This window comes from Schistocerca gregaria, chromosome 2 (assembly GCF_023897955.1).
Source record: "Schistocerca gregaria isolate iqSchGreg1 chromosome 2, iqSchGreg1.2, whole genome shotgun sequence".
NCBI lineage: Eukaryota > Metazoa > Arthropoda > Insecta > Orthoptera > Acrididae > Schistocerca > Schistocerca gregaria.
In genome coordinates this window covers 577510871-577582959 of record NC_064921.1, presented here as the reverse complement: position 1 = coordinate 577582959, position 72089 = coordinate 577510871, and the positions used below count along the sequence as shown (strand labels likewise).

The 72089-nt window shown below is 42.3% G+C and overlaps 1 non-coding gene across 1 annotated transcript; it reads right to left on the bottom strand.

Moving 5' to 3' along the window:
* Window positions 1–39861: 39861 nt before the first annotated feature.
* Window positions 39862–39936, bottom strand: Trnas-cga (transfer RNA serine (anticodon CGA)). Its single transcript has one exon. It is a non-coding gene; the product is annotated as a tRNA-Ser (tRNA).
* Window positions 39937–72089: the final 32153 nt, after the last annotated feature.

Here is a 72089-nt window from a genome sequence, read left to right as displayed (position 1 = left end):
CTATATATATATATATATATCTTTTTAAAAAAGATCAAATTACGATCACAAATTATGATCATCTACAAATCTATAATTTATTTCGGTAGCGCCAAGTAAGGGCAGCAGTACATATTTTTATAAGTTGCATCGTCGATTTAAATGTCTGAATATTTAATCCGGAAGACCATGGCGTGGTACACAAATGTTGCTAAACCTGTAGGTTTTCATCAGTTGTGGCAATACGCAAGCTGCTTGCATTTCAATAAATAATGAAGGTGTCATTGTCTTTGTGACATTTCTCCTGTGTTTGATCATGCTGTGCACGTATCTCACTTTTTGTACTTTGCAATATGAGAATCGTGTTTCTTCCATCATAAAACGATATCTGTTTGTCTTCTGGACACATAGTGTGTGAGTGTGGTATTTTCACATCACGTATTTTGTTTAGATGTTTATTTCATTTAGTAGCTGATTAGAAAGAATACAATTTTACAGAACCTTGCCTGCTCTAATAGGGATACTTTCGATGCAATTAAAAAGCAATATTAGGATTTGTATAAGAGCGATTAATTTTTCTAGTCGCATATTATCTTTGACCCTCTCCACTCCCTTAAATGGTATTTGCTAAGGTAAAACATTACTGAAAATCTAATAAAAACGGTAGGTGATGGCATTGCGTTCTATAATACAGATCATAATGAAATGTCACGTCCTTTTTGGGTTTAAATTCTGTTGCATAGCTTATAGAACAAGGTATGTATATTAATATTTAAATTGATGTTTCATTGTGTCTTAAACGAAGATGTGTAAATAATGTATATAGTTACATTCTCTCAGTAATTTAGACTGTCTATTTGTATGTGTGTTGGCTTGTTTAACATATAATTTTAGCTAACATGTATTTTCTGCAGTTATAAATTGGGCAGTGTATTGTCGATTCTTCAGATTAAAATTGTAACATAAACTGTCTCTTTAATATATCATTAGTAATTATTTAGAAATAGAAATTAAAGCAGCATTGTGGTGCATACAGTAGAAACAAAACATATTAATGCTTTATGAGATGATGTGGCCATTTTTAATACACTCAAATACTTTTATTTGTCTTAACCACTGTATTTTTTTATTTTATACTGCCTAACATGTTTTGGCCTTACATTATTACAAAAGGCTAATAACCTTAGATAAAGCCAAGTTGAATTTGTTAAACCTGGATACAAAGTATCTAATCTACATTATTTCATGATATCTGTGTGAAAACTCAAATGTAATCAAGGAATGTAGACCAGATACTTTGTAACCATCTTCAACAAATTCAATTTCATTATATCTGTGTATAACTACAGTTAAGTGTCAGAAAGGGATACTTGTAGACATTTTTACCAAAATGAGTTTCATTATAGCTACAAATGTGTTATAGTTGTTTCAAGGCTTTGTGGGTGACATGCCCTGAGGTGCATTGGGCACAATTGTCAAAACTAATGTAAGTTTTTGAGTGACCTACTTTAGAGTTCACAGTTATGCTGTAAGCACCAATTTTAAATATATATGTGTGTCTAAAATATTATCGTGATATATTATGTAAACATTATACCTTTCTGATGTGCTTGCCTTTCTTTGCCGTTATTTTAAATGATGAATTAATACTGTGACATTGGAAAAGCATCACATAACACTTTAAAAATGGAAAATTATTCATATGGGTTTTCTATCTGCCTTACATGAAGTGTGGTTTGGAGGTCAAGTGTGAACACTCCCATCAGTTGGCAGCAACAAGCAACAGGAACACAAAGGAGCATGTGACTTTATTTCTCATTTTGAAGATATTCAGAATAGAGTTTAAAGTAAAACTCATTTTAGGAACCATGTATCTCTAATTCGTTAATTACATTGTGTATGTCAATGTTTGGCTTTAACTAGTTATGCAGAAAATGTTTTTTACTTGGTTTCAAATTCCATGAACATTGTACAGTTTCCGATAGAATTTACAGAAGCAAGATGAAAATGTTCAGGAAGAACATCCAGAATTTGACATAAAAAATTTACTGTAGTGAGGAGTGAAGACAATATATGGCAATTTATTCATTTAAACATTGTACCATTTTATGTGAAGGTTGCTAATCTTTTTTTAAACTGTGTGTTTTGCTGATGTATTTACTTGTGGGAATACTGGAATTCATCTACAGTCCATAATTTTTTGATATATAATTGAAACGATTTTAAAAATTTTAGCATGGTGCAAATATGTTTTAAAGATTTTAGAGAATTTTTGCAGGTCTTTTTACATCTTTCATCATCTTACATTTGGGAATTTTTGCGTACACCATACTGAATTTTTAAATTTCCTACCATCCACCATCCTGGAGTTCTCACTAGCCCTACATCAACAATCTTCGATTATTTAATTGAACATCATCACCAGTGACTGTAGGACCGAGTGTGTGGTGCCATCTAGCTGCAGAAATTTTAGTTATTTGCTAGAAAGGATATAAACATGCTACTGTGCTAAAGCTATTGGTTGCTGGTGCATGTATTTTACTGGAGCTGGCGTATCTGTTGTTCATCAGTTGCACAACTCAATGTAAGGTGCTTGTGAGAATCACATCATTCTTTTGTTTCTGTCTGCAGCCTCTCCTTTTAAGGACGAATTTTTTGTTGTTAGTCTGAATGAGTATTAGAAGTGCCTGTGTGTGGTTTTTAACATTTCAAAAAATTGTTTAAATGTCTCTAAGCGCTATGGGACTTAACATCTCAGGTCATCAGTCTCCTAGACATAGAACTACTTGAACGTAACTGACCTAAGAACTTGACACACATCTATGCCTGAAGCATGTTTCGGACCTGCGACCGTAGCAGCAACGCGGTTCCGGACTGTAGCACCTAGAACCTCTCGGTCACAGTAGCCGGCTTAAGATTTCAGCTGTGCTTGGCATACTCAGCATTGTAATAAAGTTACCTTTTTGCTTGTTGGCTAATGTGTTGGTGTAAGTTTTTACCATCTCGTATGGAACAATGTTTTATTAAAACTTAATGTATCTAAAATGTGTTGGTAAAAAGAAAAAAAAATTAATTTGCCCATTCTTCAGAGGATGTTGTTTGTAAGTATTGTCATTTTCCTCGCTCGTACCGGTTCTAAAGTGGCCTGTTTTTCAGATGCGCAGAAATATCCTCTAGTGCATTGTTATTATGCTGGTGGTGTAGAAGTACTTTTGTAACTTATGACCTGTAAGTTGCAGTTGAGTATGTCCTACAAAGAAGTTAAGGCAACTATGAACTGTGTTAATGAAAACAGTTTACACAGGCTGTGCAATTTATTTATTAATATTTTCATCTGTTACTAAGTTCTTTGATATTGTTTTTCATAAATAGTAATACTGAGAAACTGAAGGTTAACGAGTCATTCTGTATTCTACATACTCATTTCAACGCTCACACTACCCACCTTCATAACGTGCTACACATCGGTAGAAGTGGAATAAAGTTCATTCTGGAGCACTTTTCAATTCAAACTCAAATCAAATTAATTATGCAAATTAATTAACCGGTCAACTTATTACCCCCATACCTGATGACGTCATGGGTTTCCCATGGTTAGCACATGCTCCATTCCCCCACCAGTCTGTGTAGAACTGTTAGACTGGGAGGATCTCACGGCAGTAGGCTAATATATCATCAGTTACATTGAGTTAAACAGTTTGCAGGAGACAGGACGGTGTGGAATAATGTTTATTTAAACAGTTAGCAGGAATGGATTTCGTGTAGTTTATTGATTTCTAAAGATCACAATAAAGCTTGAAATTGACGATTTTGCTAAAGTGGTTAAAAATTCACATTATCACTCGAAATTGCGAGCATGCAGACTCAAACTCTACCCAGAGCGCCTACTGCACCTGGCACTCGAAATAAATAAGTAAATATTTCTGTAACGCCAAGTAGGAAGCTCACTTCTTCGCGACATTTTGCTGCTTATTTCAACACACTGTCAGAGAAAAAAAATATTCTGACTCCTACAGCTGTTGTGATGTTGATAATTTTTCTGAAACGCTGTGTGGACTTCGTTTATATTTGCTGCTGTAGTCAGGGATGATCAAGTACTTATTTTTTATTTTAATCTCATTTTGAAGCACTCTCTCGTCTAAGCACATATAGAGCAATAATATATCTAACAGTTCATGACACATTTCTGAACCGACAACAGATCGTGGATGAAAAGCACTGACACAACAAATCAGATGTCTAAAATAATCTCCTAGAATTCGAAGCACTGTCCTACAGACAGGAAAAATAGCTGGAATTTTCGATGATTTTTCGATGTCCTGCATTTGCTGATATGAAGAAGCTCTAAGGCCACATTGGTGGGTGGGGAACAGCATCCCACCTGTTTGAACCGGAGGATGAAAATCTGCCAGGATTTTTGTCTGAACACTCGAAAAAAAAATCCCCTGGCTCTCTGATGTCACGGAAATTTCCGTACAGACCTTGTTCTGTAACTTGTATTGTTCGAACAAACCAATAGAGTATCCTATACGCTCACAAACAATGTCTTGTGACTCTGAACCATAGTTCCTGTGAATGGAGCATTTTGATTTATTCCTACCCGCCAATTTTCTGCTGCTGATGTAGGAGCCCTATCTATCACTTGTTACAAATTTACATATTACAAGAAATTCAGCGGAAAACTATTTTGTACAGATCGAAAAACCTACAGTAGTCAAGCAGACATATTACGCAGATAGTTAAGCCATGCAGTGGTGGTCTGCAGATGAGGAAATTCGAAAACTATCGCTAAAGCCATTCATCGTCAGTTACACTGCTCTGCTACTGTCGACGAAAAATTGACTTTTCGGAGTGGAACTGATCTCCGACCATCACCACTAACGATTGTACGACCATACCACATCGTCGTAATAAATAATAGCCTGCACCATATGGCGTCATCACTTCAGCACCCTACATATAGCTAACTACCACTAGACACTCATACATATGCCGCGAAGACACACAGATCCCCAAAACACGAGTGCCATGTATAGCTGTGATACTACACATTCCTCACGACGTCGGTCGGTCATTCACCGCAGCCAATAGTAACGACGCTACGGTACAAGCACACGCACACGTTGGCCCGATGCGTGACCGGAGAGCCCTCTGCAGACAGTGGCCACTCTCCAAATAGGTGTACAATGCATGGGCTGGTTCCCCTATCACGAAGGGGGTCTGCTTATGGTAATGTCTTCGGCCAGACCTGATTGCTGCCGTGGTTTCTGAAACGACTTGGGAACATCTCCAGACTTTTGGATTACAAGAACATTTTTCTTTCTGAGCTCGGTCGATGGGAGACGCTTCGTCAATCGCGTATTAATTTACCGATATCGAAACCGACATCAAGTGCCATCTCCGATTTTACACACCGAAGACGATGTATCTGTGACACTTTTATGCTGAAATCATCGAGTGTTATATGAATATTTCTAGAATTTCATGTATTTTCATGTGGATCGTCAGAGTATTTACGTGACTGTTCTCTATATCAGCCACAAACAGTATGCTACCGATCACTTGCCCAATATAGGCCCCAAGATAAAGAGGAGAAATTATGTCTCTTGAAACAACAAGTTCTAGTGAGGAAATTATGTTTGACCTGCTGCTAACCGGTGAGTAGCTAGAAACGTATCTTGTTTGTGAATAAATTTATATGAAAACTCGAAAATGGAGGAAAATGGTAGCCCCACTTGCATTTTTAACGATTACAGATGTCAAATGATACAACAGAGTCCATACCATATTTGTACTTTACAAAGTCAACTAAGCTTTTTAGCCTCATAATCATATGTGTTTATCATGTCTAGAGGACGATCAGTGTCTCAACTAGCTATCTTTCACCATCCTGATGCAAAGAACACCACACAATCGATGTTCTCTTAAACAAATGATGACGGAGAAAACGTAGAGTGGCAGAACAAGCAATCAGCTGGTAATGAAGATAAATCAGCTGGTCAATTTACTTTAGGTGGAGGGGGGAATAAATGTCCAGTTCAAACACTGAACATAATGAATCTTCTCAAATTACCTCATAAAAATTGGAGAATACTAGTAAGCCACACAATCACATAGGCTACCCAATATGTACTGTTACTCTACTGTTCACCCGCAACTGCATCCCTGTTCTTCGCCCGACTCGTTTAGGAGGTTCAGTGCTGGGTCACGCCTTAAGTCGGAAATATCCGCTTGTTCTGGACACTGACTACCATTACCACGCACCACCCCTGCCAAATGGTGTCGTTCTAGGAGTCCAGCTCATCAGTTTAATTACAATTTAATATTGCACCTGATGTAGCAATCTGGTAACATTCAGCAATGAGCGAAGTACTAGAAATACCTCCTACCAACTGTGGAAAGATAAATTTCCCATAGAAATATGTATCGTCTGACATTTTCCACAAAAAACCTTTCAGAACCCTTAAGGCTATCGACACAATGAAATCGCAGTTTTGTACATCAAATTTATACCTCCTTTATGAATGGACATAGCCCCACCCACATAATTTTCTTCGCATATTTTGGAATACTTTTAACACATATATTTCAGACAAGCAGTGTGATAATCGTTTATGTCAGTGTAGCGTCCAAAAATATTATGATATGTCCACACACACACACACACACACACACACACACACACACACACAAAGTGTTTAGGTATCTCGTTCTCCTCAGTTCTAGGCAATTATTTAACATTTGGTCTTCCAACCAACCAAGTTCGAGAATATACTGTAGGTATTTTCAATCAGTGCTTCCGGACTGTGTTGCATCCTGCAAAAACTAGTGTTGGAAAGCACAGTCATCTGGCACTATGTGATAGCCAACAGCTGTCCCGTAAATGAAAGGGTTGGAAAGACATCACCGATATGCGTTGGTGTACTGTAGTAAACACCACAGCCGATAGTGCAACAAAGAAGATGTGAGGATCTGCCTAAGGGAGCCGATGAGAAGATGTGTATATTCATTGCGTTAAGGCCGTTTTGCCGACCCTGTTTGTCACTACAGCAGATCCAGTTGAATCCCTGTGTAGTGATATTGAGTAGGCATTTATAAAATGAATCTATGAGCAATTGTCATTGGTTGTGCTCGTCAATGTTCTGCAACAGAATTCCCCACATTAAATATATCTTCCCCTTATTGCTAGACATATGTAATTTCTTACACGAATAGTATCTGAACACTTCCTACACACTTCTGGTGATACGTTGGAACTCTAACCATAGCAACGTTAGGTTCCAACAGGATGACATTGCCAAAAGTTAGCGTCATTATCATTTGTAGATGTACAGTACCCAAAGGAGAGTGTTATGTTCACAACACATCAATTGGATGTCGTATTGCATGGCCTGCCATAGCTTCGCAGTAACAGAATAATCCTGCCATATTACGGTTACTACATATAATCGAAGAATAAAGCAAGTAATTGCAATTAAAAACCCTTCATGTCCTTTCTTTATGTTACTTACGTTCTCTCACGATACTTGGTGTTTATTAGAGCAGAAACAACTAATAACCCTAGCCAAGTCAAAGACTCATGGTAATTCTCTTGAAAACCCATGATGTTCTGACAGCACTTTACCATAATTCACTAACTAAGTAGAGAGCTTTCATAACGAGAAAAACTGCCGCTAACGTACATGAGGAGATTCACCACCATGCAGACAACAGGCGGACTGCACACAGAAATACAGAAATGTAACATTCACTATTCATGGCTATTATAAGAGTCACTAAATATCCCCCTAACATATCCTAATTTTCTTTATCGTATTCTCTGATTACAACGCTAGAAATACGACAGTGTTATGGTGTCTGAGGCTTCAATGACAGTGCCGTCTCTCTCTCTCTCTCTCTCTCTCTCTCTCTCTCTCTCTCTCTCTCTCTCTCCCGCCCTCTCTCTCTCTCTCTCTCTCTCCCTCCCTCTCTCTCTCTCTGTCTGTCTGTCTGTCTATCTCTCCTCGTTATTTTTATAAAATAGCCAACGGAGTAAAACTACGAACTCCAGAACGTTTGCTAACATCACCAATCAGAGAAGTCAATTAGATTTAATCGCATCTCTCTCTTCTGATATATCAGAAACAAATACCATGTGCTTCTTGACAGAGACAATATGTGGTGATTGCTTTAAATATACACATATTGATCCACTTGAGAAGGCAGCCTGTGATTGAAGTCACTTCGACTGTCATGTGTAAAGTTTCATCAGTCATACTGGAGGAAGGCCATATCCTACAATCATAATTGAAGGTACTTGTGTTGTTGTTTCATAAGCAATTCGATATTGTTTTTTACTGTAACACATCAAAGCAGTGTATGACTACAGCTGTGTACACAGCCACACGTTTTGATTTTCTATCGTGAGTTTCAGGTCTGCACCAGCTGCTAAACCAGCATTAATATATTTTGATGCATCGGCTGTCATAGTTGGACATCACATAAGTAAACTAAGATGATCCCACAACACACAGGATAACTGAAATAAAAGACAGAGCAATGTTGCTTATTTACAAAAACGTGAAAGACATCGCAAGACCAGAAGAGTTAGCAGTATTGGGGCATAAGGAATTTTGGTGACTTCGTTTCGTTGAAGGATTGGCGTCGCACCGTGTCTACTTGTTGCTTGGTTACCCCAAAGTACTTGTTGATGAAGTAAGAGCAGCCAGCAGAGTGTCTGACTGCATGGAGACCAGCAGTTACTATTTCTTTTAAAAGTCCGCTGGTTATGTTATTATTAGGATTCAGATTATCACGAAGGTGTGTGTGTTATATTTTGGGGTTTTGAGACAGTATCCAGGAGTTATCTATTGTCTGTATGAGGTTTTCAGTGTGGTTTGATTACCATAAAATCGACGTCCCCAGAATATTACTGTAAAATTAGGGTCACTTCTATTGAAAGCACTTAATAAGTTACTAGTAAATACTTGTACTCGTTAAAGTTCCTCATTTGTACATAGTTCCTCTATTTACGAGCATTTATCTGAAAGCACTCACTCGGTTATTAATAAAGGCTCGTATTCTGTAAATGGCAATGATTTCTATGAAGAATTTCAAGTTAAATAACCTTTTTCCCAGGGCAGCCTGGCATCACTGATCGTTTGGTAAGCATTTGAGTTTCATGTATATCTAAAAAAAATATAGGTTTTTTATTTGCTTGGGAATAAATTGTATTGAATTGTGACTTGTTGTGCAGCTTGTGTTATTTGGGTTCTTAACGAACTGGTGTGCGTTTCATAAATCACTTTCATATTGCAGATTATTGCTCTTTTAAATAAACTATCTGTGCCACATTTCTTCAAATCACTTTCAGATTGTAATTTATTGTTTCTTTAAGTGCTGAAATCTCTGATGCTCATCTCTTGAAGTCAGTTTTAGTAACTGTAATTTGCTACCTTGCATAATAAGCAAGCTATCTGCGATATTTTTGTATTGTCTTCAAGATGGCCATGTGTTGATTGTCTTTTAACTATTTTATAAATATTGTCTCTGAATAAATTGTTAATATATTGATTTGGTAGTAGTTGTGTTTAAGGAGTGACATTATAGGACCATGACCTTCAATGCTAGATGTACCCTCATCCCGACTTCCCCAGTCACAACTGACATCTTGCCTAGGAAAGTTAGAGTAAAATTTCACCTCTATAAGATGTCAATTGGGTCGGAGCACAGGTTTGGACAAGGAAAACATGGGGAAGAAAATCAACCATGTTTTTTTCAAAGAAACCAGTCTAGCATTCTCTTGGATCGGTTTATGGAAACCATGAAAATCCTGGATCTGGATGGCCGAATGGTAATTTCGACCGTCGTCCTCCGTAATGCTAGTCCAGTGTACTAAGCACACCAAGAGCAAAGCTTAACCTTAGTATGTGGAAAAGAACATCGCCACAAAAATTGTACTCGGTGGACACCAAATGTGTGTCAGGCTTTGTTTCAGCGTAAGCTGTGCTAGTTACTTAGTGGCCTTAGTGGTCGGACCAGCTCAAGGCCTGTTTTAGATTCCTTGTGCAAATTAAGGTCTAAAAGTACACCTTGTATTATTGTCAGTTGTGCTTAATTATCGTACGTTCTCGATTTTGAGAAGACTGTTCTTGGTTGAATTACTGATTCGATATATTTTGTCTTGTAGCTAGCATTTTGTAGCTTGGTTCAGTGTGCCTTAATTACTAGTTACTATTTCTCGTCTTCATTAGTTGTTTTAGTTTTAGTTTTGGATATTGGTATGTAAGTTCTAGTTGGTTAAATTTTCAGTATTGGACATTGAGATGCAAACCAGTTATTTAAACCAATTATTTTATTCTTCATGCTGCTTACAGTCTGCATAGTTATTAGTAGAATAACTGTCTATTACTTTGTGCCCCCATTGTTACTATATGGATCAGTCTGAGCCATACTGCGGCTCACGTTGGTGCTGTTTGTAGGTTTCCGTCCTCTGTTGGAGGCAGACCGTATCGTTTAGTTCGTAAGGTTGTGGTTGTTTGTCTGCTTTTCGTATTGACTGGCGTCCCTTGGTTTCGCAAGTCTGCTACTAGCAGCAGCGGCGGTTATCAATATGTAGTAATTGTGGCCCAATTTTTGGGGCGAAGTCGTGGTTCTTCTGGGTGGTATCAGTGTGAAGCTCATTGGGGACTCAGGAGCAGCCACGTCCACACAGTGCGTGCAAACTCCGGGACTGCTGGCGGAGCGCATGGACTGCCGGATCGAAGGCCTGTGGTCACGAGGTTGCATGACGTCGTCGTAAACCGGATCCTGCAAACTTTAAGTTGAGTGCATTTGAATTCAGCTAGAGGAACCTCCACCATTGTGAGATCTTGCGACTCTCCATTGACTTGGGTTCGTGTTGCTGCTCGTAGTGTAGCAAAGGAGAGAGTAGCGAGTGGAGTGCTTGGGGAAGGCGGATCTGATTAGCTTTCTTCGACTTCTAATTACTATTTATAGCGTTCGGTTTGTTACTATTTGTTAAGTTCAACCAGCGGTATTTTTTACTTCCTGGTGGCCGCTAATGCCCTAGTTACGTGCCATGGGGTTTAGTGTATGTTACGGCAGTGTACGTTTCCTTGCCTCACCGGTACTGTCCGGTGAGGCGTGTAGTTTCGACAGCTTTCTTATATATATGTTGGTTGGCGATTCTCTTACTCTGATGACAGTGATTCGTTTCTCGTTCCGGGGGCTCTAAGCAAGGTATTCTGTGAGTGAAATCCAGACCGGCGGTTCCGGCTTTGGCCCATTTTTACATCTTGGCATTTGGTTTATGCGACGTCAGGTAGGCTCAGCAAAATTATCATTAGTCATTCGTTAGACTGCCAATACTTTGAGTTACCATCTTGTGAAGTGAATGCAACTCTTGGCTGCCTATCTCATCCTTCATGAAAATGTTTTCTGCTGGACCTACTCAGAGGTCGATTCCTGGTGCACCTTCTGTGATTGGCCCTTGTGTTTTATTATTGTATTTGCTGTTTTATTGTATGTTTCTGAAATACTTTATATAATTGCCGTTCTTGCCATTACAGCGATTCAGACCGTTGTGCTACCAAGATTACCATCATTTTGTCTCGCCTGTTTGGTGATCAGTTGGCAGTCTTTTTAAATTAACTTTTGCTATTGCATTGCTGTTTTACTGTGTCTTTGTTAATTTTTTTTTATAACTGACGTTCTTGGCGTTAAAGGCCTTCAGCTGTGACTGTGGCTACTAGCCTTAAAATTGTAATTGGGGTCACATTGACTTGTTTTGAAAATATTATTTGTCATGTCTGTATTTTGTGCTCATTTGGTAAGTGGTAACGCACTGAAAGCACTATTAATTATATGGTTGTTTGTTCTTTCATTAATAACGTGTGATATCTTCATTTATTTCTGAGTTTGAAATCATCGTTTTAAAATAAATGTTGTGTCATTGAAAAAGGGAACCAATAGTAACTGAATACGATCCCGTCCACAACAGTAACCGAATCTTGCAACCTTGACTACCAGGTTTCACAGTCATTATAGTATAAGAAATCACTTGTGTACCTTCTCTTTAGTGGGAAAGAAGTAAATAATCTTCATTGGGACGGGCTCTGCAATTGAGATGACTTCTGTAAAATATTTAACGGAGCATGTAGCTAATTATATCTTTATTCATTAATCAACAAATTTAAATATTTAATCAGTAATTTAAACTATTATGAGTATGATTCTAGCGGACATATTCTGAAAGGACATATCTCGAGATATTCAACAACTGTAAGGTATTTTGAGATAATTCTCATTTATTGTTCTGTCTAAGATGCACATTTTCAATTACATTACGTGTTTCGACCACTCAGTAACAGCTCCAAACTTAGTATAAGGTAAAAATAAATATCTGCCATTTAATAGTTTACAGTTCTATATTTATATTCATTTTTATGTCCTCTCTACTTATTGTAAAATATTAAATTTTACATACATAATTTTACTTTGTTTTTGATCTGAAAATGATCTTGAGTGATCGAAGCATGTAAGCAATTAAAAATGTCCAACTGAGATGGAACATGGCCTGGTTAGAAAGCGTCGACCCTGAGAAACACTTCTTAACATCCATCAAAATACGCATCGCTGTCCACAGGTAGTTGTGAAAGAGGATGACCAGAACTCGGTCTCGTGGTTCGAAAGAAAAAGTGACCAACGTTGCAAACTTGCTGCGTCTTAGTAGGAATCAGAGCCTCCAGATGGAAAACTGTAAGAAGGGGCTTGTGGTCTGTTTGTAATAGAAAGTATCACCCACTGACGTAGTTCAGGAATTATCTAATAGCGAAAATAGAGCTGAGGCTGCCTGCTCAGTTTGTGAGTAGCCACACTGCCGTGTTCAGTATTTTAGATACAAATGCAGTGGGCTTGTTCCCTGCAACCATCCTGTGGGGAAACATTGCCTGAATCCCAATGTCTGAAACCTTCAAGGCCACGTTCAAGGGCTACTATGGGTAGCAATGTACTACATGAAGTCCAGAAGGGGGCCCCTTCACTTGCTCGAACGCCCATTGACGTTTCAATGACTGTTCCCAAATTTCGACCTTCCTGGCTCCACATTCATATATGCTGCAGCAGTGAACTTACTGTAATACCCGATGTGTTCCTGGATGATGTTGTTTCAGTTTATTAGGAGCCAGAAGCTGAGCTATGATCTGGAAGTGTTTAGTTTTAGGATAGGATACGACCCAGATACTCAGGCTCGTTCTGGAGAAAAGAACACTTGTCCATGTTCACTACAAGAAATGCGTGATGTGAGTAGTGCATTAACTGGTCCAAGTTGTGGATGTGCTCATCAAAGGTGTTCCCTCTGACGATAATGTCGTTGGGCAAAGGAGGGCTTTTGTAATTGTGAAGCACAAGGACTTACTGCCTATTACCAACTGTTAATTCTCTGGTTGAGGAGTAGATGTAGGAGAAGAATCGTCTGTGACCCAACTAAGATCTCTCTTCAGGCCTCAGAACGGGATATGTATCTACTTCATATTGTGTATTAACTGTCGGCTAGGAATCCCCACACATACGTAGAGTCTGGTTGGGTTTCTAGACGATAATGATTAGGGTTGTCCACAGATTGTTGCAGACAGAATCTATGATCTTATCTGCGTCTTTCCCGTGCTGCTCCTGTTTCACTTTTCCTCCCGGAGCTTCAGGAAACTTACAAAATTTCGGAATTCTATCAAGACGTGCGGTGATGCCCTCTTCTGGATGGTACCGCGGGAACCTGAAAATTCTTTGTGCAGATTTGCGTGCACACATTCCCTTCATCTATTACCTGGATGTGATCTACCGAATCCTACACTATGAAACCAAGCAGTGGAACAGATCCAGGATGTTGGCAGCTGTATCTGATTGTGTCAGCAGAAACGGAACGTGTACGAGCTTATTTTTGTATTTACAAGCACTTGACACCTTCTTTTGCAGTTGTAGGGTAACTGTAATTCGTCAATGTTTCGTGACATTTGAGCAACTGTGGGATTCCATTGAAAGTATATTTAGCGTTGTTTGCGATATAGGTTTAGAGCAACATTGAAATTGAAATTTGCTTCCACTGAGCTTAACAGCCAGGAACCCTGAAAAATCATCAACATTAGAATTGAATACGTTCACCGTATTTTCTGTGTTATCCTTGTAAGTAGAGTACCCGATGGTCGATGTTGTTTCTCCATCTTCACTGTTGCTGTGCAACTGAGATTTAGGTGGCTGGCAGAGGGTTCATTGAACCACTTTCACATTATTTCTCATCGTTCAACTCTCAAACAACACGCGAGTGTATGTAAAATTACTACTGGTTCACCAAAGGTTATTAATCTCAATCAAAATACAAAATGCAGAGTGGAAGTAGGTGCCAAGGAATAACTGGTGAAATTATACACACCGTCAGGTGGCTTGCGGAATATGGATGTAGATGTAGATGAATTTTGAGTAACACTTTTTATTCAAATTTGGTGCAAGTATTTACGATATTTAAAAAAACAACAATCATTTAACAAACAAATTTCACGCCAGTAAAAGTCAAGTACAGGCAAACAGTTTAACATTTACAACGCGACGCTAAATAATATTTCAATCTCAGCTAAATTACAGGTGAATTTCACTCCATTCATCAAATGGAGCAGAATCTAACTTGTCTGCAACATATAAAGACAATCCTATTTACAAAAGTTCTCAAAATAGAGTCATGCACGCGGGGGGACACTACAGTTAATAACATAATCATTTCCGAAATGTATAAAAGAAAACCAGTTTTACAAATTTCTGCCATTTAACTTACAGAAAACACACACGCTCGCCAGGTAGGACTTGCAAACTTTTACAACATTGTTCTTTCGAGGTAACAATTTCTACCGGTAATGCAATGGCGAACTTTTGCATGGGAAGTAAACACACTAATAACCAACTACCTGTATAAAACACATAAGCACGTTGAGTAAAAGCCTTAAAAGGTATTGAATTGGAAAAAATACAACAGTATTTGCTGACTAGAAACAATATAAAAAATCCACTACGGCGTACATTAACAACCTTGCTTACCTACAGCCAAATAAACATAAAAACAAATTTAATTAAATTACAGCTTCCAGATGAGCAGGAATTCGTTATGCAGTTGACTAGTTCTTACCACGAGGCAAAAGAAATTTTTCTTCTTTCTTAGAGTTCCGTTTACACGTGAGCCTAGTAATACTAGTTACGGCAGGCGAGAGAATGGATCAGGTGTTAGAGGCTTGCATTTTAAACAGTACAGTCATAGGTCCCTTAGACTTTCACAGACATGGCAGAGGCTAATAGTCGAAGAAACCCGTAGGTAAGATGGGAGGGGAAAGAAGCAATCCGAACCACAGATTTACTCTGACTGCCCCCTTTCGCCCTCAAAAGGAGACTAACGGACCACCCTATCTACTATTGCCACCTTCCCGCGGGTGGGCAGACGAGAATAAATGGCGGGAAACCCCCAAATAATTCATCTGGTATAATTAATAAGAATAAGTAAATCGAATTCAATTAAACTTCATAAAATCTGTTAACAATCACTACTCAACTTCTGGTGCATTACGACTCCCTGGACTGAACCAACACAGTGCCCTGACGAGCCGCCAGCTGCCAGCCGTTTCAACGGACGCAGAAAGGCGCGCCGATTTTTAGAATCTCCTCGCCAATCGGCAGCATACGGCCGAACTGGAGATAAGGCCCCTTGCGGACCCACGCTCAGAGAGATTCCTTTCGCGACGAGCAGTTAACGCCCCATACCACGGAGCCGCTGCTCGCGTCGCTTACGCTGATGCCACGGTCTGCGTGCTGTCCCTCTAGCACCGGCAGAGAAGTTGCTTCTTGATTCCGCGACTGCCAACTCTTCACGAGAGCCCACTTCTTAAACCCACACGAACAGCCCGCTTTCCCCCTTTCCCGCTAGAGGAAGACACCGAAGCCTTCAATTGTGACAACAGCGCCACCGCCAGGATATGGAGGGCGACTGCTTCACGCTACGCGCTGCGGCGCGCTTTTCAAAGCTAACTTTACTACGGCTCAGTGACAAAAACGACCACTTAAGTAATTCCATATAAGCTCTGATTTGCCCTATTTTATTACGATGATCGTATCTCCCTACGTAGGTTGGTCTCAACGAAGTATTTTCGTAAGCAAAGTAGAGAGACGGAGATTGAAATCTCGCTTCATCAAGAACATCTTTGTTTCAATCACTGATTTCCAGATTCGTATCATACCCTGACAGTCTCTCCCTGATTTCCCAGGAATACAAAACGAGCCTCTTCTTAGAACGTGTTCCTCTCCCATTAGTCCTATGCAGTATGGACCCCGCACCACGCAGCAATACACCAGAAGACAACGTTCACGCATAGTGTAGGCAGTTTCTATGTATTCCGCCCATAAAAAGAAGTCTTCGATCTGCCTTCCCCACAACCTTACATCATTTTCCAGTTTAAGCTGTTTCTAATTGTTTTCCCGATGTATTTAGTGGAACTGACAGTATAATTTATCGTGTAAATGAAATTTTACACATTAATTTTAGTTCTTTTGAGGATTACCTCACACTTTTCATTATTTAAAATCATTTGTCACTTTTTACACTGAACAAATATTTCACCCATCTCATTTTGGAATTTGCTTTTGAGCCACACTCATGCTGTATCAGGGCTGGTCGCTTACGTCGGTAGCAGCCATTCACGGTGAATGTCTCTGACCAGTCGCTGGATAACGGAAGGACGTCATTTCGCCAAGGGGCAGGGAGGCAGTGCCGAGCGCCAATATTTGGTCTTGTGTGGCGTACTTTCGTCTTGTGAGTGGAATTGTGTGTAGCTTGGGGTTCGCGGTTTCTGCGAACGTTTTGATGTGCCTGTAGATTGAACATCATGCCAAGTTGGTAGTTTGACTCGGGGTATGTGCTATGACAGTGAAACACATGTTGGAATTCAGACTCTCAGCCAGTCAATAACGTGTCGGAGGCAAACGTGGCTTGGGAATCCATCTTACCTGAGGCCTGCGGATGTTATGGTGAGCGTCCATTTCCAGCTACATATAGAAATTTTTGAACCTGATGAACAGTTTTTGTGGCCTTGAGCATACTGGTTACTCTTACAGTTTGAGAGCCATTTTTTTTTTTTTTTGTGGCTGGCCTGATATACTGAGGCACGCACATGAACACGTTTGTTTCTGTACTGTGCTATCTCCAGCAGTTCTGAACACGTTTTGCGACTTGTAGTGAATATGGGTTAGTCGTTAAATCAACTATTGACATTTTTTAGACTCCATAATCATACTATTGTGTTGAACGGCTTGTTAGTGCCTGTATTGTCTACAAACCTGCATGCTCGAATAATTGCTCTCAAACTTTCTCGATAATTGTTTATCTTGACCTCTCTAACTTTGCTCCTATCGTTGGTGCTTGTGTTTTTTCTTTTTTTATACTGTCACTTGGATAAATACAGTTTGTATTTTACAGGGCAGCTAATGGTCCTTTCATAATTGTTATTGTACTAAATACAAGAGGGAGCCCGCAAGCGGGCCTAGGTGTATTGTACTGAGTACCTCCAAGTGAAACAAAGCTCACAGCTAAAAGGAAAAATACAAAATAAGGTGCCAAGATAAATCTAGGAGCCTGTTCAGTCCTGTATAAACTACTGTTGGGAGATATGTCGTATCTTTTAAAACAGCTAGCCAGCTAATTTCATATATGTACTTCACAATAAGTTCTTTGCTGTTCTACTGCACTTGAGTGTGCTCGCCTCTTTTGCTTCTACTGCAGTGCGCTTTTGTTTGTCTCCCTCTGCTGCCCCAGTAGTCTTAAACTAATGAATTGAGTGTCTGTATTGCTGTTTGTACACTGTCATTAACTGTTCTGTTAATTCGTAACTGAGCATTTAACTTAATTTAGTTGCCTCAGGGTGGTTCTATATTAATTTCACTGCACTGCTGGCAAGTGATGTTCTGCTATAGTATCTAGTATGTCTCACTTCTTAACAATCTGAATGACTGCTACTATGCTTAACTGGTATTTGTCAATGATGTGAAGTCCTTTTGCTAAAGCTGTTTGTGATAATCTGTGGTAACGCTGCCGAGAGTTGGTTGTTTTTATATTAATGTCTCTGCCGAAGCTAGAGTGTTTTAAAATTTAAAATCCATTTTGCAGTGACAGTGGACTTCACCGGTTGCTACTGTAAGTTCAGTATTCTGTGTATGTTTAACATTTAAAGTGGTCTCATTTACTACAATGAATTGCTAAGCCATGGGCCAGAAACATAATAGTATTAGAATAAATGTTGTAGTCTGAACGCCTGTAGACTAAAATAGATATATTTTTGGTGTGCCTTCTCGTCTTCTCATGAACTATTCTGTAACAACGTGATTTCACCTATTCCGCTAATTTAGTGGTTCACGATCATTATTGTTATCTCTTCACCTCAAGCTCTTGGTCACAAATTGCTAATGTTGCCTTGAGTCGTTTTTGCATTTAATTATAGGCACTGACATGCTTGTACAAATGTTCTGTACACTTTTAAAAATTGTACGTAATTGTTTCTGAGCCAAATTTTTGCTTCAAAGTCATTGTATCTTCCACTTCCATTGCGTCCGTCCACAGTATCTGAGTGATCAGCGCGACATAATGTCAGTCCTAAGGGCCCGGGTTCGATTCCCGTCTGAGTCGGAGATTTTCTCCGCTCAGGCACTAGGTGTTGTGTTGTAATCATCATTTCATCCCCATCGACGCGCAAATCGCCGAAGTGGCGTCACATCGAAAGACTTGCATCCGGCGAGCGGTCTACACGAGGAGAGGCCCTAGTCAAAAGACATTTACACTTTTACCTCAATTGTTATCCTTCGCTATCAAGAAATTGTTCTGTTTAAAAATCACATAGATTTTTATTTATGAGTTTATTTTCCTACACCTTACCACTCCCCGGCCACCATCCTGGCGCTTCTTTTGATTTCCTCAAGACTTACTAGACGGTAAACTACATCATCATTTGGAAACAACATATAATGACTGTACAGATAGTCTCATGAACCTGTTATCTTGATTGTGAAGACCAGATACCATTCGTTTTTATCATATTGATTCCGTGAATCACTACGAACTTTGACGTTATGAAAGGATACCAAGAATTGGGTCTGTTTTTGTCAACAAACCTATATCTTTTGACTTTTTTCCGACAATATTGGCACTTCATGCGATTGTGAAGCGTGAATGTCTCTTAAGAGCCACGACGCACTGAGCACAACATTGGGCATCAGATGATTTTCCAGTGGAATCTCAATTTGACCCTATTAGGGGATGCGGCACTGTTCCCAGACATCATGCGAGTTTTACTATTCTGTGTATCCTTGCGAACATCACCAGTCCGAAAATATGTCTTGAAACCCTAGGTTCCTCTGTGTTCAAACGCTTACTCTATTTGCTTTGCCTGTTCTAAGGCTTGAATAACCGATAAACATTCGTCTAACATGGTGTTATTCGATGCCCAGAGTCTGGAGAATGAGCTGTAAGCACATTCCTGACCACTGTCTGAGGGCAAGAAAGAGCACAGTTCAGATTTTCGCACCTGAAGCGATAATCGCGAGTCAGAATTTGCATTACGGTAACCCACTCTTTAAAAGATTGTCCAGGATTCTTAATTGTCCGATAAAATTCATGGCGCGTCGCCGCAACTAGAATTTTACTCTGTAAATTTTCAGCTAACTTGTTGTCAACGTCCGAATATCGTAATTCAAACGGGCCCTCACCCGAAAAAAAAAGAACGATCCCGTACACACATGCACAAGCATTTGACAATAAGAAATCACGCTTGGTTACAGGGGCGGTCAAAATAATTTGAACACCTGACATATACACAGTATTTCCTTATTAAGGTGGAGTTAGGCCACAATTGTCTTTGAGAAAAGCAGAAGTTCTTTGAGGAATAGATACGGAGTGTGTCCTCAGAGTCTCCAGTGCTATGTTCTCGCTTTCTTGTCCCAAAACATCCACCAACTGGTTCAACGACATTGGAGCCGGAAATCGGCTATTGACTCCCTGCCATTATAATCATCATAAAGGTTGTTGAAGCCTGGCGGTTGTAGTGCCCATGGAAAAATATTCTGTTTCTTCACAACCGATGCCTGAAAGTTTTTGGATGTGTATGAACGCATTATGATCTTGGAATAAGATGGTATTTGCAGCAAAATGCTAATCGGGTAAGTATATAATTGTGAAATATGTCGAGAAATTCATTCGAAGGAATTCGGCCAGTGAGGGTAACGAGAGGTTAAGCTGAATACCAAGATGTATGCGACCAAATCATAAAAGAACCTCTCCAAGGCTTCACCGTAGGAAGCACGTGGGCCTGACTGTGGGCTTGTTTTGAGGTTCTCTATACATAACCCAACCATTTGTGGAAAATAATGTGAACGATGGCCATTGGACCACACCACATTCCTCCAGTAATAAACTGTGAAGGTTTTACGATCGTGGCATCACTTCTACCACAGCTTTGCACTGGGTTTGGTTGTTAAGGGTTTCCGAAATCGCAGCCCTTCGTAAAACTCCCGCCGTACTACTTTTGTCGACACAGTATTACTCAAGTGAGTGCTCAGTTCTGCAGTACTCTTTTGCCACGGTAGTTTTATGTTTGTAGTCACCATCTTTTTTAACGCTCCTCTGTCTCTCAGTTAAGTTCGGCTTTCACTATCTATTGCTCTTCGCTGATGACGTTTTACCACGTTTTGTGTACGCTGTCACTATCGGGAACACTGTCCCTTGGGAAACGTTGAACAGTTCAGTCGTTTTCTCACAGATGCTCCCACCAACGATGCACCAACTAGATACCCTTTTCTGTAACTCTGAGATGTCACACATTTCACCGATCTCTTGTGACGACGGTCGCAAATCAAAGCGTATGACTCAGTCAAAGATAGTCACCAAGACATGGAACGTCAACTGCGCACTGCAGCTCATCGCAGTATTTACACGTATGCCGTGGTGTAAACTTGCAGCAATATGTAATACACTATATGGAGTGTACATTATTTTCTCCACCCCCTGAGCAACCCGTGTGCAGTAAAGTCTTTCTAGTCAGTCTATATAGCTGACCATCGTTCCTTTTCCGGCTATAGTGGGTGAAACCAGTGACACTGCCCACTCGCTGCTGTCACTGGTCATCCAACAGTGCCTGTGTTCCTCTGACTACGATGCAAAGTTCCTTGGGACATGCATGCATACATACATGCATTCTGATTACAATGGGAATAGTGCTAACATGAGATCAGTATGTTGCGTCATCTTGTCGGCAGGACCCACTTGATGTCTTCTGAAGCATATCAGCTTCAGTGGCGGCTCGCGTGTCCAAAGGAACTTTACATCATAGTCAGTATTTCTCTGCCGGTACTGGACAAGAGTCTTTCAATTAGAACGTCTGACCTGTACGGGAATATACATAATGGATGTAGGAGTGCAGATCGTAGACGAATGGTTAACAACATACGAAAGTCTGGCCGTGAGTCGTCCTCAGATAGCCAAATGGTAAGGCGACCTCTCGCGATAAGCGGGAAATACGGGTTCGAGTCCCGGTCCGCTACAAATATTCATTGTCTTAATTCCCTTCTACAGCTAATGGTTGACGATACCATGCACTTACGAATGCATTTAATGTATTGTAACAAATGATTTACAAAAGATTCAGTATTGATAACATAATATCAGTACGTGGCGTCACCTTGTCGGCGTGATCCACTTCATGTCTTCTGGAGTAATTCTGCTTCCGTGGCTGCTTGTGAGTGGCCTTGCGCTTGCCAAATAACTGGATGCATGTGAATAATACAACGATACAGGTGTTTCGTAGTCTATACGACTGCCCTCCTGAAAGGAGCTGTCGGAGTTACTAGTAACACACTATGACGGCATCACTGTTGTAATAGTCACGTTATGGATCGCACCACCGATGTGGTCGGGTTCCAGAGTACGCGCCAAACTAGGGGGACTATAACCGCTACACAAAATAAATCAGTCCAAGTACCACGACATATATTTTTAATAATTCACGTACAAATTAACATCAAATACGATTTACACAATCTGCACAGACTGAGAAGCGTAACTGTTAGTATAAATATCTGAAACTTCCTGGCAGATTAAAACTGTGTGCGCGACCGAGACTCGAACTCGGGACCTTTGGCTTTGCCTTTTGCAGGAGAGCTTCTGTAAAGTTTGGAAGGTAGGAGACGCATACTGGCAGAAGTAAAGCTGTGAGTACCGGGCGTGAGTCGTGCTTCGGTAGCTCAGTTGGCCAGTCGGCCTTTGGCTGTGGAGCGGTGCGGTACGTCCCGGCCGCTCCGTGTCGCGTTTCCGGGTGTGTTGTTGTTTACCGCGCCGGCGCGCTAGTGTTACGTATTGCCGTCACGTTCCTGACACACGATGGCTCTTTCGTATCGGAAAGCCACGATCAAGCTGCAGTTCGACACTACGTACTCTAGACCCAAGGCCCACGAAGTAGAGCGTTTTTTACGCGATGTGGTACATGTTGATCCTAACGAGCTGATCGGTATCCACTTATCTATTGTCTCCAGCGTCGTATATCTTAAGTTCACTGACGACGAAGCATGTGACAAACTTCTCAGACGCTCGACGGCAGGTTATCGGTTCTGCCACTCAGACGGAAACGTGGGCGTGGTGACGCTTGAACGTGCTGGATTGGGAATCCAAAATGTGCGCGTGTTTGAGCTCCCTTTTGAAGTTCCAGCGGATTTGGTCACCCTTGCTCTTCGACCCTATGGAACAGTTCTCGGCCACACGGCCGAAAAATGGAAGACCTTCGACACCTACCCTGTCCTTAACGGGGTGCGACAAGTTCGTATTGACCTGCATCGCCATATTCCTTCGTATCTCACGATCGCTGGTTGCAGGGCAATAATTATTTACGACGGTCAGCCGAGAACCTGCTCCGGTTGTGGCCAGACGGGACACATGCGTACCGAATGCCTGCAACGCCGTCTCGTGCAGACACCCTCGACCGACCAGATTCGTCCGTCGACACCGACCTCTCTGCCGATTACGTATGTTGCGGCGGCGAGACGGGAGACGCCAGCTGTATATGACGACCCCACTGTATTGGTGCGAGCTTTGGAGGACCCTGCAGTAGCTTCCACGGAGCCCCAAGCGTCTTTCAGTGCTGATGCTACTGATGTCCTTTCGTCGGACCCCGGCGCACCGTCACAACGGCTCGCCGACGGTGCGATGGAAGTTGAAGCACAGGATGCAGCGTCCTCCACTTGCCCTACGTCGGAAACAGAGGCGCGGCAGCGTAAACAGAAATCACCCAAGCGTCATAAGAAGCGGCGCAAGACAACCGACGACGTAGAACAGCCCGAGGCGACACCGCTGGATGACGAGGTGCCTCAACCGCTCCACCGCGCCGACACAGGCGACCCTACCGTCTCACACGGTTCGACGTCTTCTCCCACTACCGCTGGGTCTGGACCACATGGGGATGCGGGAGATCACCGCAGCTCCGACACCGGGGATGCACCCTTGCCTCCGTCTGCCTCTCGAGATCCAGTGGTGACAACGTCCCTGGGCGACTGGGCGCAGGAGATGGAGTTGCAGGATGCGTTTCAGAACCAAGACGATGCACCGATGCCGATGGCAGCGTCTACGCGGCCGGCGACAGACGCCTAGGACGGCATGAGCACCTCTCGTCGCTGCCTAGCACTTCGCAAGACCGGCGCTCCACGTCACGACTACTGCCCCCCTGTCATACCATGGTCACCTCCCGAGACTTGATGGACCAGGCATACCGCCTCGCCACGATCAACGTCAATGGCATTACATCTGATGTCAAGACCCGTATGCTGAAGGATACGTTACGCGCTGCGGATCTGGACGTTGTTTTCCTTCAAGAAGTCCGATCAGGACTCTGTCTCGATGCCTACGGATATGACGCCTACACTATGCCTGCAGATGTGGGCGGCGGAGGTACGGCGATTCTACTGCGGGAAGGGATAATGGCCACTGATGTCTCCTATTTACCGTCGGCCCGGGGGGTCGCACTCACGATTGGTACAGTACGTCTGGTGAACTTATATGCTCCTTCAGGCACCGGCAAAAGGAGAGAACGGCGCACCTTTTTTGCCGAAGATATAGCCCCGCTCTTCCAGGGCAATACCGACCACTTGGTAGTAGGCGGCGATTTTAATTGTGTGCTCCGCCCATCCGACCAGGAGCCACACTATACCACCTGCCCGGCACTCCAGGCACTTGTACAGGACTTGGCCTTGTTGGACACCTGGATCATCCAACACGGCGACCGTCGAGCACACACCTACTTTACTAGTCACTCCGCGAGCCGTTTGGATCGAGTCTACGTCACCCGCGGCCTACGATCGGCCGTTGTCGACGCTGAGATGTGGCCGGCAGCGTTCACGGATCACCTCGCATATGTGTGTACTCTCACCCTTCCCCGCCAGCGCGTCCGCCGAAGTAGGGGTCCGTGGCGCCTCAATGTGGCCCTTCTTGATGAGATAAATTGCAGACGCGCAGTCGAGTCCACATGGAGCAATTGCCACCGGCGTTTACCCGCCTACCGTTCTGTACTTCAATGGTGGTTACGGTGTGCAAAACCCGCACTGTGCCGAACATTAGTCAGCTATGGACGCGACCGAGCGCGCTCGTATACTGCGACTACTGATTTTTACTATACTGCGCTCCGCGAACTGGCTGTACAACCGCCGTCGCCAGAGCGACAATCAGCAGTACAACGCGTCAAGGCACAATTGCTTCGTATCAACGCCGTTCGTCTTGCGGGTGTGCGGGTGCGAGCGAGGACGACTGATGATGTTCGTGGGGAACGACCTTCCCTCCACCATATCATTCAAGAACGCCGAAGACGCAAGAGGCAGCTCATTACCGAGGTTGAGACGGAGGACGGGCGACGCGTTGACGCACAAATGGATATCGTCCGAGCGTTCACACAGTCATATAAACTTCTTTACGAGAGGGAGTCCCACATGAATGTAGGGGTCAGGGAAGTCCTATCTGACCTACCAGTCTCTCGGAACCTACAAGATGATGCTACGCTCTTGTCGGCGGTGACTTTGGAAGAACTGCGAGAGGCTCTGTTGCGTGGCTCTCCCAACAAAACGCCTGGCCCTGACGGCCTCCCTCTTGAATTTTACAAGCGGTTCTTTGATCTCATGGGCCCAATGTGGGTCAGGATGTACAGTGAACTCCTGGACGCCGATTTTCAGGTACCATCTGACTTTACTGAGGGTCTCTTGATCCCTGTGCCCAAACCCGGCGGAGGCCGTCGCCCTCTTGATTTTCGCCCGTTGACAATGCTAAACACTGACTATAAGCTGTTGACACGCATGCTCCGTGAGAGGCTCAAACCTACGGTAATGGCGGCCATTCACTCTGATCAAACCTGCCTCGGGGGCGACACTAATGTGTTTACGACTTTAAGCACCTATAGAGACGTGGTGGCGCTCATGCAAACTTGCCGCCTCCAAGGCGCTCTTGTTGCGCTGGACTTCGACCATGCTTTCGACCGCGTTAACCATGGTTTCCTGCGTGCTGTTATGGAACACATCGGTGTCCCGCGTCTGACGACGTCTGTTGTGCTTCGATTGATCCATGGGGCTGTCACGAGGATTATGATCAACGGCTGTCGGTCCGCCCCCGTCCGTGTCAACAGGTCCGTCCGGCAGGGTTGTCCTCTTTCTGCCATGCTCTTCGCCGTTGCCCTCGAACCAGCTCTTCACGGACTACGGCGACGCTTAGAAGGACTTACCCTCCGTTCCGTAACCTTTCGATGTGGTGCATACGCCGACGATGTGATGTTCTTAGCACGGTCTGGTGACGAAATACACACGGCGTTTTCCTGGCTCCACCAGTATGGGGCGGTGGCAGGCAGTGTGCTCAACCTTCGGAAATCACGCTACATGGAGGTAGGACGAGGAATGCCTGCAGGTCTGGCCGTACCTCTGACAAAGGTCCCGATGCTCAAGTGTTTAGGGATATCACTCCATCGACAAATACAACGCACGGCGGCCTTTACGTATCGTATGGTCTTACGACGACTCCGTTTAGAGGCTCGTCTCAATAAATTCAGATCATTGAACATTTTGCAACGCGCCCAATACGTTAATGTGTACATGGCTTCTCACCTTAACCATTACGCCCATGTACTGCCGATAACGGACACGATGGCTTCCAGGATACAGGCAGTGTTTGGACACGTGGTGAACGATGGTGCTGTTTTCAAGATCCGTTTTGTTACGCTTACTTTACCCTTCGACAAAGGCGGTGTTGGACTCACTCACGTCAAGCACAGAGCGCTGGCACTGTATCTCCGTTCCATGAGGCGACTCTGGCTTTCACCAACAGCCAGTCTCCCAGGCCTACTGATTGAAGAAGTGGCCCCACGTACGCTGTACCCACCGGTACCAGTTGGACATTTATCGCCCTCGCTGTCACACATTAGAACGTTTTTCGTAGAGCATAGCTATGTGTTGCGGGTTATATCGGAGACACGGAATCCGACAGCGAAGACTTATTATAGTGCTCTCCAGCACTGGACTCCGGATAACGACATTGTACGGCGCCACCCTACGGTCGACTGGCCACGAGTATGGCGAGCTATCCACGCGCCGTTCCTGTCTACTTTCGTGCGGTCGACGTGGTATGTGGTCGTTAACGAGAAACTTCCAACCCGACAACGGCTGCATGCCATTCACCTAATTGACGACCCTGTGTGCCCCCGTTGCACGACGTTAGACACGGACGAACATAGACTGAACTGTGGCCCCGCGCGTGAGTGCTGGAAACTGATCCGCCAGATCCTGGCTTTCCTGCTCCGCCGCCCCTACGTTTCGATTTTACCCCAAGAACTCTTTCATCCCGACGCTGTCTATTTCCCTATGACCCGGATGAATGCGGTTAATTGGGTACGAGGAATGGCGATACACTACATATACCGCGATGGAGACAAAGACTTCCTCGATTTATGGTACTATATGATCGACGAGTTTCTGGTCTTAACGAACAGACAGGATTACCGGAACCTTTTTGCGAACTATTTGGGTTCGTCATTCATGGATCCACCACCCAGCTGGGGTGTGCCGGGTGTGAGAAGACATTAACTTGTAGATGTGATCTTTCCACGATTCCCCTATGGTAACAGAAACAGTCTCTGACTGTGTGCAGCGGCCCCGGGCGCTCCAACGATTGGTGGCTGGTGATGTCCAATGCAATGACGACCGCCCGTTCCTGGCCGCCCGCCTAGCAATGTGACCGCGGCGAGCAAGATGGCCCTTTTTAGTTCACTTTATTGGCAACTTTTTGCGCATGGCTGCCTTGTTTTTTATGCATTCTCAAAACAAAAAAAAATGTAGTTAGTAGTTTGTGAAATAAGCATTGTAGGCTGTGATTATATTTTTGTTGAGCTTAATAATTAGTGTGTGTCGAAACACCATTTTCTTTAAGTATTCATTGACATATTTCTGTACATGTTATTTGCATAAGTGCCTTAGTACAACTTCAGTTTTGTGGCTTTTTCATCGCATTTCCATGAAAGTAACCAAAAAGATGGGAGGTTATTTTATGCACAGACAGATTTTTTCCTTTTCTTTTTTTGTAATATTTTTATTTTCCATTTGAAGTGTAAAATTTGAGCTTAATTGTTATGTTCTGCACCACAAAGGTGAAGCTTTGTAAGACTTTTCCCAATAAGTTGTTTTCTTGTGTACTATTTTGTAATTGAATCTCATTTGTATTAAAAAATAAATTTTGTACTATTAAAAAAAAAAAAAAGTTGGTAGAGCACTTGCCCGCGAAAGGCAAAGGTCCATTAAAAAAAAAAAAAAAAAAAAAAAAAAGTTGGTAGAGCACTTGCCCACGAAAGGCAAAGGTCCCGAGTTCGAGTCTCGGTCGGGCACACAGTTTTAATCTGCCAGGAAGTTTCATATCAGCGCACACTCCGCTGCAGAGTGAAAATCTCATTCTGGAAACATTCCCCAGGCTGTGGCTAAGCCATGTCTCCGCAATATCCTTTCTTTCAGGAGTGCTAGTTCTGCAAGTTTCGCAGGAGAGCTTCTGTAAAGTTTGGAAGGTAGGAGACGGATACTGGCAGAAGTAAAGCTGTGAGTACCGGGCGTGAGTCGTGCTTCGGTAGCTCAGATTGTAGAGCACTTGCACGCGAAAGGCAAAGGTCCCGAGTTCGAGTCTCGGTCGGGCACACAGTTTTAATCTGCCAGGAAGTTTCATATCAGCGCACACTCCGCTGCAGAGTGAAAATCTCATTCTGGAAACATTCCCCAGGTTGTGGCAAAGCCATGTCTCCGCAATATCCTTTCTTTCAGGAGTGCTAGTTCTGCAAGTTTCGCAGGAGAGCTTCTGTAAAGTTTGGAAGGTAGGAGACGGATACTGGCAGAAGTAAAGCTGTGAGTACCGGGCGTGAGTCGTGCTTCGGTAGCTCAGTTGGTAGAGCACTTACCCGCGAAAGGCAAAGGTCCCCAGTTCGAGTCCCGGTCGGGCACACAGTTTTAATCTGCCAGGTAGTTTCATATCAGCGGACACTCCGCTGCAGAGTGAAAATCTCATTCTAGTAAAAATACCTGCTCACAGGCCTCAAGGGCGTGGGCTGCGCACAGTAACAGAAGTATTCCAATATGGTGGTTGCTATCTCCAGAACTCTGTAGAAGGGCTGCGTCGAAGCCAACCGACTGTTGACTGTAGATGGAAGACTACTCGCTAAAGACTTCTCTTGGAAGATTGACTTGGAGACTGCTGGGTCACGGATTATAACGCCGCATGGATCCCTACATCAAATCCACGCCATTGGCTGCCCCTGCTGGGGATCATGCTTTCCTCGCCCGTTGCCTCTCTAAGCGGGATGATGTCATTGTCCCATCTGGTTGACACCCTTAGTAGACGCGGCAAAGTTAACCAGCAGATGTAAGCAGACTTTGTGAACCACTACTAAAGTTCACGCCAGTCTTCTGTTAGTTGTGCTTAAAGCCTAATACCACAGCAGTGGATGGGAAGCCTACCTGGCAAGGGATAGCGGCATGGGATGAAACACGTTCAGATAATGCTTTACTTTATCATTAAATATATTTTGTTACTCGTTCGGCACCGCGATTCTACCTACGGTTAAAGCGTTGTTACTAAAAAAATGCACCGGTATGTACTTATTCAAATCTTTATTATGTCCATCTCCTCCTTCCATGTCTCTCTGTCCATTCCCCCTTCCACCGCCCCCCTCTCGGCCTATTTCCTCCTCCCATGCCCCATGCCCGTCTCCGTTCATCTCCTCCACCTACTCTCTCTTTCTACATACACCAACTCCTCTCTAGAGATCTCCTCCTCCTCCCTTCCCTTTGTCCATATCTTCTTGTCACCTCTCCGTCTCCTCATCCCCTGAGCCGATCACGTCACACCTTCCTTTCTCTGTCCATCACCTTTCTCCTCCCTGTGCCCCTCCTCCCACATCTCTCTTCAGGTTATCTCCCCCGCCCCGGTAGGAGGCGAAATGTTTCCAGAGACTCAGGATGAGCTTTTTACCCATGACTGGGCCGGTGTACGCACATTACAAATATATTTTAGATGTGTTTAATAAACAGGGTGCCCAAAAAAGTGTATACACTTTTTGAAACAGATTATCTCTTTAATTAAAGGAGATAAAAATACAATTTTTATGGGTAATAGTTTAGAAGGTGATGAAATGTACATGCATTTAATAAACAGGGTGCCCAAGAAAGTGAATACACTTTTTGGAACAGATTATCTCTTTAATTAAAGGAGATAAAAATACAATTTTTATGGGTAATAGTTTAGAAGGTGGTGAAAAACATAAAACGCTTCCTTTTGTTTCAGGTTTATCAGAAAACATAGCGTTATCGTTTGAACAACGGAAATGGATGCTTAAGTGTTACTGGAAAACCGAGAATTAGAGTGCTGTAACCCGAAGTTGCGTAGTTGAATCTGGAACGTCACTACAGACAAGAGTAACAATTACAAGCATCAGAGATAAGTTTGAAGTGGAAGGAACGGTGCACGATATGAAGCAGGGACATAGCGGGCGAAAGAGGAGATCAACAGACAATGAAAGTTTTGATGCAGTTATCCAGGCATACACACGATCCCCGATGAAATACGTGAGGCAATGCTCTCGTGAGACTGGGATCTACCGAAGCAGTATTCATAGAATTTTGAGGTCTCAGAACTTCAAGCGTTACATTCGAAGATTTCTCCATGCCCTTAACGAGGATGATCCTGATTGGCGAAGAGAATTTTTTGAGTGGTTCATTAACAGATGTGATGAAAAGCAACGTTTCCAAGATTTCCAAGATAGAATGCTTTGGTCAGATGAAGCGACGTTTAAACTTGCTGGAACAATTAACCACCATAATTGCATGTACTGGGACTGGGAGAATCCATACGTAATCGAGCAAAGGCATGTTAATCTACCAGGAGTGACAGTCTGCTCTGGTCTGTATTCTAGAGGGTTAATCGGGCCATATTTCTTTGACAAAACTGTCACGGGCGACTCGAACTTGGCAATGTTAGAAATGATAACACTTGGTCTTAGCGTTGTGTTTAAAAATGAAGATTATTGCTTTCAACAGGGTGGAGCGCCACCTTACTTTCACCTGGAAGTGAGGGCATTTCTCCATCGTACATTGCCTGCCAGATTGATAGAACGAAGAGGGAATGTGGAGTACGCCGCTGGATCCCCAAATATAACTCCTCTGGACTTCTTTCTGTGGGTTACTCACAAAATTCAGTTTACGCTGCAAGACCACACACACTGGATGATCTTAGAGAGGAAATTGAGCAAGCCTGGGATACTATTCGTTGGAAATAATCAAGTTGGCATGTCGCTCAGTTGTAAGTCGTGGTCAGCGGTGTATTGGGATGGACGGACACCAGTTTGAATATTTACTTCCTTAAGTGGTACCATGAGGCACCTAACACCACTAAAATTGTACTTCTAACCACTTTCATTAAAGATATGATCAGTTTCAAAGAGTGTATACATTATTTTTGGACACCCTGTATATCACACATATTTGTACACATCTTCACCTGTGTCTACAGTGAATTTAGACTTGCAGTTTCGTTTTCAGCGAGCTAAATCTTTACGACGTCTGTCTCGCTAACTATGTCTCGTACAACGATACGATTTTGCCGGTGTCTTCAGTGGTATAAGTGAATATTGCCTGAAAAATGTATCGCTAATACACTTAGAAGTAAAGAAGTGATGATTCATGCCGCAGTTTTCCTGCATGTACATCGACAATTTCTAAGACACAAAACATTTTTCTGTTCGTCATCTTGTGGGGGTTGTCAAGGAGAAAATGTGCATGGAGGTTTGATATTACGTGTAAAGTTTGTTGCAACTGGCTATGTGCTCTCATCCTCAGGTACTGAATGGCACGCCACTGGAGCAGCCAGACGAAAATACCACAGTGCATTGATAAGATAGGGTAGGTGAGTCATAAAGTTGTAAACATAAATTTGGAAAAAAATGTAGCACGAAATACTTTTATATTTATTTAGATGTAAGCGTGTACAGTTTTGGTTTACATTAAATTCCCATATCACCGTACCGTGCCACGCCGCTGGAGAAGACGAAACGAAATGATGCATCTCGTTGGTGAAGTGTATGTGGGCCGAATTCTGTCGTTTTGTCTCTTCTATAGGCGTCATATAGTACTGAAGCGAAAGGATTTCTGTGTGTATACAGGCTACAGACGGGCATCTGCAAACAAACTAATCGTTAATATAATTTTTTTGACGGGATAATTAAAACATTGCATACCCCTCGAAATGACGTCCTAGTTTATTAGACAGATAAATTTTGAACTCCGACATTACGGGTGTTTGCAATATCTGCGTATATCGACATACAGTGGAGCTTTTGTGTGGGTGTGTGTACACAGGATGTAGTTTTGGCTCTGGTTGTCCGTCGGACTAGAGCTTAAGCTCTGGCCTTCCTGTGAAGCGCGCTAGCGTGCGGTCTCGCCCACACACAATACGGGCCGGTGCATGCAGCGCTTTTTTTGTAGCAAGCTCCGTGGCCAACTTCAACATTTGGCTCCACATCCGATTGGGTACAATCGCCACACACATGTGGGCGGAGCTGTGTTGACACTACGGGTCTAATTACCTCGTACTGAGTCAACGGTGATCCCTCGCCTAAAGGTCTACGTTGAGTTTAATCCGAGCAGCACTTTGGAGGAAAGGTCGCACGACATCGTTAGCAGGATGCAAGTCGATATCCGGTGTTGTTTAAATGAGAACGACAGACTGAGTGCCGCTTGAGCTATTCGTTTCCAACGTGTTAGTGTGCTGTAGCCCATTCCGTAAAACACAACAAACAGCAGAGTGAAACACAAGTTTTAAGCATACGCATTTCTTTGTTGCAAATAAGCGACATGAAATATAATAAGCTTGTTAGTACACTGCTTCAATGATAGCGAAGCAGAGCTGATTTGTTGTAGAGAGGAGGTCACGGTGTGTCCCAGGTGTGCTTATTTCCGGAGTACTCCAAGAAAGTATGATAGGACCGTTCTTATAGTGTATATCAGTGATCTAGTAGAATGCGTCGGATGTTATTTAACACTGTTCGCAGACGATATTGTTGTATATAACTAAGCAGCCACGCCAGAAGACAGTAATTGATTTCCAGAACGATCTGCTGAGAAAGTAGAGGCTTACCGACAATCACTCTCTGCAAGTGCCATTCGTGAGTGGAAGAGGTTAGGAGGATCACTTAGACGTACCAGTACCCTCCACCATACACCTTTAAGTGACTTGTGGAGTATGATGTTTGGGGAGGAGGGGAGGAGGTGTGTTAATTTCGAACGTGTTACTACCACGAGTCTGTCCTCATTATGTTGACAGGTGTGTGAGTGGTCGACCCACGCCTGTTACAAGAGTCAATAGCCCCCAAGAGCCCTTCTGGGCCAGGGCGAACGCCCTGCGCAACCTGCAAGCAGTCGTCCCCTGCATCCATCTTTTCAATATCTTGATCTGCTATCACGTTACCTGCCTAACCCCTACTTAGAATAGACCCCGCACTATTTTCCCACACACATACAGTCTACACGACTACTCTGCAATTCACATTTAAGTACTTGGCAGAGGGTTCATCGAGCCACAATCATACTATCTCTCTACCATTCCACTCCCGGGAGAAACGAACACCTAAACCTTTCTGTTCGAGCTCTGATTTCTCTTATTTTGTTTTGATGATCATTCCTTGCGCATTCGGAGAAGAAAGTGGCGACTGAAATATTGTAAATAGATCTCGCCGCGACGAAAAACGTCTTTGCTTTAATGACTTCCATCACAACTCGCGTATCATATCTCCCCTATTACATGATAATACAAAACGAGCTGACCGTTTTTTGCCCTTTCGATGTCCTCCGTCAATCTCACCTGGTAAGGATCCCACACTGCGCAGCAATATTCTAATAGAGGACGAACGAGTGTAATGTAAGCTGTCTCTTTAGCGGACTTGCTGCATCTTCTAAGTGTCCTGCCAATGAAACGCAACCTTTGGCTCGCCTTCCCCACAATATTAGCTATGTGGTCTTTCCAACTGAAGTTGTTTGTAATTTTAACACCCAGGTACTTAGTTGAATTGACAGCCTTGTGAACTGTATTATTTATCGAGTAATCGAATTCCAACGGATTTCTTTTGGAACTCATGTGGATCACATCACACTTTTCGTTAGTTAGCGTCAACTGCCACCTGCCACACCATACAGAAATCTTTTCTAAATCGCTTTGCAACTGATACTGGTCTTCGGTTGACCTTACTAGACGGTAAATTACAGCATCATCTGCGAACAACCTAAGAGAACTGCTCAGATTATCACCGAGGTCATTTATATAGATCAGGAACAGCAGAGGTCCCCGGACATCAATTTTAATCGATGATTTGCCCTATGTTACTACGAACTGCGACCTTCCTGAGAGGAAATCACGAATCCAGTTGCACAACTGAGACGATACCCCATAGGCCCGCAGCTTGATTAGAAGTCGCTTGTGAGGAACGGTGTCAAAAGCTTTCCGGAAATCTAGAAATACGGAATCAGTTTGAGATCCCTTGTCGATAGCGGCCATCACTTCGTGCGAATAAAGAACTAGCTTCGTTGCACAAGATGTTTTCTGAAACAATGCTGATTACGTATCAATGGATCGTTCCCTTCGAGGTGATTCATAATGTTTGAATACAATATATGCTCCAAAACCCTGCTGCAAACTGACGTCAAAGATATAGGTCTGTGGTCTGATGGATTACTCCTACTACCCTTCTTAAACACTGGTGTGACCTACGCAATTTTCCAATTTATAGGTGCAGATCTATCGGTGAGCGAACGATTGTATATGACTGCTAAGTAGGGAGCCCATGTATCAGCGTAATCTGATAATAAGCTGGCATATGGCCAGTCGTAACGAACATAAACGATACAAGTTACGTAAATCAGTGTCCTGCAGTATCGAGATTTATGTTTTCTGCACAAAAGTGTGGAGCGAAACGTACGCTACTGCAATGGGCTTGCCTGCTTACAACTGTTTGGCCGCCGGAGCACCGGCACGGTTCCTGTTATCGTCGAGTGGTGGCCACCCTTCATTATTGTTCATAAATAAGTATGGATCTATGTGTCTAGGAGAGCGTAAGCGTTCCTGCCGCGGGTATTTTAATATTAAACGAAAGAAACAACCAGAGTGCCAGTTCTCATTTGGTGAATTTGAACAAGTATTTATAAAAATGTATTTAGTTCCAATCGATCGAATTTCTCCATACACAAAACAAGGTCCGAGTTTACTCCGGATACTTGTATAAAAACTTCCTAGAATGTCGCCAGTTGGCTTCAAAATTAGGACCGATCCGTGGAAGCCGGGTTGTATGGTGGCTCTAAGAATCCGCACTATCGATTGTCTCTGTAACAGCAGTGCAGGTGACAGTATATGTGTGTTTAGAGATTTTGCGTAGGATTCCACGGTAGCGACTGTGGGATGTGGTGAGAGACGATTATTGCGTAATTACTTTCTTCCGAGCTCCCTACCTCTGATTTGAAAGAAGGCGGTAAGCTTCGGTCTATAGTCATTTATTTCTTGTTGCAGTCAACGTTACCTAGCTTTTATCACTACTGTTCTGTTAGTGTGTTGTACATGAATACATTTTCTTAATTCTGCTTCCCTTCCTTGTGTTAAGTTTACCTACACTTAGGAATTTTATTAAGTATGTCAGTGTTAAGACGATTTCTGATATAACCAACGTGTTAGCGATCTTTACCCCTTTGTAGTCTACATGGGCTTGTACTTCGTTGCTCCGCTACCCGCAACACACACCTGCCATCGTCAACTTAACGAGTGCGTGATAAAAAGTAATGCCTTCGTATTTTAATGTGAAATCTCTTAAGGCTTATAAATAAAATAAATGTTATTTACATTCTGCCTCTTTGTTCTTCACGTCTACATATTTGTTTCTAAACCTATTCACCCTGGCGACCAACACATTATTCCCAACTAGAGACAAGTTTGTTGAGAGCGTCACTGTCGACAGTTTGACTTCGTTGACTGAGGCCACTACATTACACTGCTCCAGCACAGTCAAAGTGAAGTCTTAGAGATGGTTCTTGTGTGGTCCTGAACACTCGTCTCTTATAGGTCGCCTAAATGGTGCTGCTTTCTCGGATAGCTACGGAACCAGTCAAAAAAATCACATTAATGGTCTTGACAATAGTTAAATAGGTATTGACAACGAGTTTTCCCAAGAGATGGGCGACATGCAAATAATCAATATTTTTGGCTAGATAGAATGTCCATGCAAATAATGGATATGGATCACAAGCAACAGCTCTACTAGGGTCCGTCTTCTACTGTGTGGTCAAGGCAGGCAGGAGCAGAGTTTATATTCTCTTTGGCTAGAGGCCGATCCTGTTGCGCTGCGGTCCTAGTCAGCGAACTATTATCTGACATCGTCTCACAGCCTTCCCTGCACTTTCGTTCTTCGTGTTACGCCGGAACATTCCTCCTCCCAAAGCGACGGACCAGCCTCGTGTAGAGAGCTCGACCACAGTGGGGGAGGCAGGAGTGTGGGCTCATCACAGGACCGGAAGCTGTGGCTGCAGGGGACTTGAAACCTCCGGTCGTACCCCACCATGTGGCCTTTAATCTGGCGGAAACGTCCCCCGGAAAACAACCAGGAAAGTACGCGTCCACAATCATGATGCCATGAACCAGATGAAGGCGGCGACTGCTGCCGTGTGGGAGGCTCCATTTTCATCTGTAGGACGAGTGGAGGAGGAGGAGGGGAAGGCTCCGTCTCCATGGGGTCATCCTGCGGTGTCGTGATGACACCGTCTGGTGGATGCTATGACCGAACTGTCATCTGGATCCGTGAATCTGTGGAATGAGACACTCGAACATCATCGTGCACATGACAGAGGCGAAGTTGATTTTAATGGCGGAGTTACAAGTCATGTGGACCTGAAATAAGATACATGCAAGCGCCAAGTGGATGGACGATCTCGCCTCGCGTCCACTGCTGCTGCCAAAAACCCCGTAAAAGACAATATCATGCAGCGCGAAGAGATACTTGCGCCCTTCCTCCGGTGCCGGATTCCGAGGAAGGTGTAACAGTGTCCGATGGCGAAGCAATTCCGCCGGGGATGGTCCAGCTCGTGGGTGAGAACGATAGGTAACTAGAAACAGTTGCAGTGCTTCATCCCTGGTGTGTGCAGAGCGAAGCTTGGCCATCTGCTGCTTGAAAGTTCTGACAAAACATTCCGCTTCGCCGTTTGACAGTGAACGGAACGGTGCACTAGTTAAATGTTGTATGCAGTTGCAATCACAGAGTGTTTCAAATTCATGTGACTTGACTACGTTTCGTTGTCTGACGCTATGACTGCAGGTAAAGCTTCGAGGCAAAAAATAGAGGACAACACTTGAATTATGCTACGTGATGTCGTCGTGTTCATTGGTACAGCAACAGGAAACTTGCTGTACGAGTCAAACACAATAATCCAGCAAATGTTCCTAAAAGATCCCGCAAAAACTATGTGTACTCTTTGCCCTGGCGATTCTGACTTACGACAAGCAGACTGATTGTGGCGGGCAGACTGCTTTTCCGCACATGCGTGATACTGTGACGTCATTTGTTCCATTTGGGTGTGGATGCCCTGCGCTAACTGTGCCGTACGAACAATCCCTCAGTGTTCTTTGTGAAGTAACTGCAACACTTCTGTTTGCAAGGCTTTACGGATCAACACATGTGACCTTCCATTGTCATTTTGTACAAGAAGCACACTTTTCTGTACAGCGAGGCTATGCCGACTGGCGAAGTATCAGCGCACTACAGAATTCTTTATGCTATGCAACGAGGGAGACTAAGTTGTGCGAATCCATCTTAGCAAAATGTTCAAATCGGAATCAGCTTCCGTGGCCTGTCCAATTTTCCAGTAGTTCAGCGGAAAAGATTGCAGCAATTCAGAATCATGAGCACCGATATGACAACAAGATGCAGCAGAAGCGTCAAAGTCTGTATCAGGACCAGTCGGTAGACTTGAAAGTGCATCCGTATTATCACGTTGAGCTGTCGGACGCTACGCAATTTCGTACTGATATTGAGACAACAAGAAAGCCCATCTTTCCAATTTTTGGGCATTTCGTAAAGGAACCGGTTTCGTCGGATGAAACAAGGACTTCAAAGACTTTTGATACGTTACTAAGTAGAATTTTCTGCCATACAAATAATGGAAAAGCCTGTATCACTGAGCTTTGGTCAACACTTTTGATGCGAAAGCGATAGGCCTGTCATTATCACCAAATCTGTGCGAAAGCACTGCACCGATTCTGTAAAACGAAGCGTTAACTTGCAGAAGAACTGGCTTGTCTGGATCAAAGTGTTCTAAGCATCGATCAATGAGCAACGCATTTTTCAATTTTTGAAATTCATCTGCCCATTCTTTCGGCGCAAGCGATGCAATGGAGCCGTGATTTGAGCAGCATTCGGTATGAACGGAATATAGTAGTTCATTTTCCCTAAACTGAGTGCAGTACTGTGGGATTGTGAGGAACTGTCAAATCGCGTATAGCTAACAAATTCTACTGAAGAGAATGTGCACCTTGATTCTTTATACATGACCAAGATATTTCAAATCAGGTTCAAAAGATTCAAACTTGACCAGTCTACACTTTAGTACTACATCGGATAACATACGAAACAAAGCACGCAACAACCTGCTAATAAAATGTCGAGATAGTTTGAACAGTTTGATACTTGCGCAGTTGGCTGTTCCAAATGCCGTTGGAAAATGGCGGGTGCCGAAGCATTGGCAAAAGGCAAACGCAGATATTTAAACAAACCCAAATAAGTATTCACTACACACACTTTTTCAGATTCTTCTTCGAACAGTTTCCGATGATACGCGACGCGCGCCTAATTTGTCCGTGGGATCCTCTGGTCGTGGCAATGGAGAAGTATCAATCACAGTTTGTGGGTTGACTGTAGGCCTAAAGTTAACACAGAGGCGAATGTGACCTGAAACGGAAAGATTGGGAAACAAAACCCCTGGACTTGCCCACTGACTAGCTTGTATAGACGCAATAGCTCCGCTATCTTGCAATACTTTAAGTTCAGCAGTAACTTTGTCCCATAATGCTATGGGAACAGTAGTGGGGCGGACAAAATTTCTGCTGAGCATTGACTTTCGGAGTAATATGTGCAACTGAACTGTTAGCCTGGAGGCCGGTCGGAGTGGCCTGCGGTTCTAGGCGATAGAGTCTGGAGCCGCGTGACCGCTACGGTCGCAGGTTCGAATCCTGCCTCGGGCATGGATGTGTGTGATGTCCTTAGGTTAGTTAGGTTTAAGTAGTTCTAAGTTCTAGGGGACTTATGACCACAGCAGTTAAGTCCCATTTGTTAGCCTTGCCTAAACCTTCAGATAAGAGTTCCGGGAATTCTTTGAGCAAGCTAGCAACACTGTCTTTTGTATTGAAAGCAGACACTGACAACACATTGTCCCGAAGCTAAACAAGTCAACTGAATGAAGACCAAATATGTTCTCACAATCGCTTGATTGTAGCACCATAAAAGCCACTGTTTGCGTGTATGAGCGATGCATGACAGGCAAAGTACATGTTCCGAGAACGGGAAAGTTTTGTCCAATATAAGCAGTCAGTTGCGTGCTAGTTTGAGACAGGCGTGGGGAGCCTAACAGTTCGTATGTGTGACTATTGAGCAATGTGACAGAAGCAACCGTGTCCGACTGAAATTTCACACGCTTCCCACAGAGAAGAAATAGAACAAAAACGTTGTTCGACTGGCGTATCACTGAAGAAAGTACTTGCGTGCCAGTTTTGCGAATGCCTGTTACAGACTTTGATTACATGGCGTTAACGACCTGGGCCTAATGATTGGGTGTCTTTGAGTGGTCCGTATTCTTATGTTTGCTCCGTAGCAAACATACAGATTGGACAAGGTCTTCCCTACCACTAGCGTAAAACTGAGCTTGTCGGGAGGGGCAGTCTTGGCGTTTGTACCATGATTAACACAGAGGGCAAGACTTAATTCTGATCGCCTCTGTAACCAACTGTTTCGCTAACTGCTTACGCGGTGTGGAGTGGTGTTTACTCGGCGTGGCTAGAGCTACCTGCCGCTGAATGGGCTGATCACATACAAGGGACTCTACCCGACAAATAGCAGTCTGCTCAAATTTATCGGCTAACAAACAACCGTAATCAAACTGATTTAATATTTGCACTACCTGCTGAAATGGTGCATTGGACTGGCATGAGAATTTCACGCTGCAGCGGAGTGTGCTCTGATATGAAACTTCCTGGCAGATTAAAACTGTGTGCTCGACCGAGACTCGAACTCGGGACCTTTGCCTTTCGCGGGCAAGTGCTCTACCAACTGAGCTACCGAAGCACGACTCACGCGTGAGTTCGAGTCTCGGTCGAGCACACAGTTTTAATCTGCCAGGAAGTTTCATATCAGCGCACACTCCGCTGCAGAGCGAAAATCTCATTCTGGAAACAACACCAGGCTGTGGGCAAGCCATGTCTCCGCAATATCCTTTCTTTCAGGAGTGCTAGTTCTGCAAGGTTCGCAGGAGAGCTTCTGTAAATTTTGGAAGGTAGGAGACGAGATACTGGCAGAAGTAAAGCTGTGAGTACCGGGCGTGAGTCATGCTTCGGTAGCTCAGTTGGTAGAGCACTTGCCCGCGAAAGCCAAAGGTCCTGAGTTCGAGTCTCGGTCGGGCACACAGTTTTAATCTGCCAGGAAGTTTCACGGTGTATTGGACTGTTTAAAAATCTGTTCTCCGTGTTTGACGTCAGGTACATTGTACACAATCACATCACGCAACATAACATCTGAATATAAACCATCGCAAACATATTTCAATTTGCATTTCCTTGTCATACCTTGCAAATCTGGTACGCACTCGCGATAACATTGTTCTGACTGCTTTTTGCAATTAATGAATTGATACCTAGCTGCTACCACATTCACTTGTTGGTCCTCATAGATGATTAGCCAATGTACCACCTGGTCGTAAACAAGTTCACTCCGAGTGGCATTAGGATAAAAGTCGTTGATAAGGCAATACACTGCACTTCCTACTGTTGACAATAGATAGGGAAATTCCACAGTATCTGGTGAGAGAGGCTGTGAACTTCATGTTGGGGACAACCAATGAAATCTTTCCCCTTCTGATTCACGAAACAGTCGAAAAGGTGGTATAGCGGTAGGTGTGGCTGTAGGTGGTGCTTGTTCCGTTGGGCCGGCTGGTATGGCCGAGCGGTTCTAGGCCCTTCAGTCAGGAACCGCGCGACCGCTACGGTCGCACGTTCGAATCCTGCCTCGGGCATGGATGTGTGTGATGTCCTTAGGTTAGTTAGATTTAAGTAGTTCTATGTTGTACGGGACTGATGACCTCAGATGTTAAGTCCCATAGTGCTCAGAGACAATTGAACCTATTTTGTTCCGTTGGGTGCGCAGCGTTGTTCAGTAGCGGCTGCATTAGCTGTGTGACATCTAACGGTTGTGGCTGTGGCGCCTGAGCAGGGGGCAGGGTAGGCATTTTGTAACAGACAAAAGCAACAAACAGGCAAGGCAAGCAAGCAAAATAAGAACAAAAGCAAAAAAAAACTGTTCTCCGACGTTCATCTGAAAACACTGAGTAGCAAAAACGAAAAGAGTCTGTTAAAGTAAGTAAACACCCCTGAAAAGTAAAGACAAAACAGGAATAAGACGTCAGAAAACACAAAACAAAAAAACTTTGCCGTCAGGCGAGGGGTTTGTTTGTAACTCCTCGTTGCCAATGTGGGATTCTGCCCACTCGTATGTTATAGGGTGCCTAAAGAATGCTCCTCTGTCGGGTAGCTATGCAAAAATTCAAGCAAATCACATTAATGGTCTTTATTATAATAAAGTTTATTGATAATACTTAACTTTGGATTTGCAACGGGTTGTCACAAGGAATGGGCGACATGCAAATAATCAGAGTCTTCGGATATATAGAATGTCCATGCAAGTAATGGATATGGATCAGAGCTCTAGTAGGTTCCGTCTTCTACTGTCCGGCCGATGCTGGCAAAAGCGGCGCTTATATTCTGTTCGGCTATAGGCCGATCCTGTCTTGGTGCGGTTGTAGTAACCGAACTATTGGCTGACGTCGTCTCACAGCCTTCTCTGGTCCGGCGTTCTTAATTTTCATGTTTTCATGTTACGCCGGAACAGTTTTAAGGTTTGGAAACCTGAAGATCGGATGGGATAAGTCGGGAGTGTATAGAGGCAACAATCGCAAGGCGTGGGATTGTTGCAGATGTCGCAGCGCGTGTGTGGTCTGTTATTGCCATAGTGAAGGATAGGGTGTTCTATGTGTGGACAAACTCTTAGGACTCGATACAAGGCTACAGACCCTGTTTCTCACATAACAAAACTTACTACATTTGTGAGCCCTGTATGTACAGAGGGCTGCGAATGTTTGGACGTGAATAATAAAGATGTAAAATGTTAATAACGTTTGTTTCATTTGAAAAGCCTAAAAAGTATTCACACACAAAAATTTGGAGGCGTTACTATCCAGCATATCCTTGGCGTTAATACATTGTATTCACGTTGCTGTTAATGGCATTTATAATATAATGGTAATAAGACGTACTCAAGGTTTACAATATCCTGACTTTTTCGGTTATTTTTTCGGGCTTTGGAGGTTGTAGGGGCAAAAATGTATACACCAAAACGCTCATGCATTGATCTACGAGCAAAAGTGAAGCGTCAATTCCTTTTACATGTACAGCTGCTAATCTCAAAGGAAAAACTGTTCCTCCTACTGACAGGTAAACGCACTGTTTCATCTGGTTAACCTACAAGTACTGTCGAAGAACACAAAAATATACGACATTATAACAAATAATTTTCTATTTTTCGGAAGTCAGTAGGGAATCATGACACATGGTACGAAAAAATAACTATAACTACGACTTGAGCTCGGATGATGATATTTATTGCAGAGAGGTTTACCACAGAAGCGGTGATTTCCTAAATTAGTGAAGTTATTACTGTTAGGATCATTATTAAATACAATCATTTGACGAAACAGTGAAATAATCGGTTAACCACAGAGGATGCTATCCCCATTCTTGTTCGTGCGGAAGTATCTGGAGAAAGTATATTATTGCTTTAGTGTAGAAGTCCAGTTCTACACACATAAATTTCGCCATTTTATGCATTCAGCAGTGGGTATTTTTATTCAAGTGCGTAAAATGGAATCATTTATTAATTATTAATTTTTGCGTAGCAAATTAGGCATGAAACATTTTATGTTCGCTGTAAGTTGTCTTATTCTCTACCATGTCAGACTCAGTATGACATTGTTTACATTATTGTAGCTCTCCCCATCAGATGCTATTGTGGGACTTCATTTTACCTCCAAACATAACACTGTAACCTGACTGTGGTATAAGAAGCAAAAGGCTCACTTGGAATCAAGTAGATATTATTATGAACAACGTGAGAAAAAGTACTTCCTATATGATAGCGATATGATCGAGTGCTTAAGCTTTTAGTAACTGATGTTAAAGGATTTTTTTATTTTTATTTTGGTAGACTTATGGCAACAAATTAAGAATAGGTGCTTTTGTGTTACTTTGTATCATTTATTTTGTCAATATTAGCATGAAAGTGTCTTTAATGTTTTTCAGTACTTGTTGAACGATTGTCAAGTACCTTGCATTTTGATCACTAGTTGCTGTGGTAATGTTAACCTTCTGCAATTCTAGTTTTCTCTATGTGTGTACGAAATTACATGTACCTCCTGGCAGTCAGTATGCATAGAACAGGCATACAGATACTTTAAAAATTCGGTGTTCTGAACACGTAAGTGCACTGAAAAGTAACAGCACATTTGCCCAAAAATTTAATTGAGTACAACCCTGTCCCAAAGGAAATATGAGCACAATCAAAAGTACTACAATTTAGCCGCCCGCTATAGAAAAAACGTACCACAAAAGAACATTTGCACCTACAGAAGGAAAGAGCATTTCGAAAATACGTTATAGATGACTACATTATACAGTGCAGTGGCCCATTGTTTGACACACTAAACGGACTGCACCAATACGACAGCTGAAACCAGTAAAAAAATTTATAACACACAAGAACCACAAAGACAGAGAGAGAAATAGTAAACGAAGTCCAAATTAGGAGACAGAACGGGCATGAAAACAGTTGAACAACAACAGGGACCTAACACAAAGCAGGAACATAAACACCGTGCTATGTGAAAATCAAATATTAAATCTGCGAGTGAGGTTCAGTAAAAATTTCTTCCCTATCCCCGTGTGTACCTCGAGAACAGGGGAGGGCACTACGACGAAAATAGCTGTAAGTTAGTTCGTAGCATGTTCTATGTATCATTATGCACGATATGTTGTAAGGGTGTGAAACAAGAATTTTTTTTTAATTTTTGTGGTCAGTTACTATGGGAGAAAACTGCTGAAGTCACAGACCGCTGTGGCCCAGCGGTTCAAGGCGTTTCAGTCTAGTACCGCACTGCTGCTACGGTCGCAGGTTCGAATCCTGCCTCGGGTATGGATGTGTCTGACGTGCTTAGGTTAGTTAAATTTAAGTAGTTCTAAGTCTAGGAGACTGATGACCTCAGATGTTAGGTCCCCTAGTGATTGGAGCCATTTGAACCATTTGAATGTGCTGAGGTCATTGGTCCCTAGGCCTACACACTACTTAATCTAACTTAAACTAACTTACGTTAAGGACAACAAACACACCCACGCCGTGGAAAGAGTCGAACCTCCGACGGGGCGAGAGCCACGCAAACCATGACAAGGCGCCCTAGACGGCAAGGCTACCCCATGAAAAAAGCCATTATACATTCACATCTCAAATGGATTTGTACGTACGATCACATTCTGAAGATTTCAAAATTCTTACATACCAACATTTAAACATTACAATAATAAATTTTCTCAGTTGTTATAAAATTTTACTTTGCTGTCAGTCATCTGTTTTATAACAGTGGGTAAATGATCAAAAATCTTCGTTGCTGCGTTGTGCACCACATTTGTGCCAAAGACAACCTTAATGTGAAATTCTGGACGTCATTTTCCCCTCTGGTATTGTAGTTATCTACCCCATTCTTCCTTTGGAACTGCAGTGGATTATTTACAGCAAACTTCATGAGGGAATAAATATACTGTGAAACTGTAGTCAGAATCCCAAACAGATGTCTACGAGATGATCGTGGGTGAGCATCGCATATAATTCTCACATCACGTTTTTGCGCAATGAAGACTTTCTCTCTTGAAGATGACTTACCCCAGAACTCATTCAATAAGACATTAATAATTGAAAATACACACAATTTGTCAACTTACTGATTTGTCTCTCCGCAAGATTTGCAATGATTGAAAGCACAAATGTGGCTGCACTACGTCGTTTTAGGAGTTCCAAATTTTGTTTTTCCAATCGAAATTCTCTTAAACATGGACCCTTAACAAGTTTTACTCTTGCACCCTATTTATCATTTCCTTACTATGTGTTACATTGATGTAGTACCTCTAGATGTGCAGTACTGAATTAGTTGGGTCTTTTAAAAATTGAGACTGACAACATTCGCAGAAAACTTTTACTTTTTAGAACTTTGTTTATGATTTCTTTTGTTTCTGTATTTATGGTAGAACTGATCACAATACTAGTGCCATCTGTAGTTGAGCTAAGATGGAATCTTGGGTACCCCATATGTGATTTCTTCCCAGTGAGAATTATGTCCCTGGACAATATTGCTTGAATTACTACGTACAACTTTGTGCATTCGTTTGGTTAGATATGACCTTACCTATTGTTTGGCTGTGCAATCAGTCACATAAAATGTTCATTTATCTCTGAGAATACTGTGCCTCTCGGAGTCAAATGCCTTCGAGTCTCCTCAGAAAATACCCACGGCTGCTGTTTTATTATTTAATGCTTTAAAATATGGTGAATAAACTTGTAAATGGCACTCTCAGTAGAGTAACCCTTGTGAAACCCCAACTGTGGTCTAAGGATGTTACTATTGCTAAGGACAGGTACCTTCCTAGAATAAATCACCTTATCAAAAATTTCGGACAGTGATGTCAGCAGTGAAACACGTCGATGGTTATCGACATTTCTCTTAACACCTTTCTTAGAGAGTGGTTTAAGAACGACATATTTCAGTCCCTCTGGAAAAATGTCAAGACATTGTGATGCTTTACATATTCCATATGAGACTGGGCTAATTACATGGGAACAAATTTTTAGTATTCCATGGGAAAAACAACGAAAACCATGTGAATCTTTTATTTGCAGGAGAATCTAAGATTCTGTTAATTTCAGGAGGTGAATTTAGTGATACATTCATATAACTGAATGTTATGAAAATTACGTTTTCAACATTCTGCTTTGATTTTGTTCTTCAACTGTTTGTCCGCATGCTTACTGCTAATATTTAAGAAATGGTAATTAAATGCATATGCTACTCATGACTCAACATTTATAACCCTTCCATTCAGTACAGCAGTGTTGTTCTGTGGCTTGTTGTCTTGTCTATTGCTTCACTACATTCTATATTCCGTTAAGTCTGTTGTAGGAAGTACTGATTTCTCGCATCATGTGCTTGTGTTTGGTATTTTAATAACCTTTCTTAATAACTGAACAATTTTGGTAGTGTGCAACTTTTGCAGGTTCCCTACAAGTTGTTACCAAAAGATAAGTTACCTTTTCATTTCACAAGATACTTCAGTCCCTCTTGTGATCCATAGTTTTTACCTGGCTGCTGAGAGTCCTTTCTGAGCAGCTTATGCGGAAAGCTATTTTCAAATAATGTAAGTAGAGTAATAGACTGACCTAAATACATATATAAGGTGGTGTAGAAATCTTTTAAAGCCTCGAAGTAGCATTTCTGTTGATATATAACTGGTTTTTGTACCTTTAATCTCTCCAAGTAACTATTACTTCACGTTAGCGGAAAACTTCTTAATTTTGTTATAATTTAAGTTGTGATTTATACTCACTTTATTCCACTGAGTGTACAATATTTTGCAAAGAGTATGAAGGTATAAAACATTATCTCTTTCAACCATTTAAGTAGAAATTATTGTCTACAAGCTGCATTGATCACCGTAATACGACTCGGGGTGGTATGACAAACAATTACCGTATATTAAATCTCGTTAACACCCCTGACCTGAAACTATATTTTTAATAATTACAAAATTGGTGTACTCTACATGTTGAAATTGGAATAAAGAAACAGAAGAATAGTTAAATCCTCTCTGCAATATTCCTGTTAATAGTCTGTTTGGAAAATTAAATGCAAAATGGGGGGGGGGGGGGGGGGGGGGGAGCTCTCTTTGTCACTAATCTCTTTAAATCAAAGAGATTCGATATGAATACCGTTGAGATAATCTCGTTGCTCGTGTTTCACAACTGCCTGACTGGTTGTCGCTGTCAGCCACCCCTCCTCCCTCCCTCCACACCCACCCACACACAAGCACACACACACACACACACACTCACACAAACATAGTGTCAACAGTACGCTTGAAACCTAATCTAATTTTTCGATGCATATCGTTTAACATCGAATTTCTGCGTAACCGGCACATCTGCTTTCCATCGACACTGTAAAGTCGTCATCAAGTGTTTGGTGGCTTCACGTACGTTGATCGGTTTTTATTACGTAATTCTGCGACCTCCACCCGGTGTTATACATTAGACCGTCACATGAAAGAATTTCTTAGCGTTTTATATTGCAAAATACCACCTGTGGCTGAGTGGAGTTAACTGAACCAGAATTAATCGTGGTGGAGAAGAACCCTTAAGGCCCAGTCCTGGAATAAATGTACGCAACGCAATAATTAACGCTACGAAACTCCGTGGCCCGACCGGTGAATCTTAAAGTGGGGATTAGACAATGATCAGGGAGGTAGCATATACTCGAATCAATGTCATGATTTAAGTGAACTCTTTAGTTTATTACAAAAGGCCGTAATATGAATAATTGTTTAAAATAAGACATAAAATCAAGAAAATTACAAACGTAGTATACTAACTGTGCAAACTAGATCAATGAACTGTTGGTTAACAAAGTTATTCGTTGGGGGTTGGAATTAGCTCATAATCAGATAACTGAATTGTGAAATGCTGCGAAGGATACACTGATTGACGTGGATAAGTGAATATGAACAGGATTGTGACTTTCTACTTCACGATGTTTCTTGCATGACGAAGCTCAAAGCTATGCTCACAATTATCGTCGGCCCAATATGATCAGATACGTAGGTGACCGGTGAATCTTAAAGTGGGGATTAGACAATGATCAGGGAGGTAGCATATACTCGAATCAATGTCATGATTTAAGTGAACTCTTTAGTTTATTACAAAAGGCCGTAATATGAATAATTGTTTAAAATAAGACATAAAATCAAGAAAATTACAAACGTAGTATACTAACTGTGCAAACTAGATCAATGAACTGTTGGTTCAACGTAGGTGCCATCAAGTATGTCGTATGTCGCTAAGACTATTATGCCAAGAACTCGAACAGTGGACCCTACTCAAATGAAGGAGTCTGCTATTCCAGTTGAGAGTGAAGCCAGAAGAGTACAGATACTTTCAGCTTCAAGTCCAGAGACAAGGTCATTAATTTGTAGACACTAAAAAACTGGCTACTCACTTATTCTGACCAAGAACCTCGGTAACCAGTTCTCTTAAAGCTAAACCAGTCGTTCAACGGGCGATGTTTTCTTGTAACATAATCTTTCACCAGCCGTGACGAAACGTTAAAAGGCCAATAATCTGGAATTCCACCTCACTTTTTCTAAAAACTCACTCGACATCTTATGTCTTCCTGCGGTCACATAAACTTCACCAATGTTTGTGCTTTCGATCAGCAGCTATCCTTGCATTACGGGCCCCAGAAAAAGATAAAGAACTGTGTTCAAGGCTTTCCATCAACTTTGCGACACCTTCTGAACCTGTAACATTTCAAAGCTGTTTTACCTTTTTTTCACCTTAGCTATGCGAAGAGGGTACGTTATTTACAGTGCACAATAGGCTGGGTGCCAATACGATGATAGCCGATCTGATTTTTCCCAAGAGAAGGCAAGAGCGGTTCTACCGGTCGATCTCCATACCAGCTATTCTGCGATGAACACTTTCCCTTGGCCCGCAGGAGGTCAGTTACGGTGTGTCACTCTTAGGACTCCCTTTTCCTATGTACTCAGGACATCTGATACCAAAGCTCACCCGTAAAATCAATTGAAACAGCCAGCATCAGGTTAAATTAAAAATGTAAAAAAAGAGGCCGTGAAATCAGTGCATACAATCAGTGCAATCGCATCAATCCATGCAAAAAAAAATTTATCATCAGACATTTGTCTGGCTCAGCTCGCGTACTACATTTGATAGTATTGGTCAAAACTAGTATAAAATAAGCTAAAAAGATACACGTTGAGATAAATGACTTACAAAGATACATGTTGAGCTAACAGCTGTCGAAGATCCAAAGGTCACAGTGTGAATTTCCTTTACGCCCGTGTCGCGAGTCACAATACGCGCATGTGGGTAGATGCAAATCCTTCAGTAGTCACATATATGAGGTTTCAGGACCACATCACTATAAGTATACGGTCAAATTACAGACTCATAGGACCACACACTTTGCTAAATACTGTATGACAGATTTGTGCTCGTTGAGTCACTAGCGTTGCTGGAGGACGTCACCTTTGCAGAAAGACGATTATGTTTTATACATAAGGTTACCATCGCAATTTCTACGGAACATACGACTACACCTCTGCAGTAGTTTTCATGGGCGGCGGAATGGTCGAGGTGTTCCGGTTACATTGCCTCACAGTTCACCAGACCTGAATCTGTTGGATTTATGAATATAGGGATATTTAAAGGCATTGGTATAAACCCAACTCATCGAAAACGTGAAGACCATACAGGAGCTTGTGGAACATACATTTCCCAAAGTCCGAATGGAACAAGGAGTATTTGAAAGAGTACGGAATTCACTGCATAGAAGTGTTAAAGGGTGTGTAGGGTTGGGTGATTCCAGCATGCAGCACTACCTCTATAGCGCCTACATAATAGACAAATGGGAATTAGAGGACAGATTGGTCCACATCTCAATAAGTATTGGTTTTTGGACTTATCAGTATAGGAAATTTTCTTAGAAATTCCACCAGTAGTCCCTCCTGTAGTAATGTCTGACGTTTTTTCTTAAACAGTCTATAAAAGAGATTCATAACGTCTACCATTTTATCGCTACATCTCGTGAAAAAATGCATTATAAAATTTCGAAGTTTATTCGTTTATTTATTTATCAGGTTCCGCTGAATCATAGGAGTCGTAACTACTTTGTGAAGGAACAACTCAGCCAAGTGCTGGCTGGTTGCTGTTTGGAAAATCTGCAAACGAAAGAATTTACAAAACACACAAGAATTGTTATGAAAGTGTCCCATTAAATTACAGAGATAGTCCTCCAGCCACAACGAGAAATTCCAGTGCACAATAGAAGGTGTAGTCTGTAAGGAAACCTTTGACTTTGAATTTCAATATTTAGGGTCACAGTTTTGCTACAAGCCTGTTGAAAACAAAAGCTACTGAATAATGCACAACATTTTGTACGGTGCTTGAGAAAGTGATACCCACATTCTTAATGTCTTGTGTTCCTTGAAGGTTACGGGGTCTTATAAATGAGACAATACTGTCATTAACAAATCCCTCTCTGGAAAATTGACTTCCAGACCAAGAGAGTGAAGTAGCCATAACGTGAGGAGGAACGAAAAAGAATCTTCACAGACTATGGGGGTATGTGATGCTATTTCAGTGATTGCAAAATCGAGGCAAATTTAGACATAACTTGGCATTATGAGCTCACCTTTCAAAACGAGGCTGCAACCGCTCTGGCCCCAATGCATGCACTGATTCCGTTGAGAAGATTGCCATAAGTCCGTTAGCTTGCACGTGATCCTTGTAATTAGTACTTGATACCCCGGATACTGACAGTGGGACAGAGGTGGTTTCCAAGCTGGTGCTACACATGTTCTGCTGGGCACAGATACCGAAATCCTGCCGGTCACAGATGTACCTCAACATTACCCAGCCACTTCATGGACACACGTGCCACATGTGGGCGAACATTCCCTGCTGCGAAATGGCAACATGATGCTACTTGCTGAGTGGTAGCAGATGAAGACGCAGGATGTCAGTGATATACCGTCGTTCCGTCAAAATTCCCTCAGTCACTTCCAGGCGTTTCCTGAAGTCAGTCTGGACGGTTCCCACACAGTGACACTGCTTTACCTCTCCAAAATATTGGACGTATAGGATTTATGCGCACCCTCACCGCCACCTCCACGGTCATCCAGGGTAGTGTAGAACCGTTACTGACCTGAGAATACAGTGGAACGCCATACATCAACAGTCCCATAATTTCCAGTCATCGCACCTCTCTAACCAGTCTTTGTGCTGTAGTGATGCAACCAGCGCATGTCACGATAACTTCCTAGCTGACTACTGCTATTTTTCGACCAATAATGCAGGATAACACAGAATCCTGCAGTTAATCCATTCTTGTTCTCAGATGGCAGGTGAGGCAGTTACGACGCGCTTGCAGATGTTATATCTCGTGTTGGCCAGACGTTGTCGACTGGAATCTTGATGACGTGTACGTATACCTTCACATTTCGATTGAAGGCAATATCCAGCCACTACCACACATGAATGACGTGCAAATCTGGGTATCGCACAATTCGACCAGTCAGCCAAATGGAAACTAACAGCTAGGTCCCTTTCAATTCCGTCAGGAGCTGATGACGTTGCCTAACACGAGTATGCGCTTCACAGCCATTGGTCAACAACTTAGGGCGTCCACGTCACTTATACATCCTCTCAGGCCTGATAAAAATACTGAAAACGAAAGACACTAACACACTTTCGTATCTACAAGTCACTTAAATAGTCTACAATGGAACGAAGCAGTCTAGTCCATTTGCACTGCTGCATATATACGTGGTAGTAAATGCTGTCTGGAAAGGGAACGAGCTGTTGCATATGTCTACTGCGTTTGTGTTTTTTATATCTTTACCTCATCCTGTGACCTCATCACCTCTCATTTGTGAAATCTGTATGCTTGATTGTGAGATTGAATGGTTCTGAAATTCTGGGAGTGATGGTAACTTGCAGTATGGCGCAGCACTTCTGTCACTTTTTTAGGTGGTGTGGACAGTAAAGGAGAGAGCTTAAGCTACTTTCGCACGTTAAGCTACATTGACAGATAAATTTGTCTGGCTAACAGTGGAAATGCATTATCTGTCCTTTGCCCCGATTCAGGTATTTGAATACTTCTTTTGTGATTTATAATCATGTTGAACGTTTCTATTTCAGCTTGTGTATGTATGGAGGAGGGGGGGCGGCTTATTTGTAGTGATAATTATAGCATGTTTTTCGTATGTGTTAATGACTGAGTTTGATGTGGAGATACTTGTAGTGATTATTATAGTATGTTTTTCGTATGTGTTAATGACTGAGTTTGATGTGGAGATAGGGGTATTTTGTTTTCAATCGAGTTGCTGCTACCGGAATGGTAGCACAAAGTGACTATGCCTCTGTGAATCGTTAGGGAAGTTCATTCATCGTTGTTTCAAGTTAATTCATGATATATACTTACGGTTCATGTGGAATTAGTTCACCTTACCGTTTTATAAGTTTATGGCTCCTTTTACGCCAAGGCCCATATATAGGTATCACACTACTTGGTCTATGGTAATGAATGACCTTTCTGCTGTTTCAGCCTATGTTAAATGTTTGCGTCTTCAGTACTTGATTCCTTAACAGTAAGATTGTTAGTAGTATTATTCTTGTTTGAATAGCAGAGCTCTCCCAACGTCCTAATGTCCACCCTTGTAACCACGAGTCGGTCAGACTGTGCACATGTTCTCATGTCATTAGGTAAATTTGAACCAACATGGTTCTTGAATATCACTTGACTTTACTACTCGAACGAATACTTACATACAAGGCAAATTTCTGCATGTGTCATTAAAGATAAGTTAAACGCAATTTTGTGATTTCTTGTGTGTCGTTTCCAGGTGTGGTTGGAATTCGATTTCTCGATGAATAGTACAATTCTCAAGACTGTCAATTCAACAAAGTACCTGGGTGTTAAAATTACGAGCAACTTCAGTTGGAAAGACCACATAGATAATATTGCGGGGAAGGCGAGCCGAAGGTTGCGTTTCATAGGCAGGACACTTTGAATATGCAAAAAGTCCACTAAAGAGACAGCTTACACAACATTCGTTCGTCCTCTGTTAGAATATTGCTGCGCAGTGTGGGATCCTTACCATGTGGGATTGACGGAGGATATCGAAAGGGTGCGGAAGAGGGCAGCTCGTTTTGTATTATCACACAATAGGGGAGAGAGTGTGGCAGATATGATACGCTAGTTGGGATTGAAGTAATTAAAGCAAAGACGATTTTCGTCGCGGCAAGATCTATTTACGAAATTTCAGTCACCAACTTTTTCTTCCGAATGCGAAAATATTTTGTTGAGCCCAGCCTACATAGGTAGGAATGATAATCAAAATAAAATAAGAGAAATCAGAGCTCGAACAGAAAGGTTTAGGTGTTTCGTTTTTCCCGCGCGGTGTTCGGGAGTGGAATGGGAGAGAGATAGTATGATTGTGGTTCGATGAACCCTCTGCCAAGTAGTTAAATGTGAATTGCAGAGTAATTATGTAGATGTAGATGTATGTTGGTCGTATGTGATGACACCCCCGGGTAAATTCACAATCACTTCCGTATACAATAAATCGCCAGGTGAATGACGCTGTTTAATTGTCGACTGTAGCTCAGCTGCCAAAATTTTCAGTTTGACGACTTCTCGCTTCTCGTTGTTGAACCCTGCATCACTCATGAGGTTCACGTCAACTCTCTCCTCCAGGAATTTTACGACCTTTCCTCATATATTCGAACCTAGCCTGAGGATTTCCAGGCTCGTATTTATGCGCGTCCGAATGAAGTAACCGTTTCTGCCAGGCACGACCCATTCCCATTTCTCCATGGAGGGCCGTTAAGCAGGAACTAGATCGTGTTCACTAGGGCGCGGTAATTGCAACTGTTGAAATCAGTAGAAATAGAGGTCAATAAACCCTCCGGCTTTGTTGAGACTAGAAAGACAATCAGTGCTTAGAAACATGTGGCACTCCATCCCATACCAAGCCCAGAGGTAGACTCACAATGACAGTCATGGGTTACATCTTTATAAGACTGGGACAAAGTATATTTGAAGATCCAAATGGATAAAGTGAGACAAAGCATCATAGTTAAATGGCACTGGTTCAGTGCTGGTGCATAGGAATGAGGATGGTACCAGGTAATCCATTGCCCATGCGTCAAAACGCTGACACTCGTTCAAACATTCTTCTTGTAGATAGGAAAAGAAGCTCTGTGGACTGTTTTTGCAAGAAAAAAGATCCATATCTACCTATTTGGGGTCAGATTTAAACTCATTATCGGCGTGCAGTCGGTGATAGAACTCTTTATGGTGCGCTCACAGCACTAAATGGAAACGCTGGAGCTCTATCTCGCCTACCTGCAGGACCAAATGCTGGCTCTGACCAGCGAGAAATCTCGTGTTTGCCCAAAGACGTTCCGCAATCCTATGGCGCAGAATAGAAACCGAGAGAGCTACCGGGCTCCAGCAAGGTGCCCGAAGCTCACAGTTTCCCTCTTTACCCGGCAGTTTTAAGTCTCGAAACACTACTAGCCAGGTCACCAGTTAAACTTCCAAAGTATCTCCCAGGCCGCTTCCAGACCTAGGAACCCGCTTTAGGGGCGAGGATACTTTTATCCCGATCCAGCGATTCTGAAAGCCTGCCTGGGGGCATATAAATCGATGTGGCCGCTATAAAGGCACTGCTGTATCTGCGAGCGATAGTCGCGCCGCTGCGTCGCTGGCAGCAGAGTCACGCCCATCTTCCCTGCTGATTAATGATCGCAACTACGCTATAGAATTAGCGGTGCAGAGGCTCTGTCTTCTGCCGTGTTTTCGCTGCGCTGTTATATCGTTCTTGCCACTCATCTGAAACGGCAGTAAACGTGGGCGAGGAGTGAAGCACTGGATTGTTTGCGACTGAGGGCCAGTTAAGCTACCACACTTTTATCTTCCAATTTTTCCTCTTATTTTCTTTTTCTTTTCTCTCAAGTTTCATGAACGAGTCTCCTTATATGACAAAAAGTAGGAATGCCTGACATCCTCGGACTGAGCCAGCTGCCGGACTGGGAACTTGATCCAGCTGGACTAATACTAACAACACTGGATAATGATGTTTTAACTCACAACAAAACATTCAGTTGAACAATGCTGTGAAACTTAATCAGAATTGCATTAAATAAAACTTGTACTATCAGTACATATTAAACGTGACAGCAGCCATACACAGTTGTTAATAGACAAGGATTCGCAGTCAGGCACATACTACACATGCACAGTTAACAATAAAGGTTACTACAATGTTACTTAAAAACCGTCTTGATTGCAAATATTTTTATTCATATGACCGGTTTCGGTTCATTCAGAACCATCTTCAGATCTGATATTTCAGTTACAGGAGTAACCCGTCCAAATCCAGCAGTTTTCACATGCTACGTCACCTAAAATTGGTTGGCAGAGTGCACGTCATTTATATTAATTATAACACTATTACCGACAGGTGGCGTCTGGTACTTTTGTTACATTCCGTTTGCACATACTATATTCAGTAGATCTTCTTTAATTAATTAAAAATACTTAATTAAAATATGTAGATGTCAAGGTTAAAATCTGTACTTGTCAGCATTAATAAAAAACAGCAAAATTATCATTCTTATACGATCTAAAAAACATAGGGCGATTTATATATCTATGGTGATGGTGTGAACTTGTTTTCCTCTACGGTCTACTTCCGTGGTTCCCGCCATTTCGGTGTTGTGCCGCGGTCCGCTCAGTCGTCTGATGTCCATCGCCGCGGGCAAGAGGGCCGCACAGGAGGCCAGGCACTGCACGCGTCTTCCGGCTTCTCCACAGCGCACCATCTCTCATCCCTTCGACTGGATCTCCACACGCAACAGTTGTCATATTAGTAGGTCGTCATAAATGCTAAAATAGGCGTTATGATTGAATTCGCTTTGCTCGTTGAGGATTAAATCCGGATCTTTATTTTTGTGAGTGTATATTTCAATTTCTTCCAAAATGTTAAGAAACCGTCCCTTATGGGCTCTATGGAGGATGTCTAAATTGTGTTCAATGTTCGTGACTGAGTGCTTTGTCGCAGCCATATGCGCCCCAAAAGCTGTTTTGTTTTGAGAGGAGGTGTGCTCCCTGAATCTGGTTTCAAATTTCCTACCAGTATGCCCTATATATTGTTTACAGCAGTCATTACATTTGATCTTATATACACCTGAATCCTGAAATTTATTCCTACTATTACATATTCTATGCCGGAGCTTCAATTTTAACGTGTTATTTGTTCGGAACCCTATTTTAACGTGGGATTTACGAAAGCATCTTTCAATTTTATCTGTAATTCTTCCATTGTAAGTGAGAGCTACATATTTTTTCTTGTTGTTCCTCTTAACTGCTACTTGACTTCCTTTTATTTGTTCCATTTGCCTCTTCTTTACCTTCCTATAAATATTCATCACCTGCTTACACGTATATCCGTTCGCTACGGCCACTTGTTTTAAAACACTTAACTCCTTTTCTACTTCCTGTTGGCTTAGTTGAAATCTTAGTAGCCTGTATACCATCGAAGTAAAATATGCCCATTTGTACTGCGGTGGGTGGCAAGAGCGCTCATTGATAACGAGATCTGTACACATAGGTTTTCTGAATACGCTAAATTCATGCTTGCCATCTTTCTTTATTAGTGTTAAATCTAAGTAATCTATACGATTGTTCCTCATAGTGTTTGCTGAATAAATGGTTAACTATTGTTTTTACTTACTTCGAAGTCTTTTACATATTGTTGGGTAGATATACTGCTTTAGTTCATTTCCTGTGCCTCATATGTACGGCTCTTTCATGGTGTCACATATGAATCATAATGTTTCGACATAGAATTTTATCTAGGTTGAAACTCACGACGTACAAGTTTTGTTATATTTCACAATAACTTATCATATGTGTTATTTGCATGTGGCCGGCGTGTAGCTTTAAATTCCGTAGCTTTAGGAACGGCATGACTACAGTAGAGCAGATTTTAAGAAGTATCTTTCTGCATGTGAATAGTTTATCAGTGCACAGTTTAATACACTTAGAAGATGCAGCAAGTGCGCTAAAGAGACAGCTTACACTACACTCGTTCGTCCTCTGTTAGAATATTGCTGAGCGGTGTGGGATCCTTACCAGGTGAGACTGACGGGGGACATCGAAAGGGTGCAAAAAAGGGCAGCTCGTTTTGTATTACCAGGTAATAGGGGAGAGAGTGTGGCAGATATGATACGCAAGTTGGGATGGAAGTCATTAAAGCAAAGACGTTTTTCGTCGCGGCGAGATCTATTTACGATATTTAAGTCACCAACTTTCTCTTCCGAATGCGAAAATATTTTGTTGAGCCCAGCCTACATAGGTAGGGATGATCATCAAAATAAAATAAGAGAAATCGGCGCTCGAACAGAAAGGTTTAAGTGTTCGTTTTTCCCGCGCGCTTTTCGCGAGTGTAATGGTAGAGATATAGTATGATTGTGGTTCCATGAACCTTCTGCCAAGCACTTAAATGTGAATTGCAGAGTAGTCATGGAGATTTATATGTAGATGTACTGCAGAATTTTCCAAATTCACTGACCCTTTCCGTGGGCTGTGAGTTTGGGTTTCCAAAACCACACGACACTATTGAAATTGCTATCACTTGTTTACAAAGGAGAAACAGCGTCACATCTCAAAGCACTTCGCTTACTAATTAGTACGAACAAAACATGTATAACCGATTGCAAACAAAGTTTCCAGAGCTTCTGTGAAGTTCGGAAGGCAGGAGCCGAGGTACTAGCAGAAATACAGCTGTGAGGACGGTGCGTGAGTCGTTCTTGGGAAGCTCAGACGTTAAAGCACTTGCCAGAGACTGGCAAAGGTCAGCCGGCCGCGGTGGTCTCACGGTTCTAGGCGCGCAGTCCGGAACCGTGCGACTCCTATGGTCGCAGGTTCGAATCCTGCCTCGGGCATGGATGTGTGTGATGTTCTTAGGTTAGTTAGGTTTAAGTAGTTCTAAGTTCTAGGGGACTTATGACCACAGTAGTTGAGTCCCATAGTGCTCAGAGCCATTTTAACCCCCCATTTGAACAGGGAAAGGTCCAAAGCTCGAGTCTCGGTCCGGCACACAGTTTCAATTTGCCAGGAAGTTTCACACTCCGCATCAGAGTAAAAATCTCATTCTGTAAGTTACCAGGTTTCGAGGAGGTAGTGTCCGGTGAAGCGCTAAGTAAAGCGTTACACTTTAACATCTTCACATGTCTCTATGACTTGTGTAATGGAAGGTTTTCACACATAAAACTGCCGACAGATATACCATTGAAACATGCTGCTAGTAACGTTCAGAATACAGTCTGGCTTCGTCAGTGTGTTCTACAATGCGAGAATAATTTCAAGCACAACCTGAAACGTATTGGTAGCTGAGTTGTATGATGTTGTCGCACATGATATATGTGAAGTAACAGATTATCGCATCAAAGTACAGGCGGTAATTTTGAGAAGCAGAAAGCACATATTGTGTATATTAATATATACAGCCTGACTGCGTACTAGGCTAGCGATAGCAAGACTGCACATCAAATTGTAGGTCTTCTTCACTTCTTCGAATTCGCTGGTCTGAGACTGAAGCATGCAGATTTACTGCTCTCCGTTGAAGGCGATAAACAGTCATAATGTCACATAAAGAATATGTCTCACCTTATTTCTTCCCAGGGAACTAAACATTGTCACGCACAACTTATCTGTCGTATGTGCTTGAACACGTTTTACTCAAACGGCCAAATAACAGAACTTAAAAAAAAATAATTTAAAAAATGGTACTGAGCACTATGGGACTTAACTTCAGAGGTCATCAGTCCTCTAGAACTTCTAACTACTTAAACCTAAGGACATCACACACATCCATGCCCGAGGCAGTATTCTAACCTGCGACCATAGCGGTAACGCGGTTCCAGACTGTAGCGCCTAGAAGCGCTCGGCCACAGAACTTCAACTCAGCTGACAAAAGCTCCAGGACGTATACAAATGCCCACAGGGGATAATAAATTCTTAACATTGTCAAAATTTCCTCTGTAGGCAGCGAGTACCATTTTCAGTACACCAACTTCGTGTGTCTGTTCAAACCTGTAGCGCATTATGAGGGCAATCCTACTAGTTCAGACAGCATTATTGCAGAACAACATGTACCATTCGCAGTCGCATATCAAGCCGTGTCTTCATATGATTCACGTCTTAATCATTTCGGATCACCTACTGGCAGGGATCCGGCGAGATGATTTCTGTCTGAGCTTGAAAATCTTGCAGAGGGAGTTGACGGGCTGTATAACTGCAATGTTTCGAGTCCTAAAATGCTATTTACAGCCCATCAACAGCCTTATGTAACAGCCACTTCCTGCCTTTTAGCAACCAGAAACTAATTATTCTCCGTGAGCGGTCTAACTAATACTAGAGACAGCTGACCAGAACCCGTCAGCCAACTACCTTAATAGCTTCTTTATGCGGTTGCGTCACTTAAGCAAAGACGTCAAATCTACAACCTAAAAACACACACCATGAATCAATAACAGAACATTGACTTGCTGTAGGCTGGTGTTACTCCACCTGGTAACCGTAATGGTTGGTTAACTGTTGCGTTTGCTAGATGTGGGGGGCATAAGTGAGTACTGTGGCCTTGAGAGTTTTGCCAATAGAGATGTAATTTATTATTGTACATTTCATTTTAGTGAAGTAGTGACTGGCACCAGTTATTTAGTTCCTGCGCAAGCTTTGTTTATACGTACTCGGGGCCCAGGAAGGTAGACGATGATGGGGCTGTATGTTTTTGGTGTAAAGGACATGGCTGCTGTGAAGATGTGTCACTTGTTGGTGACTTAACTGTGTATTGTCACAAATTAAGTGTTGACCTGGGATAAAGGGACTACACATTTCAAACATTGTACAAGAATGCAATTAAATGTTACATCTGAGGTGATAGATCTGAATCTTCCCCTATGAATATTTGGGTTCAGTCTCCGTGAAGCTGTGCTGCCTAGCAAAGACGCATTCCACAGTAAACTTAGTGGGAGTTGTATAACGAATGTGGACTTCGAGCACGTGCTTCGCGTTGAAATGAATATTTTAGAATCGAATGCAAATCTTCACATGGATACAGAGGTACATCTACTTTCAGATATCTTTGAACTAATCCCGAATGCATGCATGGAAATGTACAAGTCGGGTTTCGCTGGTTGTTCACGAATTAAAGCCAAATATCTCATCTGTGGTTGCTAATCCTAAGATAGGATTTGTCTTGCAGACATACATCTAATATCCTATTAGTTTACATGTTGCGTACAGAGATTCACCACTGGCTTGTGTCCAGAGAATAGAGTTCCACGGAAAGGTTCTCAACCCAAGCTGATGGCAACTTTAGGTGGAAAAGCAATATAAGTTATTTACTATACAAACTATGAGCAGTGCATAGAGCTAGAAATGAAACTGGACAAAATACATCGCGTTCTTAAATTTGATCAGTATGCTTGGTTGAAGATATATGTCGTTTTAAATACTAAAAAGAGAGTTTCTGCAAACAGTTCATTTGAAAAATATCATTACACGTATATGAATAATTCCGTGTAATGGTAAACGATAGAAAATCTTCGGAAACATCGTGATACTTATTTGATAAGTAAATGCGATGGACGTCGTGAGGAAAGAGAGTTGCTTGCCAAGGCCAAAATTTAAACGGGCTATTTTCAATAAAGACCATGATGCCCTGAGGAAGGTTTTGGTAGAGTTCGAAAAACCCATCTACATCGGTATGTGTATACTAGTCCTGTCTGAGCTTCACATGTACACATTCATTACAACGTTGCAAACCTCGTTTTAATCACTCTAAGTTGCTTTATGTGCATACCGCGTTTCATTTATTGGGTCAAAGTTTGTGATCCATATGGAGTGATAAGGTGCAGTATCAACGAATTAGGCACATCTGAGCATGACGCTGGTAATGACGTCATTACCGATCAAAAATAAGATTATCGGTCTCATGAAAGACGAAAGAAATGACACGCATATCGAAGAGTTTGTTGCTCTTAGTTCAACAACGTAAAAATACCATACGGATACAGGTTCAACGTTTAGACGGCATAAGGATGTAAGTCGTGCAGTCACAAAAAAATATCACGGTCGACGACTACATGAAGTGTGTTATGACAATGGTGATGATGATGATCTTCCACCTAAGTTACGCCAAGTGAATTTCGAATCTCGAGAACATGTGATGCATAATCATCGCAGCTGGGAATCGGACTGTCGCGTTATGACGATAAACCGATAATTTGTGGTGTTGAAGCCCTACCTGTCCACTGAATGAATGAACATATTTATTGTCTGTGTGTGTGGAATAGTATGACATGTTGGTCATCGTTGTATATACACTGACGGCAACACCAAGAAGTAGTTTTGCCAGATATGTGTGAGATGTGTGTGAAATCTTATGGGACTTAACTGCTAAGGTCACCAGTCCCCGTGCCAGATACACGGAAGTTGATAGGCGTGTTTCTACATCTGAAAAATGATGTCTATTCAAATTCCACGCCAGTAATGTGAGAGTGGTGCTAGCAGCGCAACTATGAAGAGGCAAATCAGGTTTGCTCTAAATACTTGCTGTAAGGGGCGCGGGCGTTAGTTACCTTCGAGATAGGACGTGGAAAGTTGATGTTGGTCAAGAATGCCATTATCGGCATCTCACTGTGTTTGATAGAGCTCGTGTAATAGGAATACGAGAAACTGTATGTACCTTGTGTGGTATTGCAGTGGTCAAGAGAATGTTCGGTTGCAAGAATACCGGACTCCGGATGGCCACGTGGCACTACCGACCATTGTATTTGGGGGATGGCTCTAGGGCATCGCACCTCAGCTGCAGCAGAATTTTTAGCAGCTATTGGCGCCACAGAGAAACAAGGATCTGTCACAAATTGATCACTTCAAGAACAGCTACCAGCCATCTGCGACTTAAATGAGGTTAAGCGAGAGCTCAACCTAAGGGCAGGGTAGAGGTCTGTTGTGGCTTCTGACGAAATGTGGCCTGTCTCGCTGCCAGTGATGGCCTAACTAGAAGGAGGTCAGTTAAAGGAATGCAACCCACCAGTCTGCTTGCTAGACACACCAAACTCTTGGAATTACGGTATGGAGATCACTCTCGGGGTTATTCCACGCACCCTTGCTGCAAATCTGTACGTCGATATGGTTATTCGATCTGTTGTGATGCCGTTCATTAACAGATTTCCAGAAACGTTTTCCAACAAGTTAACGGTTTGCCACATATCACCGCTGTAACATAACATGTTCTAGAGTCTCAACATATCTTGGCCTGCTCGATCACCAGGTCTGTCTCCAATCTAGCAAATATGGGACACCATAACAAAACTCCAGCGTCATCCACGAACAGCATTATACTCACCTTTGCTAACCGTGTGCAGCAGATGTGGAACTCCGTGCTACACACCGACATCCGGCACCTGTACAACGCAATGCCTGCACGTTTACGTGCTTGCATACGACGTTCTGACGTTTATACAGGGTATTACTGTACCAGCATTTCACATTTACAATGGCTTACCTCTCGCTTACATTAATCTGTTATCTTACAATGTTAATCACTTAAATACCTTACCTAGAGAATTTTATCTCTGAAATTTCATTATCCTACATTAATTATTTTTTGCTCTTGTGGTTTTCTTTCCGTCAGTGTATTTCATGATGCTGCTGTTTTTTTTATTTTTTTAATGTCGTAATACTCGCACTGAAATTGCTTCGATAAAAACACATATTGTAAATTGTCTTTCATTTATTAACGAACTTTTTGTATTGAAATCTCGTGTACACCTGATACATATGGTATCAGCTAACTGGAATTTATGTAGTGGCTGAATACTAATGACGAGCATTGGTGATACCCCGAAGTAAATTAAAAACCACTGTACGTTATGTGAGGCTTTTAGCTCTCTGTTGCACATGGATAAAACTGAGTATGACTTCAAACATAACTAGATGTAGTGTAATTCCTATCATCTGCAACAAGTAGTTATCTACATGTACACTCCTATTCAGAATAATTGCACACCATTATTACTTACTTACTTTTTCGCGTCAGAAAGTCAGGTCACAATATTTCAGCCCAGTAAAGGGCCACGTCCAAGGCTTCTTTCTTGTCCAGCCATAAATCGTCGGGGTTGCACCTATCAGGGCAGTTTGGGTAGGCTAAGAGATGCTCCACACCCTCCACAGCGACGCAGTCACATTTATCATCCGTACTTCCAAGACCCCCCCTAGTCGTATTTGTCTTACTTGGGCAATCCCTGTTATTATTTGATTCAGTGTCCTCCATGTCTTCCAGTTTGCAATGAATCCGCTGGGCACTTCCTGTGACGGTGGGTACTCAGCTGGTGGCCCTTCTACTATCGTGACTAAGAACCTTTTACGGGATTTCAATCGCCCAGGTTTACACTTATTGCCAAAAAGGGGATGTGGATGGTCAACAGTTTGTCTGCGCCTCGCAGTGAATTCGTGTGATAATCAAAATATCCACGGGTGTACTGCCGGTCTATAGTGTCCAACGGGCACAATATTTCGGCGATCAAACACGTCGCCATCATCAGGTGAACTGACGGACTGAGCTCCTGCGAACGTGCCGGCACGGAGATCCGTACGCTATGGCTGCTCAGGGGGAACTGGGTTCGGTCGCGGCGGCGGCCGATTTAAATACCCTCCGCCCGCGGCGCGCTCCCTCCGCCGTCCGCGCCCCGCGCCACGGTCTCGCGGTGGAACAGATTGCGACGGCGTCTGAGATGACGTCGGTGTAATGGCTCTGTCCGCCGTGGTCGTCACAACTATGCATTTGCTCGATTTACTCTTGATTAACCCAATCGCTGGTTCCCAAGCCTTGCTAAGATTATAGCCACAGTCACGGTTTATGAGGTCGTCATTGGTGCGAATTACGATGGCCTCTCTAACAACGCTGTCCCAGTATCTCGACGTCTGTACCAGAATCCTCGTGCGGTCATACTCCATAGCGTGATTTTCCGACAAACAATGTTCAACGACCGCCGACTTGCTCGGATACATTAGTCGAGTGTGCCTCTGGTGTTCACGGCATCGATCCTCGACAGTACGCATCGTCTGACCAATATACGACTTGCCAGATTGACACGGAATCTGGTACACGCCAGCCTTCCTCAAACCGAGGTCATCTTTGGCGCTCCCCACCAGTGCACGAGTTTTATTCGGAGGACAAAACACAGTTCTGACACGGTGTTTCTTCAGAATGCGGACGATTTTCCCCGAGAGTGCGCCTGTGTATGGAATAAATGCAGTGCCTACCTCCTCCCTCGTGACTTCATCCATATCAACAGGTTGTGCTGCAGTAGTTAGGCGGAGAGCACGTTGGATCTGCCACTCTGAGTACCCATTTTTTCGAAACACAGTTCTCAGATGTTCCAATTCCTGAGGTAGACTCTCTGTGTCAGAGATAGTGCGCGCCCTATGTACTAGAGTTTTAAGTACCCCATTCCTCTGTGAAGGGTGGTGGCAGCTGTCTGCGTACAAATACAGATCAGTGTGTGTTGTCTTTCGGTACACCCCATGACCTAGGGTGCCGTCAGCCCTTCTCCTGACCAAGACGTCAAGGAAAGCTAATTTACCCTCCTTTACAGTCTCCAGATGCTTTGCCGCTTTTCGTATTGCTCAGACCCTTGTCGAATTCCTTCGTTGTAAAGGGTGTTAAAAACTTATTAGTTTCTGATTGTAAAGTCCTGTTAATTTTTGTCTTCTGTTGCTTTGTATTAGTCTATCCATTCAGGAGCAGTCAGGAGCAGTTGATGAGCCACTTCATTAGACGTTACCGCGGGAGATTGCTTGGGACCGTTTGGGTATACGTAAAGTTTTTTTTTAAGATCACATGCTATTTTGCTGCTATGTGTCATATCAATCCTCTCCAGTGTCTCCATCCACCTATTTTGCCGAGCTTCACTTAACACTTCCAATCAAAGCAATACCACATGCTATTGTTTCTTGATTAAAGGAGTCCTTTTGGTATAATTCCTCGTATTTTGCTAGAAGAAACATGGAGCAATGTGAGAGACCTAGAATACACTGCTGTCGGCAGCCTCGTGGTGTATGTTGTCTGGAGATTCACTGTAGAATTCGTACAAATGCTTGACAGTTCTCTGGGGTTGGGGCGAGGTTTGCTATGGCTTTATTCAGTTACTCTGCGAAAGATTCCCAATTGGCCTTTTTAAAATTAAATCTTCAGCCAAACGGTACTGTAGTGGTATTGACTGCTCTACACACCTGTATCTCTACTGGTCTATGATGTGTTCGAGGTATACCTCGAACACACCATTATTAAATATAATTAACGTTTGCGCTCATTTCGGCTCTCATTAACTAACAGTATTGCCTTACATTTCCGCCATGAATTCTGTTGCTTTGAAAATACTGGCTTGGAAATGGTGGTAAGTACAGGCACGATCTAGTCCACTGGCCAGTAAGAGGAGAGAAAAATCGGACACGTTCATCGTAAGTCCATTCACGGATAGTACGTTGTCAAGGGCGTTCATTTTGCGGTCGAATGCTGTTACTAGCAACAATTCTAATGATTTAAGACCCTTTGGTTGGTGATGTTGAGCAATTCTTTCATTACCGCCTACTAGCTGTTTGGATGATGGCTTACACTTTCACTGCAGAGAAGGACCGAAGTTGTGGCTTCGTAGCTCACACACCCTACAGCACCGTGATCGGCGGAAGATTATGACCCATATGGAGCTTTATTGCAGACTTTATGGATCTTCAGGCGGCAGCACTGCCATTTTGCGCTCTGACGGAAAGAAGGAAGATTGACGTTTAACATTTCGCCAACTACCAGGACATCACAGATGGAGCTCAAGCTTGGGGTTGTGAGACACGGAGAAGAAATAGTTGCTCATACCTTTCTCATAGGAATCATCCGGGAATTTGGCATGGGGAATTTGGCGAATCACTCAGTCTACGTCCCTTACTAAGAAACAGTTTATCTGTTCGTACTGTACACGGTGTGTGGAAAAGGGACGGCAAAGTTTGCTGTTAAATTCTTGATGCACGCCAGAAGAAAATCTGTTACGTCGACGTGAGCCCAGAAACAATCTACTTCAAGGCAGAAGGGTAACGTACGCGACACCATGCCGTCAGCAAAATTAAATATCCGGGCAACATAAAATAAAATATCTAATCCACCAGTAACTACCAAAAGTTTCATTACTGCCAGAAGATGTAGCAATTTAATATAATACGTTGTATAGCCCTCGTAATATAGACAAAGAGATTATTATTTCACTATATTCAAATTTGTAAACAAAATTATTAATACCTGTAAATGCTATTAAAAATTAAATACATTGTAGTGATTGGTACTAAATATCAATATACGTAGCATAGGCCTATACCTCTACCTGTTGTTTCTTGTACTTACAAAACCTCACTGCACTCAACTTGCTCTCTGGCGCAACTGGTCTATGTGGCGTGCTGTGATGCGAAGGTATAGATGGTTTCACTGACTTCAATGGATCTAGCTCTTTCACTTTTGATACTGTGGATGCTGAGTTCACTAAATCTGTCTTGGGTCAAAGAATACCGTAGATAGTTCGCTATTAGTCTGAGCTAGAAAAGGTGCGTTCAACTGAAGAAACAATAATAGGAATCGTTAAGGAAAGATAAAATTATGTGCACGAAATTTGGAACGCAAGCAACTACGGCTTAATTCTGTGTTACTATCTGTTTTGTTCAGTCAACTACAGACGTTAAAGATCCTATTCCCTTTTTCATAGAGTTTTGGAAACTTATTACCTGGCCTGGGAGTTGAATGGATAAAGTCTTCTCATATTCGTTTTGAACAACAACTGCTGCATTTTGAATCGATCTATCGGAAAAAAAATTTAGAAATTTTGGGGAAATAATTTTGAAGAAATGGTTACAACTATGCATATCCTCAGATCTGCTTCTTGACCGCTCTACAATACTTTTTTAACAAATATTAAAAACAGTGGTTCTGAAATAGATATTTTGATCTACCAGACACTCGTCCAGGCAAAATTCACAAAAGATTTTTCACTTTCTTAATTCTCTCATTTTCGAACCGGTGAAATGCTCCATTTCCTTACCAAAGACGTAGCTGACAACACTGTTTGTTTCCTCCAAACTGTTCCAATAGCAAGATAAATAGAAAGCTGCATTCTGAATAGCAAAACACGCTTTATCAAGCTCTATGTTTTTCGACTGTATAATTTTAGAAACTAGATTGGTTCATTCTATAATCTTTAACCACATCACTATCTGAAAAATGAATTCAGATTTCTCTAACTGGTTATTCAAAACAACAGCTTGTACTCTTTTTTAGATATCAAGATTATTTTTGACACAGCCTGAAATACATAGTCATAGCATAACGAAAGGCTTTAACAGACTGGTGTTGGGCAACACTTTTTTAACGTATAACAGGTATCAAAACTTCCCATCTTTTAAAACTGTGACTGATCCTGAGATGACGTTGAATGGTCGATACAACACCACAACATATTATTGGTTAATTGAGACTGTTGTTGAATGAAGAAGTGACAAAAGTATAGTAAAATGTGCATACTACAATCTCAAGTACACAACACACTACGAAAGAATAATTTTCCCCACAAATGTGATGTTTTGGTATTCATTTTCATGGTTGTCATTTTTTTAACAACTAAACTACGCCGTACCTTGGGACGATCGAGTAACTTGCTGCATACCATATGTTACGAGACACGGCAAGGACGACATTGCTTACACACCACTACAACTGCGCTAAACTCATCCCAGCGTTGACCGAAATTGTTTTCATCTGACCATATTTATGTATCTATATTTGTACGTATTTTAATTTCCTGTATTCATTTTTAATAACGATGATAATAACACTAATATTTTACTTGCTTTTCACTGGGATTCTTTATTACCGGGCCCGCCTGCATTGCAGGCCCCTATGGCTCCTCCCCTGCTTTAACGCCAGAAGTCATTTCCTACATCTATTCACGTTTTTGTTATTCGTGGCTAACACTAAGGAAAGGAACGTATCAGCATAATAATTCAATGTCTTACATAAAAATTTGAAAGCGAATTACGTTATCACCGATTTAAGCATCGACTTGTCGTCGCTTGAGTGTCAGATGCACTGATCTATCCCAAGAGTAATACTGGCTAGCGTATTGTCACGAGAGATTCCGCAATTGTTCAGTATTTTATGAATATTAGGTTGGTGCTTAAGTTCGTGGCATTTTTCCGTAAGTTTTAAATTAAGGAGCTTTTTGACGCATGCTTGGAGCGCGTCTTCATCCGGGAAGGAAGTTCCTTGACTATCGGTAGATAGAGAGCTATAAAGGTGAGGTCGCAAGATCAGGTGAATAAAGTGGGCTCGGAAAGACTTCCAAACCTATCTCCTGTACTGTGTTTTCTGTCCTCTGTCGTCACCCCTTCACCGAACTCAAACAGAAGAATATGTAGGAAATGTTCGGATTTCTCCACTTGACACTTCGTTTTCCAGCTTACATAGCTCCACTCACTATCTCTAAATGACAAAACGAAAATATGTTAACTTAGGTCCGCGCGGCTCCCTACGTCGGAGGTTCGAGTCCTACCTCGGGCGCGTGTGTGTATGTGTGTGTGTGTTGTCCTTAGCGTAAGTTAGTTGAAGTTAGATGAAGTAGTGTGTAAACTCAGGGACCGATGAGTTCAGCAGTTTGGTCCCATAAGACCTTACCATAAATTTCCAATTTGTAAACTTAGATAGCCACAGCGAAATACAAATAACAAATGACACTCGATAAATAAACCCATATCAACCGGAACGCTAAATTGCAAAACAAAACGCTACGAACTGATGCACCAACATAATGTATTTATAACGGTACCAGCTGCTAATTCTCACACTTGATATCTAGTTTCTGTCACATTTACTCATTATCTTTGGATCTGATTAAGACGTTTGATACCACGGAATGTTGTTATATGTTCAGTTGTGCTGCTCATTTCACGTCACGGCTTACTACTGCATTTTTGTTTTGTTTTTCTTTTTTTAAAGAATTTTAACTTCCAGACACTCATGGTTGATCAAACTTGAAGAAAACTACGTCTCTCTCTCTCTCTCTCTCTCTCTCTCTCTCTCTCTCTCTCTCTCTCTCTCTCTCTCTCTCACACACACACACACACACACACACACACACACACACACACACACACACACACACACACACACACACGTAACGAAAGTAACAGTACGGCATGGCTGACCCATTCTGAACATTTCATATACGGCAGGGTTTCACGTGATTGTGTTGGTATGTTCTGTTCATATTGTGTTTCCAGCGAATATAAAATTGTTACAAAATGAATTCTACACCCACGACCGTATATAATACGCTTCTTCTCCTGTTTGAGATGAAATTAACGAAGATGCAATGCCACTGAATGAGAATAGTGCAAAAGTTTCACATGTGCCAAAGTTGCAGTGCAATAAATATGCTGTGACAAGTGAAAATTTGTGCCAAATAAAGACTCGAACTTTGATTGGCATCTTAACACCAGAAACCGGTTCGTGGTAGGGTAAGCTACGGTACACAAACGACTGTGTTAACTCACTGATGCCATTCCCACCTACGCTGAGGGAGAACTTGTTTTAGTAGTTATCGGAAATCAAATCTTCAAATGTAACTGCCGATTAAAGTTTGTGCCGGGCCTGCAGGTGTCTCACACAGCCTAATACTACCTGAATGCAAGAAATCAGTACAAATTCGTTCGATATAATATTCAATACCTCTGAAACCAACCTTCGTTTTCATGATTGGTTTGGACAGCAGGTGGAAGTTAAGTCCTTAGCTAACGCTAAATAACAATGGTGTTTAGATGCTATTACATTTAAATGAGATATCACTAGAAGGTTCACACCCCTTCCAAATTTTCTGAAACAGGGTAGAGGACCTCCACCACCAAAACGTGTTATTCGTCTGTTGTTTCCAAAATGTCCATGCCGTAGTAGTTTACATAATTGATTCTATTTCCCTTACAGAAGGACTATTCGTGAAGGATGTAGTTATTCTTGACTAACTGGATAATATTTGTGTTCAAATTGGCTTCTCAATACTACGGATGAACCGAGATGTAATCAAAGAACAACGTTACTTTCCTCCCATCTAAAAATTTATTTATTAGACAAGTACATTCTCAATCTCTAGCAGGGTCAAAATCCAAAACAGGATGATTTCCTGTTTATTGCTCGTTTTCTTTTTAATTTAAATGAGGTAACTGCAAGAGCAGTCGTAGGATAGTTACCCCGCAACGAAAGATCTAGGCTATAATGGACAGTTTCACTTGAGAGTTTTTACATTGTCACCGAAACGCGTTCTCTTTTATTCTGTTAGTAACTAGCTATAATTTTCCGAATTAATCACAAATACAAGCTTGAGGACGTAGTTGGAAAGCGGCAATATTACACAAACCGCTACACCCAACTTTTCTACGTCCTGATGTCTGTAACCTTTTATTTACAGTACATGCCATTGTGAGCAGGTAAATACGATTTTGCGTCCAACAGATTCTTAACTTCTACTGAGTGAAGGTAATTTTCCAACATCAGTGGTTTGACGTGCTGGCGGCTGCTACCGTCGTTCCCCTCGAAAAATGCGCTTTAGATTGTATATAGTACGTCAGCTGTTACAACAGCGAACACCATAGACACTGCAGATGTGAAGGTGAATTTCGGTAGTCTTTAACTTCCACCATTGCGTCATGACGCTTGTGAAATGTTTTCTTCCATTTTCATCTTTTCTTATTTCTATGTCGGCCCACAGGACTAGCGACATACAAAATGTAGCGATAATATAAGTAGCCCTCAGTTTAAAGTTGATGGTAGTTTGGGTTCATACGAAATATCTAGGACAGCATGTGTAAAGTGACGGAAGGATATCGTAATAAACCTATCTTGTGAATTAGCCTTAATTGTTCGTCGATTACCTGTTACCAACTTTATGTGCAACCAGTGTATCATGAACGAGTAGTAAAACGGTTGACTTATATGTGAGGCGCATAGATCCTTCTAGATGAAGTAAATTTTCTGAACATCTGCGTGGCATTTGTACAGCAGGTGAAGAACGATGCACTCGAGCAATTTATTATAGTGAGCTCGCAGCGTCGTTTCCCCGAGAGTTTTAACAGTACTGGCGAAACAATGCGACCGCGCACACTACGGCAGTGACGTAGCAAAATATCCTCGATGACCCAGCGAGAGAGCTGCTGCATCGCACCGATGTCGCCCACTGCCGGGAAACAGCAGTCATTGTAGGTGAACGGGCCATTGCACACAAGTCCGCCACCATGGGTGCAGCCAAACTGAATGTGGAATATGTTCATTTATGTGGTGAAGAAGTATCCTGATATATCGCATCGTGATAGGATTAAGAGCAGACCCACATGCTTTTAGGTGTGTATGAATGAAAGGTTCTGTGAGAGTTTTCCTGCGAAACAGGATCAGTAGAAAATAAGTGATATCGGTTTCACTGTTAAACAGTATGGGTGTTAAACTATTTTGTGTTTGTATTCTATAGGTGGCAGTCGAAATAGCTCTAAGCAGCAAATGTTTAGCTCCCTGGTGATTGCGCTTTGAGCTGACCGAACATATCTTCAGTTAATAATAACGGGTTAAAATGAATTGTCTCAGAACTTCAGTGTAGTCACTACTTTATACTTTCACGTTCGACAGTAAACTGATTAATTGTTCACTACGAATACTGCCAACTGTTTTTTTTTCATTTGTAATACCATCGAACTTCATCAACCTTGTCTACAAAATATTTAGCGAAAATGTTGCTTCTACTATTTAGTGAACTTCTTCGTTGGGTTAGTGGAATTTCGTTGTCCAGATTACACGGGCTCCATAGACTGTAAAGTTAAAACTATCTCTAGAACGGCAGCAGTAAGGAAGGATACAAAAACATTTGATAATGTTAATACTAATGTTCATCTTAACATTGATAGGTCTGTGGAATATTCTGCATTTATTAATTAGAATTTCAAATTCCCGCTCCACAAATCTCTGGCCACGACTTATACGGCAGATAAAGATCATTTCTTCTAGGAGAGGAAAGTTCTGGTGTACGGTCTTATAACAAAGTGAGTCATATTACATTAGGCGGTACTGGAGACCTCATAGCATAGTATTTGCTTTTGATGGATGGTTGTAGTTGTACCGTCAAGCTATTATAAAC